We start from the raw sequence: 64179 nt of genomic DNA, 5'->3' as shown, positions 1-64179 counted from the left end.
TAAGATGTATTTTGTGAGAGTGTGAGGTAACCGCCCTTCATGAGGATGATCTCGAAAAGGTCAAGCGAAGGGCCTTGAATAGCCCTAATGCCCCTGAAACAGCCTATTGTATAGCTATTGTCTATACATGTAAAGGAACCCTTCTTGACCCTATTCATACCTTTTTTTTTTTTTTGCCTCTGGTGTTTCCCAAGTGAATAATGACATACTACTTATCCCCAGAAGCAGCCAACCTCCTTTAAGCTTCGGCAACAAAATAGCTCCACTGCAAGCCTTGAGCTCCTACCATGTGCCAGGCATCACACTAGATGCCGGGGATATGGAGATGAATACCACGTGGTCTCTTCTCTGGGTAGCCCACAGTCTGCTTTTCAAGATTTTCCTTCATGCTGACCTTTTGGGATTTAATTAGCATATCTTCATCGATCCCCTTTTATTTTCCTGTGCAAGGACCATATCCCTCAGCCTCCATCTTTCCACAATCTTTTAAATTTTGTCTTGTTTGGTAACATCCACTTTTCCCTTGACGGATTTAGCTTTTTCTCTGGACTCCAGTATGTCTGCCTTGGGAGCTCAGTGGCCAGAATTAAGCTCTATACTTCACACACAGATGCTACATGAAGATGTGAGCAAGAGTAAGGCTCTGTTTTCTAACTTTATTCATTTGCCATTGTTTTGTACACCCAGTGGTTACTGAGTGCCTACTAAGCGCCATGCACTTGCTGTGCTAGGTGCTGACAATCAATGGCATCACCCTCATGAAACCTGTAGTCTGGGGTCTGTGTTCAGTGGGGCAGAAGGTAAGGAATTCAAGTGTCTAACTACAAACTGAGGAAAGTGTTGTGAAGAAAAGTACAGGGCCTATAGAAGTGTAGAAACAAGAGGCTTATCTAGTCTGGAAGCTGTAGGAAAGCATTCCCTGGGGAAATGACATTTGACCTGAGATCTGGAGGATTAGTAGACCTAGGAGAAAAAGAATGCAGAGAAAGAGCATTCCAGGCAGAGCATAGAGCATTCCAGGCAGAGTAGAGTGTGTGCGGAGATCCTGCAGGGGAAGGAACCGGGGCACTCCTCAGGAACCGCGGGAAGGCCAATCAGGCTGCAGCACAGAGGATGAGGTTGCGCGGGGTGGGCGGAGGGCTGCCAGAGGACAGGCCCTGCAGGGCACTGCAAGCCTCGTGTGGGTTTCAGTCCTTGTCCTACAGAAGCACAGGGAAGGAAAGTCTTGACAGAAGAGCCGACTATGGCCGTCTGTCCCAGATTACTAATGCTGCTTGTGCTTCTCTTGAAGGAGAATAACAATGGTCTGAACTGCTAGAAACTTCACCCGTGTCCTGGCATGGTGTGGCCACGTCTGGCTGGCACTGGGGAGGCCCCAAACTGATGAGCAAGCCCCAGCCTGGTGGCCCTCAGGCGAGGGCTGGCTCCTGCCAGTGTGGACAGAGGGGTTAGGGTGGAGGGTGGGTGGAGTGCTTTGCCTAAGGTATCAGCTGCACAGTGACATTTGGAACAGGCCCAAAACTATGGCTCTTGTTCCTAGATAACTCTATCATATGTGCCCCCATCTAAATGGTCTGCTCACTGTGCTGCCCTTCCTATAGCAGCTGGGCTCCCCACCCAATCTGGGGAAAGGCCCTTGGATAAGAACTGTGACTCTGCCCAGGACCTGGGGTCTTGGCCTGCTGAGTTCAGACCTCTGTAATGCCTGGAATGATAATCTATTTACACATCCTTGATAGATTTCCAGTCATTAATGGAAGCCATGGGAGAAGAGGGTCATAATGGCTGGACTCACCTTCTCTGAAGCCCTCTCTTTGCTTCTTAGCTCTGTCTTTGGAGGATTGGTTTGGTGTAGTGACATCTACTGGCAAGGCCAGGCAGGTAAGAAAATGACCAGATGCTTACTCATCCTCAAGTAATTTCTAGATAAGAAAATCATTCTTAACCCCTGAGGCTGGGTTGAGGTTAGTAAACTTGGTTAGAGCAAAACTAAGAAGTCCAAGGTTGTGGATTTGGACCATGTATGTGCTGGTTTGCCTTAGATGGAGAAATGTTTTTTCCTAGTTATTGCTCGCACCCCTCACCTTGGCCAGCTGCTTCACATCTGGGCATCTTTAGTTACAAGAGAAACTGGGTTAGCATTTTAAATGACACAGAGGGACTTGTTCCTAGGCCCCATTCCTGGGAAAGTATCTCTCAACAAATAAAAGGACCCACAGTTTATAAATGGCAGAATGCAGGGTCATTTTTCATCTTCCTAAAGTTGGCTGGTTTGGGTTTTTTTTTTTTTTCTAGGACTCAGTTCTTCCCAGGGGGAAAAAAGTGTCTACAGAACCATAGTCAAGGTTTCTGTAGTGGGCAAGAGTGACTACAGCTTTTAAAGTGGCCCCTCAGCTCCTTCTGAGGTCAGATACAGCCTGCCTCCTCACCGTGTCATCCATGCCATCTACACATTCTGTTCATCATCTCATTCTGTTTCTCAGCTGGGTGCACCCCTGACGGAGAGTTTGCCACTACAGGTACCTGGAAAGCCAGAGTGAAAGTGAGGAGGAAATACTAGAGAAATAATCATGAAGCAAATGTTCTGCCTTCTTCATAACAGACTCTGTAACTGAGTGTGGCTCAGATAAAACGTGTATCTCTCTCTAGCTATCTCTCATTAAAACTTAAAATCATCAAGACACCGGTTTGAGAAATCAGTAATGATAGGATTTCACAGAAGAGGGTCAACAAAACTAGTAAATAAATACATGGAAGATTGAAGTTTACCCTAACGAGAAACAAAGTCAAAAGCACATTTGAGACAGTTTTCATTTCTATTAAAATTGTGAGATTTTATTAAGTGGTAACAGTTCTGGGAACACTGTCTTGAAATTGGCACCCGTACACAGTGGAGGTGACACAGAGTGGGCAAGTTTTCGGGGAAAGAAAGCAAGCAGTACATAAGGGGCAGAAATAAAAGTGAGAGGGCGCTACAGATGTATGAAAGTACTCCCTGTGGCTTTATCTGACACAAGAGACCCTCAACAACCCCTCATGGAGCCGAGAGCCCGCGTGCCACAGGACCACAAGGTAATGTCACACAGTGATTACAATTATGCAGACTAATAGAGAAACATGGGAAACGCTGAGAATGTGTAAGAAATATGAAATTTAATGTAAAAAATGAATATATCCATACAAAAGCATGCACATGTAATAAAACATGCACATGAAAAATGGAAAGGCAGTATGTAAAAAAAGAAAAAGCTTTGTGACACTGGTGAGATTAAGAATGTCTTTCATTTTCTCAAACATTTATGTAGTGTTATTACACTGGCTCACACTATTTGAAAAGGTGGAGGGGGTTGGGGCAGGTGAGAGTCATACTCCCGCAGCCCCCTCCCATCACTCTTTGTCCTAAACGGTCAGTTCTAGGAGGGGAAGGGCCGTGTCTGTCAGCTCTCGGCCCAATGCCTAGCGCTTATCAAATGCTCACTAAATATTTGTTGAATGAATAAATGAAAATGCATGAAGTCAAGAAAGTCTCAACCCATGACGACCGGGTACATTCCATCCTGGGGAATAAAGGGGAATTTAGTTTTGCTGGAATTAAAAAATGAAGGCCCATCCATAACGGCAATTCCCTGGTCTTCCTGATAAGTGAATTTGGGAGTGAAGAACCCAGGGAGAGACAGTCTGTGAAAGCAAACCCAATTACCACCCAGGAACATATGTTGCCCCGAGGCCTCTGCTGCCATAACAACATCATGTAACTATAACTACAGCCCTGAAGGGCTTTGGCCCTGTCAGATATGGGAACAGACGTCTTCATCACAGCACAGCTTTGTGCTCAGATTGACCCTAGGGAGCTCGGATCGGGAGAGGGAGGCAGATAAGTGGAGGAAGGGGGCGGGGGATGAAGGGCATGAGGAGGAGAGCTGCTACTGAGTCAGGAACAGAGTAATTTTTTTTAAAGCAGTTCTCAAAATGTGGTTATTTGACTGTTTAATTTTGGTGGCTATTTATAACCCCAACTGCCGAGGCGGGGAGTTGTGCCTGAGCCTGCTGGGATCCGTCCAACACCTTCCCCCGGGGTGAGGCTGGGAGTGGGTGGTGGGTAAGGGTGATACAAGAACCAAATTAACAAGTGTCCAAGAAGGTAAGAGAAGTTCCGGGCCATCTCCTGCAGGAGTAAAAAAGAAAGGGCCATTAGTGGCTGTGCTGACTCTATTTTTAAAGCAGCTTTAAAGAGAAAATATTTTAATGTGAATTATGGTGACATCAGCAACCGCTGAGATTTTCCCAAAGGGATAAAGACTAGGCCAGTAGGAGATGGGCCTGGCTCTACTCGCATTGTCTTAAAAAGGTCAAGGTACACTTCCCCTACTTATAGGACAGTTATCTGCACACAAAGGAAACTACTGCTCCTAACCCCTCCTAGGCACATCACTGGTCAAAAAAGAGGCTCGGAGGAGAGACCATGGCTGGTTCTGTGCAAGTCTTCCCTAACCGATCCAACGCCTGGCAGCAGGCACCCCATTTACTGAGCCCTTTTAGATGCCAGCCAGCAAGGGAGAAGCTGGAGACAGTGTGGCCAGCCAGGCAAGGCTCCCAACCTCCAGGAGCTCTCAAGCCTTTGAAGCAAACAATGAACAACTACACTTTGTATTTGAAATCTGGTACCTATCATTTTACTGGCAAGGGGAGCATTTTAAAGGAAATTGAAGGATCTTTCAGAAAGTTCACAAACGTGGCTGAGGAGACAAGATACAGTTAAAGAAAATGAACAGGGACATACCCGAAGGATTGCCTTCACTCCCCCTGCCCTGCTCAATTCTGGGTAAGGTTACGACAGCAGTGTTGTTACTGGTCTCACTGCCTCGGGTCTCCCTGCCACTCTGCTCAGGTCCCCTCACAGCTTCCAGAGAAGTCTTTAAAATGCAGATCTGATCATGGGACTCTCCTGCTTCAAGTTCCTCAGGAATCTCCCATCACCTCTAGTTCAGGTCCTTAGCAGGGTGCTCAAGGCTCTGCATGAACAGGTTCCCAAAACCATTCCTGCCTTTTCTTTTAGACAACTACCCCCGACTCCATCATGCCGTTAGTCACCCCACACGCAATGCTGCTTCACACCTCTGCACTTTTGCACGTGCTGTTCACTTTGCATGGACAGCCCTATTCTTGTTCACTAGCAAAATTATTTGTCCTGAGATTTCACTCTTATTTTTTTCACCTCTTTTACAAATCCTTTCCTAAACCCTCCCAACACTCTCCTTCCTCCTTTGTACCACTCCTGAACTTTGCTCATCCATCTACTTTCCCATCAATATAGTACTTTGGGACAATGAGCTTCCTGGCTTGGGGAAACAGTGTTTTGTCGATATTGGTGTCACTGAGTGCCTGGTATACGGTGCCTGGGTAATCATTGTGTCTCTTGAGGTGAAGTGAGGAAGTGGTTGAACAGACAAGCACAACCAACCACTGAGACCACGTCAAGATGTATTCACAAACACAGAGGTGTTACAGACACGACTAAGGTGACTGGCATTAACATGAATGTCAGTAACAACGACCATTTACTGGGCTCTTCCTCAGACACGGGACTGTGCTAAGTGCTTTAGGACAATCATGTCCTTTGACCCTTATGACAGTTACCCTGGGAGGTGGCTATTAATGTCTCTGTTTCACAGATGAGAGAACTGAGGCACAGATAAATTTTAAAACTTGCCCAAGAACAACACAGGTAGAAAGTGGTAGAGCTAAAATTCAACCCCACCAGGTAGAAAGTGGTAGAACTGATGAATAAAATAAATAGGAGTTATATGCTCCTATTGTTTAGGAAGAAGAAAGGGGAACAGAATAGCTACTTAATTGTATAAAGAAAAGTATAAATATACCAGTAAATGCAAAATAACATATCTCTGTACCCTACAACCTCAGAAATACTAAATCAGGAAAGATTAACATTAATTTCTGAAGAAAGTAAATGTTAAAGAAGGCTGGCAGATGTACCGAGGCAAGGGTAACAGCAGAGCTACCTCTGTGAAGTCCGGTGGATGAGGTTGGACACGGGGGCAACTAGTCAGGGGCTTTGAAACCAACATCAGTTCCTCCTTCGAGAGCTGATGGATGAAAATGACACTCGCAGTAAACATTATGTTTGACTTAAAAAAAAAAGAGAAAGAAAAAAGCTTCCAGGATGTTCTACTCTCATCTGAAACACACATTTTCTTTAGGATTTTATTTCTTTCCTATTGGTGTTTTTTTTTTTCATCTTCCCACCCGATTGTACACTGTCCAAGGACAAGAATCATGTCTAAATGAAACAGTAACACTTTTAATGTTAACTAATGTTGAACATTTGTAATGTTGTTATTGGTAATGATGGGTGGTTAAGCATGATTAGACCTTATTTTAAAATACTAGTTTCACCATCTATACATTCAGTGACTAGAAAACAGTAAACACATTCTGATTGACTAGCAACCATTTGCTGTGGGTAGAGCATGGTCTCGGCACTTCTACAGATTGTACGAAAGAAACGAGCTATGTTCTTAACATAAGAGCTCCTGACCACTAGTCCTGGAGCCAGCCATCCAAGAATGACCTCAGAAACACACCAGTAAGTGCAAAATAGCAGTAACAGTGGGAAATTAAGTGCTTAAGTGCTAGCGGTATACTGGAAGAAGAATCTTGAGCCCTGCCAAATAAGTTTTTATGTGCAGTTCAACCTAAGTAGGTTATTCAAAGGTACTCATACTAAACACTAAAATCTAAATATTAAATACTAAAAAATGCCTGTCTTAATGCCAGCCCAGGATATCCCCAAGGAGAGAGCTGGCTAAGGGTCTGGAATTTTAACTCTTCAGAGTCCTCTCTTGAGCACATCAATCAGATGTTTACCTTCCTTTGCTTTGTTCTTTAGTTCTGCACCTGCGGGAAATCTCCACTTTAGTTGGCCTCAGGTGAAACTGGGGTCCACGATCCTAAATTAATGACCGAGCTTGCCTGGAGTCCACCCAGTCGTTCATGGCCAAGCTTTGGTCCTCTCAAGGCTTTTCCTCCAGAGTTTAAATCCTCCACGCCTGCTCTCCACTTCCCAGCCTTTTCTTACGGCTCTTCTTCCAGCCTTATATCCTTAATCAACTTCGTCCTTGACCCTCTCAAAGCAAGCCCTATTATTATTTAAACATCCATGTCTTTTTTTAGCTCCAGTTTCACTAAAAATGTTCCTTCCTCTTCTTCCCTCCCCAAACTCCTGGCTCAAGCATCTGATTGCCAGGGGTCACTTGGGCTAAAACGGGGTTCATTGCTTCTCCGATTCTGATACGACACCCAACCTCCCGTTCCCACGGGCTACTCAGGCCTCTCAAACCCGTACAGACTGGGGGGAGGAGGTGCGCGCTCACCACAAAGCTAAATTGGGAATTCTTTAAAAGTGCAGCTTCTGGAGAATGGTTCAGCCTTCGGCGACAGGAATGACTAACTTAATTTGCCGTTCGCTGAGGGCAAGGACAATGTCTCCCCTACAAAAAACTTCCTGATTATGGACGCTACCCTTTCGCTCCTTTTACAAACCTCCATTCCCACCACTTTGAGACACAGGGTGGCTCTGAAAATAGTTATTTTGTGCCAAGTATCCCTTCTCAACTTTGAGTTTCTATGATGGACGTAAACGTTCTTTAGCCAATTAAGCAATGAAGGGGTTAAATATCAACAACCTGATGAATTCTGGGGATTTCCTTTCTCGACTTCAGAAATTAAAACGACTGGGAAGGGAAATTTTGCCCAAGGTAAAGATGAGAACCGTTAACTTCAATTGTCAGGTTTCTGCCCCAAATAAGGATGGCTACTCACGCCCACAAAGGGTGCCATTCCCCGAAGTAAAAATGGCTGGCGCCTGTTTGTACCTCGTGCCCAATTCCAAAATGGCGCTCACTAGCCTCACCAGGAGCGAACCGCCCAGCACCCTATCTGAACCGCAACGTCAAAGTGACGCGAGCCCCAGCCGGAAGTGAAGGAAAAAGCGCCTCAGCCCGCGGCGCCTGCGCAGAAGGTTGTAGACGCTGTAAAGCAAGAAGCACTTGGGATCGTCCGCAGGTTTGGGACTGCTACAGAGGCCGCCACGGAGCCCTCCGGAGCCACCGTTCCTCTTGCTGCTGCTGCCGCTGCCCGAATTGGGACTGTCGGGCCGCAGCCGCCGGCAATGCCGCGAAGGAAGGTGAGAAAAACGGGATCGGAGGGATGGCGGGTGTCTAGGGACGGTCGACTGAGCAGTGTGACGCAGTTGGTCACGTCTCACAGAGCCTGGGTTCCAAATTTCCGCTCCCTCAAATCTAGCTCGGCAACCCTCTGTTAAGTTCATACCCAACAGAAAAATGTGGGCCCGACCCTGGCCTCGGCCTCTGCGTGTAACTATTCCCGCCCTCTGCTTGCCTGGCTCGGAGGCGTTCTTTTTGTTAATTGGTCGCTGAAACGGCTAGGAGCATATTAATTGGCTGGTGTCACCGCCAATCATTTGTGCCCAACGGTTACCTCCCAGCATACGGGGGGAGGTGTCTGGGCCGGGCCCTAAGCTCTCGGACTGGCTATGGAGAACGATCCCTTCTCTTTTGATTGGCTGAGCTTGGCAGTCTGTCCCGTTGAGGGGGGCGGTGCGGCTTAGCAGACCGCGATTGGGTGTCACAAATCCCCACCCTTCCGGCTGGTGATGCTGTAAGTGGAGAGGCGGGGTTTCGGAGCATCCTTCCTTTCCAGGCGGGGGACACAACAAAGCAGGGGCCTGCATGGGAGGAGTCCACCGCTCATTCCCAAGGGATCTCGCTATGGCCAATTGCATTCAAGCAGTAATTCTTTCTTTCTTTTTTTTTCTTTTTCTTCTTTTTTTTTTTTGGCCAACTAGGACTGCCTAGAAAATGGAGTTGATAAAGTCAAAAACTTTCTAGAATTAATGGGACTTAAGGAGACCACCTTGGGACATCCCACCCCTTCTTTTTGCAGCTGAACAGAGGCCTAAAGGAGAGCCCCAAGACACTCAATTAGGCAATGGCAAAGCCAGCATTACAGAACAAATCTAATGTAACAAATTTTTGTTAACTACTTGCAGTGTGCTGATTGCTGGGGATTCAAAATTAATTAGACATAACCCCTGGCTTAAAGAAATCACAGTGCGAAGAGGGGGTGGGACAGACATATAAGTAACTGTAGGACCTAGTAAATTCTCTACTTAGAAGTATATATACAGGGTGTTAATGGGACAGAAGTGAGGAAGCAAGTAAGTCTGCTCTGGGGCAAGATGGGGAGGAGCCTTGGCAAAAGCCAGAGGAGAGGTCAGGCCAGGAAGGGATGGCCAGAGGTGATCAGGGGTTCAAATATCTGTATAACTGGACGAGATGTCCTTTAATTCCTACCCACCCCCTTTCATCTTACAGATTTTTATGATTCTGGGGTCTGTGCTCATTTCTAAACAGATCACCCTTGAACTATTTGGAAGGTTGGGTGTATTCTTGCTCATTTCTGCAGACGTCTTTCTCTTCACAGAGGCTCTCAAATAAAATATTTACACTTTTTAATGTTCTCTAAAAATGACCTTTGGTAGTTGTTTATTTTAAGGCTTAGAAAATGCAGGGATAGTATTGGTGCTTTGGAATAGGCCCACAGTCTCTCCAATACAAAGAGCTCTTGAAAAAGTAAGGTTTTTGTTTTTGTTTTTGTTTTTTGGTAACTTATTTGGTGGCAAAGCCAGTTCTAAACTGTCCTGAGGCTACTTGTAGTTTTTGTGTGTCTTCTTTAGTGTATGTGTTTTGCTGCAGAAATATCAATGTGTTTGATTATGGGGTGTTACTATTGAAAGTATTCCCTTCCTTAAAACCGATGAAATTGTGATTTCTAAACACAACTGGCCCTAAGAGTTTTTAAAGATTTTATTTACTTATTTTTTTAGAGGGAGAAGAAGGAAGGAAACGAGAGGGATGTGTGGGAGAAACATCCATTTGGTTGCCTCTGGCACGCCCCCAGCTGGGGGCCTGACCTGCAACCCAGGCATGCTCCCTGACTGGGAATCAAACCTGTGACATTCCAGTTCGAAGGCAGGCACGCAATTCACTGAGCCACTCAGCCAGGATCTCTATGGGTTTTGAATAAAGATTAGATTAGGGGACTTGTAGTGTGGGGCTTTGTATTGTGTGTGTGTGTGGTTTGTTTTGTTTTTCAAATGTTCTTCCCTTTCTGGTTTAGTAAAGGATGTATAGTGTTAATACTTAACTGATAAAAGTTATTCTTATGGCTAAACATACCCTAGGAAGCTAATAACTGACAAATAATTATTAATTGAAAAGATGATAAAAATCCTTTGTTCATGAATTCTTACAAGTCTTCTTGTGCAAGTTACTTTTTTTAAAAGCCTTTTTAGTATTCATGTAGAGAAGCTTCAAAGGTAGATAACATAAGAAAGAAGAATTTGACTCTTTTTTCTGCTTAAGTTATTTTGGAATCAGAGTTAAGGACCATGATGTTTTGAATTAGTGTATGGCTTTTTAAAGTGTGGTAGCTATTCATAGAGACTTTGAACGAAAGCTACTCTAAGGTTAAATGGGGTCAGGCAGTAACAGTTTTCTTACTCCCTTGGACTTTCTGTAAGTGCATGGTTATGTCAGCCAGGTCATTTTGAGCTGGATACTTTTATTTCCAGTTTGTGATACTGACTTCCAAATGGGCTTGTTTTAGAAATAGTCTTAATACAGGAGGAATTAATTTTTTTCATTTACTTTTTAAAGATTTTGTTTATTTTTAGAGAGGGGAAGGGAGGGAGAAAGAGAGGGAGAGAAACATCTGTGTGTGATTGCCTCTTGCGCACCCCCTACTGGGGACCTGGCCCAGAAACCAGGCATGTGCCTCGGCCAAGAATCGAACCAGTGACTCTATGTTTCGCAGGCCAGCGCTCAATCCACTGAGCCACACCAGCCAGGGTTCTTTCTTCATTTATTTAATAAAGGTATGTTATTTGTAGGTTGTTCCTTTTAAATGTTCAAAATAAAGGGAAATTAGCTGTGGAATCCTTTTTTAGGTTTGAACTTTGTGTTTTCAGCATTGTGGTTTGTTTTATTTCCAGTGTTAATACAGACCCACGGAGTAAATGTTTTCTGTGCTAATGTCTGGATCTATGGTGTTACAGAGGAATGCAGGCAGTAGTTCAGATGGAACCGAAGATTCCGATTTTTCTACAGATCTCGAGCACACAGACAGTTCAGAGAGCGATGGCACATCCCGGCGATCTGCCCGGATCACCCGCTCCTCAGCCCGGCTGAGCCAGAGTTCCCAAGGTAAAAGGCTTCTATCTTCCTGACCACACCTCACAACCAGCTGTCTGGTCGTCACATTATTGTGTTAATGTGGAAACTGGTCCCAAGGCTTGATATAGATGCTAGAACCTGGTGAGATGCAGGGTAAATGACAACACAAGCATCGGGGCTTCAAAAATGGTTCCTTTGGGGATGCTGTCTAGTTTTTAGGCCCAAAAGAATTTTGTCTGGTATAATGAATGTGTAACACATGTATGTCTTGAGTCATTTAGCTCAGGTCCCCAACCTCTGGGCCTCGGACCAGTACCAGTCCGGGCCTGTTAGGAACCCAGCCACACAGCAGGAGGTGAGCTTAAATGTAATGCACTTGAATCATCCCGAAACCATACCCCCTACCCTGGTCCATGGAAAAATTATCTTCCACAAAACTGGTCCCTGATGCCAAAAAGGTTGGAGACTGCTGGTTTAACATTTTAGATTACAGTTTTCCTGTCAGTGAAATGGGAATGTTATGATTTCACTTTCTGTTAGAATGGTGTAGATTTAGGGACTTAAAATAGTCCCTTGAACTTGTTATTGATGGGGACCCAATACTTCTAAAACCATGTTTAATTCTGTATATAGTCAGATATGCAGTTAACAGTTACAAACAGTTGATTCAATGATAAGTTGTAAATACCCAGAATTTGCTATGTTAGTAAAGAATAGAGAATTTCTGTGTTAAAAATTTAACAATTGCAGTTGTTAAACTTTTTTTTTCCTAGAGCAATTAGCCATCTGGGCTTAAGATTTGGAAGGCACCTCTGATCCCTTATGGCTCTGCTCTGGGATTCTCTGGGGAGGAAGGAGGGTCAGTTAATAAGAAAGCTGATGGTCATTACATTAAGGGGGGGAAATATAATATACTTTGAACACTTAAATAGTGCTGATTTGGTTACTGCTATATGAATGTTAGAGAAAACATTAGTTTTTCAAGCAAGGCAGTGGGCATATTCTCCTAACACCTGTTCCTAACTTTATTTTTGAATTTAATATTTCAGCTGGATTATAGCTGTTGTCTCTTGATTTCTCAACTTTTAAGTTTTGTTTTTAGCACAGTGGGGATATTGATAAGTGGCTACTGTTAATTCAGGTACGATGCCATGAACTAGAATGCCATGATAGAAAACTCAGTTGATGTCTTCAAGGACTGCTCAGTTTAGTGTGAGATGCAGATAATGTGAACTGGTCATTGTAATGCATTGAGGTAAGGACTCAGAGAGAGGTTTGCGTGGGTTACTGTGGAAGCCAAGAAATGGGGCAGCCAGATGAAGGCAGGACTCCCAGATGGAAATTTTAAAGGATCTAGTAGAAATTGACACAATGAAACATGGGGAAGTGTTATTATAGGTAGAAGGAACAGTGTATTCAAAGGAAAGGTCATAATGTGCTTAGAAGGTGTAATTGGTCATGCCCTGGACACCTGAAAGCTTTTTATTATTAATTTTGTTCTTAAAGATTTCATTTATTTATTTCTAGAAAAGGGAGGGGAGGGAGAAAGTGAGGGAGAGGAACATCAGTGTGTGGTTGCCTCTTATATGTCCTCTACTGGGGACCTGGCCTGCAACCCAGGCATGTGCCCCAACTGGGAATCGAACTGGCGACCCTTTGCTTCACAGGCCCATGCTCAATCCACTGAGCTACACCAGCCAGGGCTAAAAGTTTTAAGTATTCAAAACAGCTAGGAAGTACATGAGCTCTGAATCTCTTTCTAGTTATATACTCTGTGGCCACAGAGTCGCACAGCTGCTGGGGACACCATTCACAGTGTAGTCTATGTTAGGCAGCCTTCTCTACAGCGAAAAGTAGACTGCATTGTAAATGTAGCCCCCTGGAGGTATGCAAACTCATAACTTGTGTGCTAACTTACACAAAAGTTTGAGAATTTCAGTTTTCTGTTCAAAATATGCTTTAATTTTAGCTTTGAATTTCCTTTATTCCTTTTATAAGTGTCATCAGTTCGGAGATGCAGAAAAGCTGCTAGGTGCTTTAGAACAGGTTTTGCAGTCCAAAAGAATTGTAAAAGTTGTATTATTGCATAAGTCTTTATGAATCTATTATGATTTTGCTTCAGGGTAATCAGGAAGAAAAAAGATTCCTAAAGAAAGGAAATGTTTGTATATTGTTATACCTTTAATAATAGAATATTAGTTTTATGTTGGCTTAGAGTAAGGGAAGAGAGGATGCAACTCTTATTTATAAAGCACTAGATCTGTGTACCAGGCATCATGTTAAATCCTTTACATGTATTATCTCACTCCTCACAACAAACTGAAGAATGTTCTTCTAGTGTTTTCCCTTTTTTAAGGATGAGGGAGCAGGCTTAGAGAGATTAAGCTTGCCTGAGTTGCCACAGCTAGTTGGTGTGGTAGAGTGGAGTTGAATCTTTTTCAGTCTTGATTCTAGAACCTAAACTACTAATTCTTCATGACATTTCATCTCTTTGCCTGATCTAGGCTCTGCTGCTAAGTTTTATTTACTAAAGTAGTTCTTTTAAGGATTTGTTGGATTTTGTGAAATAGGAAGAAGGAGAGCCTATATGCTAATAAATCATATGGATAGGAAATACAACAGAGTTCCTTCTTTTTTCTTTAATTATTGTATTATCTTTTCAGATTCCAGCCCTGTTCGAAATTTGCAGTCTTTTGGCGCCGAGGAGCCTGTTTATTCTACCAGGAGAGTGACCCGTAGTCAGCAGCAGCCGACCCCGGTGACTCCGAAAAAGTACCCCCTTCGGCAGACACGTTCTTCTGGCTCAGAGACTGAGCAAGTGATTGACTTTTCAGATAGAGGTGAGTGGGCGTGGGAAAATTTGGACCCAATATACGGAGGATGTGGTCAATTTCTTCATAAGGAAGGCTTAGGCCACTGCAGGTAGATGCCCGATACTGACAAAATTTCAGCTAGGTGCATGCCGTTTGCCCGATTGCTTTCTGATGTCATGCTTAGGACAGTTTGCTACTGGAGTGTTCGTGAGATTCCAAAGATCTGGATCTATTAGATTGGATCTGCAGCAGGCAGAAGGGACTGGGCACCTCTTACCTACAGATGAAGAAAGCATGGACCAGATTTTCTTTAAAAGAATTAATTTTTAATTTTATTTTTCAGTTACACTTGACATTTGATAAGATTTTTATTAATAAGTTTCAGGCATACAGCATAGTGGCTAGACAGTTATATAATTTACAGGGTGATTCTCCTGATAATTCTAGTACCCCCCTGGTACCATACATAGTTATTAAAATGTCATTGGCTATATTCCCTGTGCTGTACTCTACATCCCCATGACTGTTTCGTAACTACCAATCTGTACTTCTCAAGCTCATCACCTTTTCCACCCAGCTCCCCAGTGCCCCTTCCATCTGGTAACCTTCAGTTTGTTCTCTGTATCTAGGAGTCTGTTTCTGTTTATTTTGTTATTTAGAATCCACATATAAGTGAAATCATATGGTCCATCCATGTTGATGGATCAGATTTTCTTACAGCCACGCTTGTCAGTCCAGTTATCTCTGAATTTCTGAGAAGAGGTGTCCTTCAGTAATGGGGGTGGCAAGCTGTTGAGGTTGTGATTCACCAGCCCTAATCAGAGGCCTGAGAGCAGAGGTTACAGACTGGTGAGCTTCTAACCCGCCAGCATGGTTGGTTGGTTTGCTTGCACAGTATTTACTTTAAAAAAAAAGTTGCCAATATTTGAAAATACAGAAATTTTATATGACAACCCGAGTTACTAGTTTCTTTTACAAAACAGAAAGCTCTAGGCACCTCAGATGGCCATTCACCCCAGGAATAGCTGGTAGTTGTCCCTCTAGATGGACGATTATCTCTCTGTTTGGCCTTGCTCAGCCCCTGCAGGCGTTTGGTATGCAAGCCCTTATTTTGAGTCTGGAGTTGTTAGGTTACCAACTCAAGAGTCAGGTCTGTTCACACTTTCACACCAGGTCTGTTTAGTGTTACCCAGAAAGACAAACATTTTTCTTTGTCTTCCATCCTGTGTATCTCCTGGAGATAGAGTGGTGTGGTAATGTTTTTAAAAATTTATTTCCATCCACTTTTGATTGGCCATGATTGGGGGCTTAGGAGGAACACAGATAAGTGAAAGTATTAGGTAACCCACAAATTCAATTTTAGTCAGAATTTAAAGTTGCCCAAAAAGAAGTGTTCTTTTTTCTTCATTTTCCAGTTAGCCTTTGTAAGAGAGAAATGGCTCAAAGTTACTGGTCAAAACGTAGAGGATTTGGAAAGCCCGTAAACTCTGCTGAATAGTAAACTGCTGACTAAACACTATTCACAAGTTTTATGAATTGTTTTTACTTTAGAAACTAAAAATACAGCTGATCATGATGAGTCTCCACCTCGAACTCCAACTGGAAATGCACCTTCTTCTGAGTCTGACATAGACATCTCCAGCCCCAACGTGTCTCATGACGAGAGCATCGCCAAGGACATGTCCCTGAAGGACTCAGGCAGTGACCTCTCTCATCGCCCGAAGCGCCGTCGCTTCCATGAAAGCTACAATTTTAATATGAAGTGTCCTACACCAGGCTGTAACTCTCTGGGTAAGTTCCCAGCACCCTATGTTCTGCGGCTCTCTCTCCTTGGGGATTTAGGATCACCCAGAAATGTTTAGTGCTCTGCTGCGATCGAGTTTCTTAGGTCATTCAGTGACCACGTGCTTAGAGGAACAGTGCATTAGTTGCCCACGTAAATAAAAGCATTTCTGCTTCGTGGCCTATTGTCCATAATAAAAGATCTGGAAATTAACTGTGATGCTTCATTCCGTTTATTGAGAACTTTCTCCCAGTGAAAAATTCTCTCCCTTTTCTAGTAAAAATTAAATGGAAGACCAGTTATCTCTCAATATTTCATTGTTTCGTAAGTAGTACAAGCTTAATGAGGGTTAATAGAGTATAAGCTAGTACAGAATAGTCGTTGTGGCCATGGCTGTTAAGGAAGTGAGAAAAGCAGATTATATACTTATCAAGAGACAATGAAACTTCAAGACTACAGATGAGACCTCCGCCTTTTGTGACTTCAGTAGTTTTAGGTCTTGTTGCTTTGTGTATTTAGTAAGTGTAAACTAGATAAACATTTCTTCTCAGATAAATGAGTATCTTACTGTTCTGACAAACTGTGAACCCTTGCTGAGGGATTCTAGTCATGGCTTAAACCTTATTTGTGCTCCCTGGGTGAGCTTAGGTGCAAACGTTGGGCTTAAGCTTTTGTCTGGAGTTGGAAGGTGCTGATGGGAGACAAGGGAGGGGCCTTTCCCTGCTGGGTCCACATCTCAAATTTAGCCTTTGAATGCGGCCAGCAGGTTCAGAAAAAAAGGTAGAACAGAGTAAGTTGCTGCTTTGCAGTCTACCGTACATTTTCCCTAGTATTTTATTTATTTGGATCCTTCCCAGATCTTAGCAGCAGTTTCTAAAAAAATTCAACCCATCCAAATGTATAAAAAAACAGCTAAAGTTCCTCTGAATGCCATAATAGTTGTCCAAGATAACTGTTTCAGGCCCAAGTCAATTTCCTTGGGATAAATAATGAACAATTAAGATTAGGTGACATCATGTAAAGCCTAGTACAAGCAAGAGATAGCTAATGTGCTTTAAGAGGATAAGGGGATCTACTTGCTGCTGCACAGGAAGAGAGGGAACTTTCCTTAGTTCTGCGCGTCACTGTCCATGCATCCCTGAATTGTTACTTTTATTTTATGTACTGTGTTTAACTAGTCATTCAGTAAATACTTATGGAATATATATCGGGCATACAAGTGAAGGAGAACTTTTATGCACTTCAAGCCTTTCTGCAGGGTTTTAACTTTTCACAAGCACATAATACTTTTTACCAAAATGTTTTTTTTTTTTTTATGTTAATGCCTAAGATAAGTAGTGGAACACGATTAATAATAGTTTTGGAAGCTCAGGTTCATACTTTTCAAACTGTGTCAGTACATTAAAACCAAAAGTCAAAGTAAACTTTCCTCGAATGCAATAGATTTATATTTACCTTCTGGTCTGCTACATTAAGGGGCTAAGTCCTGGCATAACCGACACCTTCTGACCTCATCCCTCCCTTTACATTCTGGTCGCTGTCTGCCCCACGCACGTTGGCCCAGAATGTGCCTCTCTGCTTAAGCATTCTCCTGCTCCCGGCCCCTCTGCGCCTGCTCTTCCCTCTAAGCTTAGTGCTTGCTCCCCAGATACTCATACGGCTCTTTCTCAATTCTTTCTGCTCATATGTCATTTTATCGGCGTGGCTTTCCCTAACCTGCCGTGTGTGCGCGCACACAAACATCATCCTTCCCTCTCTGCCTGTCATACTTATTTTCCTTCGTGGCACATATTTCTAGTTGAATACACCTGTCTGGTTTGTTTTCCTTGGTTAGTTATCTCCAGAAGGGTTGAGATTTTTGACACGTTCCCAATTACATCACCAGAACTTAAAAAAAGTGTCTGCCACTTGGGAAATATTCAGTAAGACCCTGGTTGGGTGGCTCAGTTGGTTGGAGCATTGCCCCTTCTACCAAAAGATTGCAAGTTCGATCCCCGCCCAGTCAGGGTACATACACGAGGCAACTGATCACTGTTTCTCTCTCACATGGGTTTCTTACAGTTACTCTCTCCCCCTTCCTCTCTCTCTAAAACCAGTAAGCATATCTTTGGGCGAGCATTAAAAAAATATACTTGTATGTGTACATATTTCTTGTTAGTATTCATAGAAAATACACAATGATTGGTTTGACGTCTTGGATATTTACATTATTAGCACTTAGAGAATACAAAGAATTCAATTGTATTGTTAGTTCATAAATTAAATTGTCCTATGTTGATTGACATTTAGATTATTTCTCATTTTTACCTATTTTGAACAATAGGGTAATGGATAGTTTTGTATGTATGTATTTTGGCGTCTTTCTAGAAAATCTGTTGGATAAATTCATAGCTGTGGAATTTCTAGATGAGCTATTGTCTTAAAATTTTTAATATGAACACATTAAATTGGTTTTAGTTGACATGATAAAATAAGACATGACTCGGATAATTTACTCAGCAGATATAAATGTATAATATCTAAAAATACAGGCTTGCTGTAGCAGTGACACTTTGCATTTTACATATAGTGTTTGACCACTGAGGGTAGTTTTTTGTGCCCAAGATAAATTACGTGGATTTCTAAAATTGTATTTTTAATAATACAATTCTAGAGAAATGGCAGCCTGTACATCATATAGTAACTCCCCTCTCCTCCAGAACTTGGAGCATGTTTGCCCTTTAAAGCTTATTCTGTAAGTCATGTTGTATGATTTTTTAAATCCCAGTGTCTCCTTTACTCAAAATTAAATGTCTTTTTTTATGAAAGAAAAATAAAGATATTTGCAGACTTGCAGTTTTTAGCTTAGCCAGTTTGCCTTTTTACCCCTCTAGCATCATCGCACCGCCCCTCTCGGTCTCAGCCGTTCTGCACACCTTCTGGGTGTTGAGGAGACGCTTAAAAAGGAAATGATGTTTCACCGTCCTCATAAGAGGGCCTTGTGCAAACCGCCTGTTTAAAAGTTTGGTTATGGAAGAAGCCTGAATCTTTAAACAAAACCAGCCTCCCCCCTCCAAAAAAATGAATATATTTAATTTGGTCCAAAGTTACCAAAATGTGTTTACTTATATGATAGAGAAGACTGTTTCGTTCTCCACTTTTCATAAGCTTCTGTTGATTATTAAAGAAGTTCATTAGGTAGATAGAATTGCAAAACAGAAAGTACACATGTTACACATATGACTTGATCCATTTAGCATAAGAAAGTTAAATTTTACCAAAAGAGAATATTCCTGCTTGTGATTTTGTGCCTTTATCGTAATATGGCTTTATGACATTTTAGAATTTGAGAAATCCATATCAGAATAGAAGGAACTGAACATACACAAGTATGTGCAAGGTCGGCCCGATCCAACCTGTGGAAGAAAAGAATTTATTGTGGGTGCAACTTATGGCCCTTAACAGCAGTTACCTTTGATGGATTCAGTCTGTCTGATTCAGTGTCTTTGACCAGACATGTATTTGGTAAAAATGATACAGCAAAAAAGAAAGAAAGAAAGAAAGACCACCCTGGCTGGTGTGACTCAGTGGATTGAGCACGGACTGCAAACCAAAAGGGTCACCAGTTTGATTCCCAGTCATGGCACATGCCTGGGTTGCAGGCCAGGTCTCCAGTGGGGAGTATGTGAGAGGCAGCCAAACATTGATGTTTCTCTCCCTCTCTTTCTCCCTCCCTTACCCTCTCTAAAAAAATAAATAAAATCTTAAAAAAGAAAAAGAAAAACCAGCTTTTTTGTTTTTGTTTTTGGAGAAAAATAGCACTTTCAAAGTTTAAATCTTCTATCTTGAGATTGTTTTCCCTTCCTTTAACAGGACATCTTACAGGAAAACATGAGAGACATTTCTCCATCTCAGGATGCCCACTCTATCACAACCTCTCAGCTGATGAATGCAAGGTAATTGTGTTCTCTTTTATTCAGCTTGTACCTATCGAGTACTTACCATTTGCCAGGCACTTTGCTAAATGATAGGCCTCCAGTGAGGACCATAGGCAAGGTTCTTGCTCTTAGATTCCAGAGGGCGCCCTGGTTGGTGTGACTCAGTGGATTGAGCACTGGCCTGCAAACACAAAGGTCACTGGTTCGATTCCCAGTCAGGGCACATGCCTGAGTTGTGGGCCAGCTTCCCAGTTGGGAGTGTGTGAGAGGCAACTGATCAATGTATCTCTCATACATCAGTGTTTCTCTCCTTCCCTCTCTCCCTCCTTTCTCCTCTCTCTTTTTAAAAAATTCTAGTGGGGGAAACAAAAAACAACTGTTTTTAAAAACAATGGTTAGATAAAAGAATCAACTATAGTACATAATGAGTGCTTTGAAAGAAATTAACAAGGAGGTTATCCACGGAATATTTGGGACATCACCTTATAGTGCATTACTTTTCATTGAAAGTTAAAAGACTGGTAGAGACCTTTTTCACTGAGGACTCATTTGCATAAATACATGGTGTCAATATTTATGCATTAGGTAGGTTCTCTTCTTATAAATCTATGAAAACATTTTGCTTTTAAAAAGTTTTTCAGCCCTGGCCAGTGGCTCCATTTGTTGGAACATTGTGCTGTAAACCGAAAGGTCACGGGTTTGTGTGCCAGTCAGGGCGCGAGCCTAGGTGGTGGGTGCAGTCCCACTGTCGGGGCGTGTATGAGAGGTGACCAGTCAGTGTTTCTCTCTCATGTCAGTGTTTCTTTCCCTCTCTCTCGCTCTGCTTTCCCTTCTCTCCGAAATCAATAAGCATATCCTTGGGTTAGGGTTAAAAAAAACCTTTTTCATAATTCTTTGTCTCTTTCTGCAGAGTATTCTTCCTTTTTGTTACTCTCAATCACACCTACTCTTGGCTAATTCTTGTTGTAAATTCTTGAAATATATAGTCTTAAATAACCTTTGTGATTTTAGAATAATGGATTTAGGAGTGGAACCTAAGATCCTATTTTATATGTTTCTGTGTGGGTTGCTGCCACCGAGGATGGAGCTGGAAAACTTTGGGGAAACAAGAGTTGAAAATGTTGTTAATTACCGTAAATGGATTGCTCAGGTAGTATTTATACAGGTTATCCAAGCTGGTTAAGGCAAAGCATTAATTGTTTTTGTGCTTGTTACTTTGTTAGTAAATCCAGGGTCAAAGGTTGATTCTTATCTGGGGCAGTTTCATCCTGAAAAAAATTAGATTCCCCAGCTGATATTACCTTTCCCCGATTCAGACATTTGTTCTCTCATTTATAAGCCCAGCATAGGATGGAAAGTTTCTTTATGTGTTCAGTCTTTCAGCAAAGTGGTATGCTGTCAGTGCTTATATGGATTTTAAGGTTGAGGACACTTTCATTTTCTTCATTCCAAACCTCTTCTATAAGCAAGGCAGTGTCTTCTGCTCTGTGTAAGAGTAAGTGGTAGGGCTTCCTGTTATTCTTCCTATGACCTTCCTGTTCGCCCAAGACCAGGTCAGACAGGAGCAGCTCTGCTGACGTCTGCACCAGAGCGGAGAAGCTACTGTGTGCTCCTTTCTCTGAAAGTAGCTGTGATGCCTGGTTTTTGAGAGTGGTCTCCTGTCTCTTATTTCTGAATAGAACGGTCTGATACTGTCACTGGTTTTACATAAAACTCTTGCTGAGGTATAACTTCAACTTGTTGGCCTGTAGCAATAGGAGCATGTTACCTTAAGAAATTTATTTTTTGAAAATAAAAATAAAAAGTATCAGTTGTGGAAGAAAATTCTGAAAAAAAGGAAAGCATTACTGATTTTTTCTTCTTTTGTGCTTTTCTTTTCAAGGGGAGTCAGGCTCAGTCAGCATAATCCATCTTTACCACTGGAACGTGTGTTTGGAGAATCAGGAGAATTTCTGGGGGATACATATTTTTACTATATTTAGAGTCCCAAATGGAGAGATTAGACTAATTCCTCACATTTATTAAAAGCTCTAGCATTTTTTAAGCCCTTGCATATACGTGGTTACTCCGAGCTTCCTGGCGAACGACGGCCGTCAGTGACGCAGCCATGTTTGTTCAGTCCTAGGTTTCTGTGACTGCAGGCGCCAGACAGTGCTGGCGTCCAAGGGTTCTGCGAAGGGGAGAAGAGGCTGTGCATTCAAAGGAGTGTGCGTTCTCATGGCGGGAGGCAAAGTCAACACATACATTAATAAGTAATAAGAATGTCATGCAGTGGGAAATGTAAGAAACACAAAGACTAAAGTGGCAGCTTTGGGGTGTTGGGGGGTATGGCTCCACTTTTGCTTGGGCTGTTAGGAAGGCCTGTTGGAGGTGTTGATATTTGACCTGAGCCATGGCGGACAACAAAGAGGCAGTTGTGTCAAGATCTAGGGGGAGAGATCTGACTAGAAGGATGAACAAGCTCAGAGGCTGTGAGAGGTGGCAAACTGTTGGGTTTGAGGGGCCAAAACTTGGCCAGTGTGGCCGGACCATGATGGGGAACGAGGAAGCTGGACCCAGATCATAAAGGACCTGTGGGTCCTGGCACAAGGAGTGTGTTTGTGTTCTGATGGCTGTGGGAAGCATCTGGAGTGTGATGTAATGTCGTAAACCCCTTTCAAAAATCACAGCTTGCTGGTGTGCGGAGAATGGACTGGAAAGGGAAGAGCTGACTCAGGGTAGTCTAGTGGGAAGGTTGCTCTGAAGTTCAGCAGCGGATGGTGACCGGGCTTGTGTGGTATCAGTGGGGATAGTAAGAACTAGTAGGAACTGGTTGCACTCAGGATATATTTTGGAGGGGAGCAGCCTAATAGACTTGCTGGTGGATTTGATGTGAGGTGTAGGAGAAAAAGAATCAGGTACAACATTCAGGTTTTTGACCTGACCACTTGTGTAGAGAGAGTTGCTCTTTATTGGTGTAGGAAGATCTGGGGTGGAGCGGCGCTGTGGGGGAATGTCAGCCTTCTGTTTTGACCGTGCTGAGTTTGAGGGTCGAAGTTGTCGAGACTGTTGTGTATGAGCCCTTCCTTTCCCGAAGATGAAACTGAAATTGTTGGAGAGCTAATGCGATTTGTGTTAACTACGGAGTTGTTTCCCTACAGACTTGACTGCAGATATCTAACGTTTTCTTTGCACTTCACTCTGTTCTTTGGACTTCCTCTGTTCTTGTTTCTTTTTCATTGTGCAGTAGAAAGAGTCCAGGTCCGAGTTTTCAGTTAAACTTTAAATTCTTAGCTTTACCACCAAGATTTAGCTGTAATTGTTTGACTTCTCTGATTCTCAGTTGGTGGCTAGGAAAACAGATTGTGAAGCTTGCCTTACCTGTATCTTACAGATTTTGTGAGAAGTAATGTGAAGACCCTTTGGGAGTAAAAGTGCCACATAAATTCAGGGGATTCGTTCTTGTATTCTTATGCACAAAGCGAACATAGTTGTAGAGGCAGGAGGATTTATTGACGTTGTTGATGGTTGCAGGTGAGAGCACAGAGCCGGGATAAGCAGATAGAAGAAAGGATGCTGTCCCACAGGCAAGATGACAACAACAGGCATGCAACCAGGCATCAGGTACGGCCCTTGTGAAAGCCCTGGCCACTCACAGTTTTGAGAGCCGAGTCTTGGGTATCCTCTGCCCGTGACTGTCTGTAGGTGTATCCCTTGCCTCTTGTTTTCCATGGTATGTCTGAGTAACCGGTCTTTAGTCAAATCAGAATCACATTTGATTTTCAAATAGGAAATGTTCATGAAACAAACACTTCTGCGTCGTAAATGAAGGGATCATGCAATTTATAATAATGGTAATGATAATATTCCTATAAAAGATAATCCTGATTATTTGAAAGATTATACCCGCTGCTCTATTTCCTCATTTTGCATCTACTTTTTAAGCCATTGTAATTTATCTTCAAACCCTTCCTCTCTGCTGGCACGTTTCCAAGATCACCAGTGACTTTTCCTAATATGTGACATTTGTTGATGATGTCCTTTTTTCTTCTACTTCTCTCTTCCCTTGGATTCCAAAATGCTCTTTACCCTACTTCTTCCACCTCTCTGAACATAAATTTCTTGTTTCTCCCTGAATGCCTTTGGTCTCTACTCTTGCTGTGTTTCTGCTCCAAACTCTCTACCTATACCAAGAAGAAGATGTATTTTACCTTCAAGGCCTTGTGCAACTCTCAGCTATTATAGAAATTGTTCCCAAAACTTTTCCTACAATTAGTGAATTTCTTCCTCATGCATTTCCACTGCAGTGTTCTCAGAATGTTAGTTTAGCGCTTGTCACATGTTGTATATACATAGCTTATCATGTGATGTCTGTTTCGTGATTAGATTATAGCTGATAGCAGAGGAAGCATGGTGATGAGGGAAAAGTTTGGCTTTGGAGTCAAACAGATCCGAATTTGAATTCTGTGGTTCTTTTACTCCAGCATTGTGGTCTTGGGCAGGTCAGCTAACTGCCTTAAACTTTATTTTCTTGTTAATAAAAAGGAGTGAATAATACCTACCTGGCAGGGTGGTTAGCTAAATCATGCATAATATGATACCTACCCCCAGTGCTTGACAGGTAATAAGCACTCTGTAAGTCGTAGTTACACTTTCCTTCATTGTCTTGGGTTCTATTCTTACTCAGTTTTTAAATTTTTATTCATTTTTGTATCAGTATTTAGAAAACAGTAAGCTTTCAATAAATCATACTGAATTGAAATGATTTTTATTTTAATCCTTTTGCTTTGGTGGAGACTTCCATCCTTAATTTATGTTCGGGTTAATATTAAAATAAATACAATCAGGGTAGTGGTCTAAGTGCCCAGGACATTTGATTTGGAATTTTTAAATTGCTAATAGCTTTCACAGGGCGGTTGTAACACATCTGACACCTCCCACCCTTATTTTTTTGTTATTTTCACTTTGCAACTAATGCACATGAGTTTTCTTGCTAGCTTAGATCAGTTTTCTTCCTTTTTCCTTTTAGGCACCAACAGAGAGGCAGCTGCGATACAAAGAAAAAGTTGCTGAACTCAGGAAGAAAAGAAATTCTGGGCTGAGCAAAGAACAGAAGGAGAAATATATGGTAAGGAAAAGTTAAGTACTTTAATAGCGTGAACTCCTTTTGGTTTCTAAGCTTCTGTTTTTTAGATTTGCTGTTTGGTGTTCTTTGTAAGTAGAAGGACGCTTCTCTGGCAATTAGAGTTTACTATATCCCCCAAACCAGGCTGGTAAGAGTGGAAGCCAGAGGCCTTCCAAAAGCAAAAGACTTTTAGAATTTAGATGGGAAAAAATGTCCAATCTTGTAGTTGTTTGTAAACTTTAGCTTTAAAGGGTTAAATTTACCCATTCAAACAAATGTTACAATATCTGTATAAGGAAAAATATTCAAGTTAAGCTGTAGTCCACTTATTTTGATGGAAAAATAAAATTCCTACATAATAAAAAGTATTCAGGGATATAGTCTATAAATCTTTCTGTGGTATTTTAAACTTTTTGTTCTAGTTTTAAAATTAATGCACATTTGCAATAGAAAATACAGAACAATTAGGTATACAGAAATACACATTAATCTACTGCCTAAAAATAACTTTAGTTAGCATTCTGGGATGTATCCTAGTTTTTTACATAATGCCTTATTTATATCATTTGCTTATTACTATAAGTACAACTTTGAATTCTGTTTTCACTGAATATCTTGAACTAATTTCCTCATTTTGTTAAAAATTCTTCCAAAATTTTTGTATGAATTTAATTTTAAGTAAAGATTGACTTTATTACAAACCCATGAACAAATGCTTACTGTTGAAAATACCAAAAAAATTGGGGAAGAAAAATTCCAGTAAAAATGACCCTCCCAGATGTAGCATAAACAAACCAGTGTCGGGAGTTTGGCACGTGCGCCCTCAGTTTGTTTCTGAGGGTGTTTTCATTGTTCCAGTGGAGCTGGAAGTCCTTGGAGCAGGTTATTAGGGGTGTGGTTTGTGCCTGCTGAGCAGTCAGCATGGCTTCACTGAGACAAAAACATGCCAGACGGTGCGTGTGCTTTTTTTGGTAGTCATCCGTGTCTTGAAAGGGACCTCATGAATGAACGGAGACGGGTCCGTGTGAGGTGAGGGCGGCTGTGGGGTGGACGAGTCGCTGAGCCCCCACGCCAGGCTGTGTTGGGTTTGTAGAGGAAGGGCTCTCTGGTGGTGGACTGTAGGGTGCAAGGTGGTGTTCTTCTTCCTGTCTCGTTAAAAGTGTTTACCTGTAGGTCGGGCAGAGGTGTGAGGATAAGGTACAGATAATACCATTTACCGAGCGCTTGTGCTAGTGCTGTCGTTCTGTTGCTCCTGTTGTCTGTGTAGCAAAGGTGGATGGTGTTTTACCTGTTTTGTAGATGGAAAACAGGCTGAGAGAGGTAATTTGCCCAGAATCATACAAGTAGAAAGAATGAAGTAAAAGCTCCTGAAATTTATCTTACAAACATCTGCTTTCCAGTAGTTTGAGTGGTTATTTGGATCCAATCTTCCTGGTGAAAATGTTGGGTGGTGTATTTTTTGAAGCTGTAAAAAGAAAGTTTACCATTTATAAGAACTTTTAGAGTAAGTAAAACTAATCCGTAGTGATAGAAAAAAAAGTTCCTGAAACTAGAAGAAATAGGTAATACTTAGAACCTAAATCTTACATGACAGAGTCCACATTCAGAAAGATATCCATCAGATGGGCCAAGGTTAACCATAAGAAATTTTACTAGGAGTAAAGGTACTGGCGAATGGTTTCTTCATGTGCTAATGTGTGTGTGAAATCTATAATGTTCTTCCTGGGACGGGCCATTCACTCCACCTGCCTGCCATTATCTTCTACCCTGTGGGTGGGAGGTGGAGTCTGTGATGGAGTGGGAAGGGCTAGAGTCGGAGTAATTTAAAAGGGAAATTTCCTTTGTGGAATTTCTTTCCTGTGGAAGGATACTTGTAGTGAGTGCCATGGTGAGGTTTGTTAGTTACTTAAAACTGGGCTGTGTCTAGGCTTTTAATTTTCTATGGCTGTTCTCTCTTTTGTTCTTGCTTAATATTTAGTAAAATATTTTTCAAAGAATTGAGCCTGTTTTTCATTTGCACTTGGGCTGAGTTCTAAGTGAGAGCATTGCCATGCCTTCAGCGGACGGTGTAATGGTGCAGCAGTTCAAAGGGAAGAGTTTACAAAAGTCTATTTGTCCAACTGCCCCTTCCTACCTGCAGATTTTCCTTTCAGTCTAAAATCTTAGAATCTAGGCTTAAAGATTGTGTGTGTGTGGTGTTGTTTTTAAGCGGGGAAGTTTATCCACCAGTTTCTTCTAGACCTCAGGAATCGGGAAATCTGGAGTGCCTTTGGGTTTGTTACATTTCATTTATTTGTATTGTGCAAATGGACCCATAGCCATCGGATTCTTGGGTGCTTGTTTGAAGGTAAAGAATGAAACTCCCTTTTGGAGAGGTTGTAAGAACATTGGTGTCTTTCGGCATTAACCTGCCTGATCAGCGGTATGTCTGTTCCAAGACACAGTGCCTAGTGTATTGCCTGGCATATAGTAGGCACTAAAAATATAGCTTGGCCCTCTGGTTGGCATCGTTGAAATGAAATAGATGATGTTCTTAGAAGTGGAGAGAATCATGCTCCGGTTATTTTCCTAGGAACACAGACAGACCTACGGGAACACTCGGGAACCTCTTTTGGAAAACCTGACTAGCGAGTATGACTTGGATCTTTTCCGAAGAGCACAAGCCCGGGCTTCGGAGGATTTGGTGAGTATCAAAGCCTGCAGCCGAGGACCACTGTGACGGGCACTGAGAACTGCCCGGGGAAAATGCTGAGCAGTCAGTTTGATGGGAATTAAAGGTACCTTGCTGCCTGACTCTCCCCTTCCCCCAGCCGCCTTAATTGAGACTGTCTCCCTTCCCATTCATATTTAAAATTAATTACCCCTCCTCCTTTCCCTCAACCCTTAGAATTTTTTCCCTCCATCTCAATTCCTGGAAGGACCTGTTTGGGGATGGGTAGCCAAATAAAACGATAGGTGCCCCTTGGTGTCAGTTGAGTCATTTGCAATTCTGAGAACCTGTAGTCTGGGAGATACCCCCTGTTGTTCTCTTAACCCAAACAGGAACCCCGCTTTGCAGGGCTGCCTCAGCCCTCCCGTGCAGCTATGAAAGCATTAAAAAAATAGCGAGTAGGAGTGATGGGAAAGGCTCTTGTCAGATACTTTAGAATGAATGTTTCACACATCCATGTGTTACATATTAAGTTGATTTTCTCTTCTGATTTTTATTTACAGTTCATTAACGTTTAGTTTTGATACTCCAGGCAGAATTTTTTTCAACAAGTGTACTTAATGAGAACTGTGATTGATTAAATGTGCTCAGGGAATCTCTGTAAAGTGAATCTCTCTTTTTAAATTGTATTGAATACTTACTTCATTTAAAAATCTCCGAATAGGCTTGTTGAAAGTTTTGTAGGCACCAGGGCTTGCTCGCTGTCTTGGCTGGGATGGGCTGGTACTGCTGGTTTTCTCTCTACCCGGGAACCAGAACGTCTCCTAGGCTAACCTTCCTCAGTGATCCACCTGGTTGTGCCTAGAAATGATTTCTAAAGGACCTAAGTTGAGAGGGTGGGTCAGTGTCATGCAGGCCCGCACAGCTTTGTAAAACATTCTGGAGACGTGTAAAGCACATTCTAGATCATCTTTTCTGTTTAGTTTTAGAATGTTTTGTAAAACTAGGTATTTATATTTGCAGTAGATTGTGTTTTATAATTCAGTGTGGTTCAGGCTGACAAAAACACAATTTATCCAGCGACTGGCGAAGTTAAAGAGATGAGAGCCTGGGCATGGAAGGTAGCAGGGAACAGCCTTTCCTTACTGAGGCCTGTACTGGGCCTCCCTGGTTGTCCCCATCCATGCCGCCCTCTTCGATTTCTCGGGAGTTTAGAAGCCAAACGTGCTTTGTTCTCCCCATAGCCTAGCATGGTGACCCACACACAAGCTTCCAAAAAAAGAAAACAAAGACGATTATAGTTCGTACTTGAACGACATGGGTTTGAACTGCACAGGTTTATTTAAATGTGGATGCTTTTCAGTAAATACTGCAAGTGTATTTTTTCTTTTCTCTAGCTTGTGTTATTGTAACGCTATAGTGTATAACATACAAAACGTGTTAATCGACTGTTTAGGTTATCCATAGGTACCCATAAGGCTTCCAGCCAACAATAGGGTATTTGTATTTTACGTTTTGGCAGAGTCAAAAGTTACGTGCTGATTTTCAGCTGCACGGGGGGGCGGGGCTTTTCCCTCTAACTCACCGTGTTGTTCCAGTGTGCACTGCCATCTGATTCTCCTTTGACTTTTGATTTCTTCTCTACAATAGGAGAAGTTAAGGCTACAAGGCCAAATCACAGAGGGGAGCAATATGATTAAAACAATTGCTTTTGGTCGCTATGAGCTTGACACCTGGTACCATTCTCCCTATCCTGAAGAATACGCGCGACTGGGACGTCTCTATATGTGTGAATTCTGTTTAAAATACATGAAGAGCCAAACGATACTCCGCCGACACATGGTGAGTTGTCTGGGGTTCCATGACCGTGGTTGTAGTAGGCTATGGGGTCTCTAACTGTTGGCATCAGTCTGGGTAACATTTATCCAAGCATCTCTCAGCGGTCCACAATAATGGGATGAAGGCACAGGGAACTGAAAGCCACATTTCAGGGTGATGCAGCCTGTGGTGTGGCTGGTGCTGCTGGGTGGCACCTCCAGCAGCTGATGGCCCTGAACCACGTCCTGTCCTACATCTCCCTGTCTTTTTTCTTGCTGCCTGCTCTTTTCTGTTTCTTCCTATGGACATGAATGATCTCTGCCCTTAGTTGTTTTGTGTCCCAGAATAGACAAAAATAACTGGTGGCTTCTCAGGTTCAGTCCTTTTTGGTTTTATTGTTGACCAATAGGCTTACTAGATGTTTTGTACCTTTAAGCTATCTTTCTTTCCCTAGTTGTACAATGGAAAGTCTTAAAGGGACTTTCTGCCATGGATTAGGGGTGGGGAAATAGTACGGGACAGAGATGAGTCTTTCCGGAGGGAGACCTTTCTTTTTTGTGTCTGTCGTCATAATCTGGCTGTAAGGCTTTTTAGGGGCCTGTTCTCCTTCCGTCTTTACTTCCCGGGATTTCTGTGTTCTGAGCCTCTGTAGTGTAGGCTTCCCGTGGTTTCTGTTTTACACTCCTTCCCCCCAGTTTGGTGATTCTGCTTTTGTGGGTGCCCAGCTCAGGAGCGCACGGTCTGCGGCGCCGTGGCCCAAACCCGCTCCTGTGAACGAAGCCCTTCAGGCTGTGGTGCACTTGATCTGTGGTGAGGGCAGAGCGCCGGCGGGGAGGTGGCGGCAGAGACCGCTGGGGCGCGGGGGCGCAGGCTGGGGATGTGAAGGACCGGGCTCCGTGGCTGCAGACCACGGAGATCCACTAGGTTGCGGTTTTACAAGTGAGGCTAGTGTTTTTATTTTTATGGCTGTGAACTGCTTACCGTTCCTGCCCTGTGTCTTTTTGTTTCTGGTTATTTGGTGGCACTAACCAGGAAGACAGCCCAAGGGGCAGGAAAGAATAGTAGGTAGAGAAGAGAAAGGGTCTGGATAAGTCTGAGGATCAAGTGAACATTCTGAATTTTTGAGGGTCGACTGTATTATATGAGTTAAAAAAAACAAATTTTAGGAAATAAAAACCTATTTTAAATCCATACTTCTGATTCCTGTTGTGTAATTGCTGAAATGGACCTTCTTTGGCCATCTGGCTAATAGTTTTGGCTTGTGTTTCTAAACAAATAATTGTGTTAGTTTGGCTACTGTTGGGAAAAGCCACATGACTAAAGGGCTTCTGACAGGGACAAACGATAGGTGGAACTTTCTTGAAGAAATCCTGGTTGACATTTGGATTTACATGGGACAGATTAGGTCATGACTCTTGAGTTGATCAAAAGGCACAATGAGCCCTGGCTGGTGTGGCTCGGTGAATTGAGTGTCCCTCTGCGAACCAGAGGCTCACCTGTTCAGTTACCGGTCTAGGGCACATGCGCGAGTTGTGGGCCAGGTCCCCAGTGGGGAGTGTGCAAGAGGCAACCACACGCTGATGTTTCTCTCCCTCTCTTTTTCCCTCCCTTCCTCTCTCTAAAAATGAATAAATAAAATCTTTTCTTTTTTAAAAAAGGCACAATCAAATTTAATAGAAAATGCTCTGAATATATACATATGCTTTTGAAATGTATTTACATAAAACCTTTAAAGAACTCACCAAATAGCAGTGATTTTTCAACCAGTGTGTTGCAAGAGTTTTTTAAAACAATGCAGCCCCTGACTATTTAGTCAGGGGCAGTGACTTCTTTTCCCTTAGATCTTCAAATTAAAAAAAACCCACAACAGCCAACACAACAATGGCCATAGAGTGTGAATGCCTTGTCTTGAACCGTAAATATGTAGGTCATATAATAGAGTTGCTCTTATTGGTCATGTCACATAATGTTGCATCTGCTTGGTTGATTTTTGGTACCAAAAATCCTTGTTTAGAAATATAGACACCTGATTTTTTAAAAAGCCACTTTGGTGCAAAAAGGGATAATTACTAGTTTATTTTTGTGTAAATCAATCAAAATTATACCCTTTTTTTTTTGGTCAGATTGGCAAACAATACATTTTTGGTGTGCCACAGAACTTGAGTAATTTATGTGTGCGGTGAGATATGAAAAGTGGTGAAAATCACTCATTTACTGCAATGGCTGACTGGCTGCTTTAAATCTATTAGCACTTGAGAGTAAGGAGAGGGGTATCTTGTGCCCCCTTGTGGCCAAGCGCCCCTGGGACACTGCCCATCCCAGCTTCTGCTCAACCCGGATGCCTTGCCTCTTCCCAACCCGTCCTCCCCCCACAGAAGGACTTGCTCCTATTTTCTTATATAATGAAGGGGAACACTGGGGGCAACCGGAGAAGTTACTGGTGAAGGTGAGAGTAAAGCGCTCCTCTCTTTACTTAGCAACTCTAAGCTGCTTGAAATAAGCTGCTTAAGAATTTCCTGTTGTCACAAGGCATTTTCTAATAAGCAAGGGTATTTTTTTGTTTATCTGGCTTTTACGTAGTAGATGGTTTTAATCTCCTGGATTGAAATGATGCCAGAATATAATCCAGAAGACTTGTTCCAAACTGCTAGAAAATATCATAAATATATTACAGTGATTTAGAAGCCTTAGGTTGTTTTACTTAAAAAAAGAAACCTGTTTTGCTGCTTGTTCTCGAGTGTGCGTCCAACTGCCTGTCATCTCGGCTGACTAAATTTGACCCGCGGTTCTTTCCCCCTTTTGCACAGCCACCTCGTCGGGAAGGCCCGTTCCCCTGATGTGAATTCCATTCTCTTGCAGGCTAAGTGTGTGTGGAAACACCCGCCCGGCGATGAGATCTACCGCAAAGGCTCAATATCCGTGTTTGAAGTGGACGGCAAGAAAAACAAGGTACAAAGCCGGGCCCTAGAACGGAGGGGCGGTGGGTAGTGTTGTACTCGGACAGCTTCAGAAGGAATTTGCTCTGCGTCCATCTCACCTTGTAAAGAATGTAGAGTTCTCCTGTTGGCCAAAACACACAATCTCTGCTTCATTAACAATAATGACATGACCTTTAACTTTAGGCCCTTATCTCGTAAGTTCAGGAATCGCTGGCCTACAGATGAACTCTCTTTTTTTTTTCTGCTTGTAGATCTACTGCCAAAACCTGTGCCTGTTGGCCAAGCTTTTTCTGGACCACAAGACATTGTATTACGACGTGGAGCCCTTCCTGTTCTATGTTATGACAGAAGCGGACAACACTGGCTGTCACCTGATCGGATATTTTTCCAAGGTCAGCAGGATCTGGACGTTAAGAAGCTAATACCAGTCGGAGCAGGGTGCCTGGCACTGGCTCCCGGGGACTCAGAGCACTGGCAGGAAAGTGCAGTGTTCTGGACGACCAGGGCAGCCCTTCCCTTTAAAAAGGGGGAAAAAAAAAAAGGAAAATCCATATCAAAGATTGTTTAATGAAAATGTGCCATTCTTTATTAAAAGCTTCTGGTTTATTCATTTCTGGATTGTGGGTTGGAGCTGCCTATTAATTACTGGCCAGTGCCCTGCCTTCTGACCCGCAAGCCCACGTCTTGTAGTCAGGCCAGCTGCTCTGACCCAGTCCCCTGCTCTGTTATTAGCTCAAAACCAGGAATATTTTCCTTCTGCCTTTTTCTTAAGCCGGGTTCTTTCAATGATAATACCACAGTGCCTTTAAAGACTCGAGGCCAGACTGTGCTGAAGACTTTTTAATGTAACAACCAACTTTATTGAAATATAACTCCTATACTATATAGTTCACTCATTTACATTGAAGTGTGTGGTGGTTTTTGGTACAGTCACAACTGTGCAACTCCTGCTCATCACCACATCGATTTCCGGTACCTCAGTGAGAAGGCCGGTACCTCCAAGCAACACTCGGCTATTTTCACTCGACCTCCTGTCTCTGAATTTGCCTGTACTGGACATTTTGCATGCCTTGGAGCCATATAATAGGTGTTTTTGACCTCCTTTCAGAATGCGGGCTTGCTGTTTCAGATCCCTCCCTTCTTCTGTAGGTAGCCCCCCTTTTGAAAAATTGCTTTTAAAGAGGGCTACTGTAGACTGGCTATGCAATCTAATCATTTTTTCCCTGCTCTGTGACTATAGAGAACCCAGAGTCAGCCCCCCTTGAGATGAGACTGGAGGTCTCAGCTAGGAAACCCTTGGATTAATGGCTTCAGCCATCTTAAAGGGTGTGTCACAGCTGTGAGCTGGACAGCCACTCCCAGGACTGGTTAGCCAGATACTTTGCAAGCAGCCTTAGTTTGTGTCTGTAGGACTGCTGACACCTTTGGTTCTAAACCCGCATGACCTGTTCATCTGTTTGTTCTTGATTTTAGGAGAAGAATTCATTCCTCAACTATAATGTATCCTGTATCCTTACCATGCCTCAGTACATGAGACAGGGCTATGGCAAGATGCTCATTGATTTCAGTAAGTGAAACTGCCCAGCTCCACGTGGCGGGGACCGAGTGAATACTGCTGCCTTTTTGTCCCGTAGTCTCTACAAGTCCTGGCTTTTAGCTGGTGTATATTGATGTAAAGTGAATAAGTGGGCAAAACCTGAACATCATCAATTAGCCTCATACACAGTGACTACTCAGTGAATACAAGGCCTTCAGCCCGGGGCCTGGCAGTAGGCAGTATGGAGGGAGTGCAGTCAGCTTGCTAGGATGGTTCCAGTTTGAGACTTATGACCAGCACGTGTGCGCATAAGGTCTTCCGGTCTCCTGGATATTAAGGACTTCATCTTCATAAGGACTTTTCTGGAGGCAACCGGGATACCTGCTAAGAGGCTTTGAACCCCATTAATTGTGGCTTCTGTATCTGGGAATTTGCCTACTCACTACAATTTTATTTGTAACCTCAAAAGCAGTCCTCTTGGCCCTTGGCTGTCATTCGTGGATATGTGCACAGCAGCAAAAAATAAGTCACACATTTCCAGCAGAGGTCAGACGGGGTGCCTTGTGTCGGCTCTCTTAGTGTAAACAAGTGTTCTTTCCACGGTCCATTAGTGCTGTGTTTTTCATATTTTTGTGCTTTTTGTTGCTGCTTTTAAATGGTCCCTAAGTAGAGTGCTGAAATACTGCCTAGAAAGGCTTTCATGTGCTTTACAGAGAGAAAATATGTGTTAGGCTTTGCTCAGGATAGGTTATTGTGCCGTCGGCTGTGAAACCAATTTTACTATGTGGACAATAAGTATTAAACAAGGTGTTGTTAAACAGAAATACACAAACAAGGTTACACACTGATTGGTTGATGAAAATGTGACCAGGGGCTTGCAGGAGCCCAACTCTGTTTCCCTAGGAGCGATGGTTCATTGTTCACTAAGTCAGTATTTGCAGAGACCTTACAGAACTGGACTGCAGTCAGTAACAACCATCAGCTGTATTGTGTTCACTGTCGCTCGGCATATTTTGGTCAAAATTAGAATTCATAGAGTTCTGAGGGAAGATCATGTATCTTTAATAGGTAGCACCTATTTTATAAACTTGATTTTGTGGAAATTTTAAAACATACAAAAGTAGAGTAATAGTATAATAAAGCTTCCTTAATAGTTACCATTTTATGGCCAATCTTGTTTTACCTATGTTCCCACCCTCAATTATTTTAATATTTCTAAGAGGTCCTAAAACACAGAAAAAGACCAAAAATTGTTCTTAATATCATAAATTACAGTGCTTATATTATCCTGATACTGTGATTTTGTTCTTTAGGAAAAAAATACTACTTTTAGTCAGATTCCTATAGAATTGATGTATTGGGATTGGTAGATTTGGCTTGTAAGACATTTTTAATCTGCAAGTTCCCACTCCGTATCTTTTTTTTCTTTGCTATTTATTTGTTGAAGGAAGCAGCCAGGTTTTCCAGTGGTTTCCCAGCCTGTGAGTTTTACTGACCGTGTCCCCATAGTGCTGGGTGGTGAGTGTTTGGATGTTAGAACGAGAGGCTTCTTCAGATTTGAGTCCCCCAACTGTTTCATAGGTAGTAGCAAGATAATCTGTTCTTTATGTTTTTCCCTTCTGAAAGCAACTTTGTTGAGGTATAATTTACACAGCGTACGCTCATCCATTTCAAATGTGCAATTTGGTGACTGTTTGCACTTACAGAGTTACGCAGTCATCCTCCCAGTCCAGGTTTAGGTTTTCATCTTCCTCTACAAAAAACTCATGCTTACTAGCGATAATTAATTCCCCATTTCCCTCTCCCCCCACTTCTAGGCATCTACTAACCTACTTTTTAAGAAATACTTTAAACTTTTCAATTACAGTTGATATTAGTCTCAGGTGTACAACATTGTTATGAGACATTTACATAACTTAAGAAGTGATCGTCCCAGTAAGTCTGGTACCCATGTGATACCAGACATAGACATAGTATTGCAGTGCTGTTGGCTAATGTACTTCCTGTCTCTGTGAATTTCCCCATTCTGGCCATTTCATGTAAATGGAAGCACATAGCGTGTGCCCTTGTCTGTGTGGCTTCTTTCCCTCGGCATGAGGTTTTCAAGGTCCATCCATGTTGTGGCATGTATGAGTACTTTGTGCAAGACTGTCTTTACAGCATTGAAAGATACAGCATGAATGACTGATGGTGACACATCTCTCTCAGCTCTTCATCTTTAGAGGTTTGTCCTTGAAAATCTTTTTAAGGTAATTGGATTATGGGTCATATTAAGGGAAGGCAGCGTCAGGACTACTAGATCTTCAGAAAAAACTCATCAGGTCCTTTACCAGTTTATCCAAGGATACGACAAGGATGTGTACGATGTGTGAATATCCAAGCAGAAGGGATGCACTGGGCGAGGAGCGAGGGAGGGCAGAGTTTCCACACCCTCCCCAGGCTCACCTTGCTCCTTGTGCCTCCATTTGTTCACCCACCCCGAAGCTGTGATGATCTTTTAAAGTTCAAAACTTGGGAAGTGAAAGCTATATAATGAAGTGGCTTCCCTACCCTGTTCCCAGCACATACCTACAGCTAGTCATTGCTATTCAAGCTTCTGGTGAAGCCTTCCAGAGTTTCTTAATGTCTATGAAAGTAAGTGCAAGTGCACGTCCTCCCCGCTCGCTTACACAAAGACAGCATATTCTACCACAGCTACGTAGTGTTCCACTGAACGAATAAGATGGACTGAACCCTAACTGGTACTGCAAAGTACTGTGCTTTTTATACCTTCTTCCATGTTGGCACATTGTTCTTTTCTAATAGGATGAGATACGGTGTTGCTAAGGGGGGGGGGCGGGGGGACACCAAAAACTGTTTATTCCCTGGCAGGTTATTTGCTTTCCAAAGTGGAAGAGAAAGTTGGCTCCCCGGAACGTCCACTGTCAGACCTGGGGCTCATAAGCTACCGCAGTTACTGGAAGGAAGTGCTGCTGCGGTACCTGCACAATTTCCAAGGCAAAGAGATTTCTATCAAAGGTTGGTTTTTGACTCTAGAATGGTGGTTATCCAAGATGCAAACGCCACTGGATATCTTGACTTTTCCACTTGGCCCCGTTCATGCTTTATAACCTGCGAAGATAATGCCCCGTTCTGTGTTCTGTCTGAATATAACACGAGGCCCACTGAGCCTGGGCCGCTGCAGAGACCCTTACCGGCGCCTGGGCGTTCCAGAGCACTTGGCTTGTGGGACTGGTTATATGATTTGGTTTCTCAAATCTCAGGTTGTGGTAGCATTTTAATTGTTTTTTAAAGATTTTATTTATAGCATTTAAATTCTTAACAAACATTTAGAAATGAAGAAAAACTTGCAGTCTTTCAGCACATACAGAAGCTTCTAAAACATCACTGTGTGTTTATGCAAAGGTAGAAGAATTTAACGATATGTCTTTGACCTTGATTTCTGTAAGGGCTGAGAGTGGTTTCTTGCTGTAACAACTGTCTTCTGCAGTTATTGGGACTGGTTGAAGGAATGCTTTGTGAACTTTTTCTGAGCAGGTTGGGTTGAGTAGCAAGGGCTCCAAGTCTCTGGAGTTCATTTGGACATCCTGTAAGGGGGGGAGCTGGGGGAGGGGGGGCCTGATAAGAGTCTACACTTTTGGCCAGGTTCTCAGTAGCTGTTCTCTTTCAGAAATTAGCCAGGAGACAGCTGTGAATCCTGTGGACATTGTCAGCACTCTGCAGGCCCTGCAGATGCTCAAGTATTGGAAAGGAAAGCACCTAGTTTTAAAGAGACAGGTAAAGTTTTTGTCAGCTACTTGCTCATTGCTGAAGGTCCCTTTAAGCCTAGCAGAGCAAAGAGGGGCCTTAACATTCTAAAGGTAAACCTCCCTTCTTAAAGGAGTCTGGCTACGTGCACCTTCTTATATGGTCTCATTTCTGTAGCGTGCAGTGATGCCCCAACCTTATCCTTATTGGAGCTTTCGGTAAGCTCTGTCTCGTTGGGGTGGTGCACGTTAAGCGGCTCTAGCTGAGCAGGCAGCTGTGTGTTGTACGCATCTGTCGTTCAGAGATCTTCTCAGATTACAGAGAATTGCCCATCTGTAGAGGGGAGTGAACTCTAGGCTGGTGGAAGTGGTTTTAAATTCCTTTAAGAAATGCCATCTCAACTTAAACACATTTAAAGTTTTTTTATAGTTGACTCACACTTATCATTAGGGAAGGTGGATAATGGTTTTCAGGTCTTGCTGAGGGTGCCGTAGAAAGAAATGGATTCGTAAGTCAAAGATCTTTTTTTTTTACACCTTAGCAGAGTATTAAACCTTTGGTGATTCCTTCTTTGCTAACATTCATTTTGGAATTCATCTAGAAAGCCATTTTAGTGGAATGTGTGTAACAGCTTCCCCACTTTCCTCCTCTAGGACCTGATTGACGAGTGGATAGCCAAAGAGGCCAAGAGATCCAACTCCAACAAAACCATGGATCCCAGCTGTTTAAAATGGACCCCTCCCAAGGGCACTTAAAGTGACCTGTTACTCTGAGCCAGCGAACCCCAGCAGTAGGAATCCGTACCCTAGGGATCTGCCTGTCATTTCTGTTGCTCCTGTGATTGGCAAGTACAGTGTCCTTTGGGAAGGCCACCCCCTCAGGACTGTCCTGGCTCCGACCTTCATGCACACTGCAGACGCTGGTTCTGAGGAACTGTTGTTTCGGCCTCAGTGAGGTTGCCCGGATGGGATCTATGTTCGACCGGAGTGCAGGTCCCCCGCAGCACTGGCCCCCGGTGTTCTGTGTGCACCGTACCTGTCCGGTCGCCGCTTCTCTCCTCCTGTCCTCTTGCCCCATGAGGTTGTGTGGTGTCTTCTGAACCCTGTCATAGTGCTTCTGCCGCCTCGTCACCAGACCTCCAAATATAGTTGCCACTACCGGGACCTTTCCAATTATTCCTGACATGTGTTTTTTGGATGGGCAGGGAAGAGGTAACATTTCTGTGTGTGTGTGCACCGGGGCGGGGGCGGGGGGGTCTCTTCCCTTTGGGTCTCATCTCACTTTAAATATTTTCCTCCATTTTAATGGAAAGACCTGTTTTGACCAGTGTCAGGCTGACCAGAGCCACACGTTTCGGAAGTCCCACCCTGGGATCAGTCTCGGTAACGGCACGTCATCTCTCTGAATGAGACAGAGAGAAGTAGGAGGCGGTGATTCTGTATTCTGTGCCGAGTTCACCGGAGGGCAGTGGGCCATGTCCTGGTGGAAGGGAATGAACACTTTTTACCTCACCAGAAAGCGCCCGGTAGTAAATGTCTTCTTCCCACCTTGCTTCCTGCCCCTTTCTGTTTGCAGGTGCCAGATAATTTCAGTTAGTTCTCCCTTTCATGCTGCACGTTAACCGGTTCGTTAACTGCGCAGCCCTTTTCACCAGTACCAGCCTGACCCCGCACACCCGTGCTTCCACGGAAGTTGCACTGATTTCATCCGGCACCCTCGGAGAAGTGGAAGCTGATTGAGAAGTGTCTCAGCCCCTTCTCTTTTCAGCAGTGCCTCGCCCTCCTCCCTCCAGGGCCGACGTGTGTGTGCCCTTCCAAGAGCTCCGCCTCCATCCATTCCCTCTGTGGGGTTTGCCACGGCCCCTGTCCTCTGGTCTCCTGTTTTTGGTATTTCAGTGAAAGAAGAGATGCTCCCTCTGATTTTGCTCCAGCCCTTTATAACCTGCTATCCCGGGGCAGCTTTTGATGTATGACATGTCGCCCTTCCCGACTTGGTCGCCTCCACCACTGCTGTCTTCACGTGGAGCCCTCGCCACAGTCCCGACTCTGGTCATTTGTGCCTTTCTCTCGTCGTCTCTGTACACTACTCACACTCCCGTGGGGTGGGGGAGCTCGTTTTAAGCATGTTCGGTGGCAGCACCCTGCCAGTTTTAGCGTCACTTAAAACTTACCCAAAAGCGACTTCACTGGGGGTTTTCTTAAGGGGTGAAGGCCTTTTACAGAAGCTGACCCTTCCCCACACGTGGTAGAATGTGCTGTTCTGTATCTACTCCTCAATAAAGCATGTTCTCTGCTCAAGTCTGTCTCAGGAGTTCTCGTTTGTTGTGCAAACGGCGCGGCTGACCTGCCTGCTAGTAGGCAGTGCGCTCGGGTTCCTTTCCCCTCGCTGTAAGCTGTCTGCTGAGGGATGCCGTCTGTGGCTGGGAGTTTGTTTCTCGGATGCAGGCCGTCTGTAGAGGGTGTGTTTACTCTGGGTTTGTCTAGGTGGTGGAATACATTCTTCCTCGCTTTGGTTCCACAAGAGCTAGTCAGTATTATTCACTCTTTCATTGAGTTCATTCTCTGATTTCAAGGGCAAAGGAACCAACCAGCAGGAAGTTAGAGTAGGTGGGGTACAATTGATACTTGTGGGAAGGTGAAAACAGGTCTATCCCTTCTTATCTCTGAGCTCAGGAGCCAGTGGCAAGCTGTATCGCCTCTCAGGATCGCTGCCTCTACGGTTGCATCATTTCTGAGAGGAGCTGTATGTTTCCCGCAGCACTTGCCCAGTGCCAGGAAAGGGAGGTCGGGCACATCTCTAGAACGGAAAGGAGGTGTATCTCTGCGGGCACCCCCTTCTTTGCAAGGATAGAATCCTGGATGTCACTCGCAGGGCTTAGGGGCTGATATGAAGAAAAGCAAGTTTGTAAAAAGCCCCTTAGCGTTGACCTTAGAATGATGTGTGCCCAGCGCTCCCTGTTCTGGATGTTTGCATCAAAGGGAATTAGGCCCTCATGTTTTGGAAACCTTGAAGTGGGTAACAATGGACCGTGAGAATGGAATGCTGGGAGGTCAAGGCACTTAAAGATTTGTGCATATCTAGGTCCTCAACCTCTACAGATTGCCACCCGTCCTCCCTTCACCTAAGAACACGGTGAGTTCCCACTTAACGTCATCAGTGGGGTCTGTGGTTTTCAGTGATGTTTAGCAAGACCAGCCTCCATAGGCTAATCGATACAGAGGAGTTAAACAGTGGCATCTAATCACCTTCAAACGATGTAAATCAAGGAGGTATTTACTGTAAAAGGAAGATTTCTCTGGTTTAAATCACAGATACAGGACCAGGGGGGTACACTCTCAACTTTTCAGTAAGACGTCTCCCCTCCAACCCTTACTTTACCTGCACAAGTAAGCTCGGCTGCTTGGGCTCCTTTGTTGGAAGAGAAGCCTGCAGTTACTCCTGGGTCTGACTCCTGAAACCCTCCGAATGAAAGCACTTCATGCCTGGGGGAGGGAGCGAGCCCAAGCCCTGCCGTGTGCTGGGTGCTTTCAGCACAGTGCTGGCTACCTTCATGCTGCCCCATGTGACCTCCCTGCCAGCCGTTTTGCAGAAGGAAACCTGGAACCCCGGGTGACACAGTCAGCAATGATGCCAGCAATCTCATTCTGGTCTCAGTTGAAAGCCCCACCCTCGCCCCTACCATTTGTTTTCTCAGCTTTCTTGATTCTCCAGGGATGAATCATCTCTCCTAGTTAGATCCCCTTGCTGTACCTACAGGCTCCCATGCTTCTTCTAGTGGCTTCCACTGCAAGGCAAATATTGAAACGGGTGAAAACTTCCAGACAAAAGACCTGACTTTGGTTGACACTCTAAGCAGCAGTCGGGGGCCAGACACCTAAATGAGGAAGCAGAAGCTGTGCCTCATTCTGGCTCTGCTGCTGATTCAGGAATAAGGTCAGCACTGTCCTGTCACGGCACGATACCCTCCAGTCCTCACCACACCGCCGCTGTAAGGTGGGCAGTTTTTAAAAATTAATTTTTTAGAGGGCGAAGGGAGAAACATCCGTTTGTTTCACTTATGCACTCATTGGTTGCTTCCTGTATGTGCCCTGACTGGTGATCGAGTCCACAGCCTTGGCCTGTGTTGGGACGGACGCTCTAACCAACGGAGCCCCCCGGCCAGGGCTAAGGTGGGTATCGCATCCTTTTCCACGTAGGAAGATTTGAGGCTCTGAGGCCTTGCTGCTGAGATGTAGGGGCAGAACGAGAGCCCTTGCTTCTCTGGTCCCCGATTCCCCACTCGACAGTGCTGCTGCGAGTCACCCAATGGCCCCTGTGCCCGTTTTCCCACTCTCACCAGGGAGTGATGAGTCATGAGTCGTTTTTGACAATATGGCGTGCCCTGTATATAGCAAGATGATGCTTTTGACTGGTCCTCAGCTTTGGTTTGTCCCTGTAGTTCTGGGCGGGTCACCTGGCTAGGGTTAGGAGTGCCCTCAATTGGAGTTCATGTGAAGCCAGTTCCGATCAAGGTTGGGACTACATGTGAAAAGCCAGTGTAGAAAACCAGACCACGGCCTACAGCACACACTTCCTACAGGAGTATGCAGCGAACGGAAAAGGCCTTTTTGGATGCATATTGTACTAGCGACTTCCAGGGTAGCTGTAAACGTCCCTGTCTTCCTTTGAAGAGCAATTGATAAGTCAAATGACATTCAAGAAACTTGGGCCCTGTTGGGAACCGCCCTAACCTGCTTTGTTTAGAATGCTCTCAATTAACTGATAAGGGTCCAAGCAAGAAGTAAATTTGTTCCTCAAAGTTTTTTACAGCTCTTTAGCTATCTGACCCTGACTCAAAATAGGCCCTCAGAGTTCCTTGTTATTTGATCCTTACTTCCCGCCTATGATTAATGAGCTTTACCTTGAGTTCCTGTGTAAATGAACCCAATGAAAGCCCTTGAGGAAAAGGCTCTTGGCCCTTCTCCTGTGAGAGAGCGGCCTCCTTTCCTCCCCAAGCAGATCGTGTCTTGGTAGACTTACTCTCACCCGTGGTGGCTGGGGGCGCCCTGCAGGCGGAGCCCCCCCCCCCGGCCCCCCCCCACACACACAGGGCCCTGGCTGGTGTGGCTCAGTGCCGGCCTGCAAACCAAAGGGTCACTGGTTCAGTTCCCTGTCAGGGCACGTGCCTGAGTTGCAGGCCAGGTCCCCAGTAGGGAGTGTGTGAGAGACAACCACACATTGATGTTTCTCCCCCCCTCTCCCTCTCCCTCCCTCTAAATAAAGTCTTTTAAAAAAAACAGGTTATGACAGGTGCTAAGATCAAGCAGCAAAGCTCAGCAGTGATCCTTGCTTTCAAGAATCTTAAGTATTGGGTCTTCTTTTAAATGCACAGAATGTGCACATTTGCGTGTACTTGAAACATTGAGCCCTTGAAATCCATTCCTGGACTGAGGTGAAGAAATCAGAGGCCCTGGTTTGAGAATCCACGTCCTGCCTACCTTCACGCACGGCAGGGCCCTCGGCCAGTCCTTGGTGTGCGCAGGCTCAAATAACCTCCCGCAAGTGGGGGGCATGATAGCTAGGGAGAAGCCTGGCTCGCTGGCTCTCAACACGTTTCCTTCATGGCCTCACAGGTGCACAAAACACTTCAGGGGGTTTGCCTGTTGGTGAGAAGAAACCAAGTGCCAGGAATTCTAGAATTTTAGAAACTACCTTCAGCTATGCGTTGGAATCATGGAATCACAGAATCGGATCTCCACTGGTTTTACATCGGCACTTCTTGCTGCAAACTTGTACGACAGCCTCTCCTCCAGACCGTTTCCTACCGTTGGGGGCAGTGTAATTGGCCACTTCCTTTGTGGTATCTTCAATAAAATGCCAATAAAGGTTGCTGAGCGGGGAAGAAAGGACTGCCCGCTGGTGAGCGATGCCCCCGCTGCTGGCATGGCAGTTGGCCTTCTGCCCTGAGTGGTCCCTGCAGATACAGGTCACGCTGCCCCTGCTGTGGGGTGGGGGTGGGGGGTAGGTTTGTGCCCGCACGTGGAGAAAATAGCGTGCTATTGCACAACTATGGCTCCGGTACCCTCTCAGATGTTCTCTGTGAGAGAGAAACACCTCTGTTCTTGACACCACGTCGTGTTCATTCCAAGAAGCCAGTCTTTCTTAACTGGGTGTTTTGTTTTTTTACATTTTATTTATTTTTAGAGAGAAGGGAAGAGAGGGAGAAAGAAAGAAAGGGAGAGAAACATCAATGCGTGGTTGCCTCTTGTGTGCCCCGAACTGGGGACTTGGCCTGCAACCCAAGCATATGCCCTGACTGGGAATTGAACCAGCAACCCCTTGTTTGGCAGCCCATACTCAGTCCACTGAGCTATACCAGCCAGGGCTTAACTGGGTGTTTGTTTCTGGGAATAACTCACTTCATATTTATTCCAAAGTTATTAGAAACCTATGCTCTTGGTAGATCATCTCGAGTGTGGGCTGGACTTTTGACTAATTAATTAAATGTGGCAAAGTAATATTTTGGAAGTTTCTACTTTTGCTCTTGGAAACCAAGTTATGAGTATCTTTTGTGAGGGACCGTATAGGGGAGAAACCCCGTGTAGGAGAATGGAGGTGCTGCAGCCAACAGCACCAAGACTGCACGTGCCAGCCGAGTGTGGCCTCCCACGTGGGCCCTGCTGCTAGACAGCTCGTGAAGCAAAAGGAGCAGCCAGGGGGGCCTGCGCCCTAGAGAACTGTGAGCAGTGCTGCTTTAGGAGGCAGTGGGTAAGGGAAGGACCAGCCCTGTTGGAACCAAAGGGCCGGTGCTCACTCTGGCCTGTTAACACTTGCCTGTGATTAGAAGCCAGAGGTGCCCAGGCAAGGGACACTATTCATATTCCAAATACTGGCACCCTCAGAGCCACTTCATTCAGAATATCTCAGCTTGTCAGTCAAATTGCTTCTGAGCTCCCTGCCTGGCCTTAGATAATTCTTGGCTACCTCCTTATGGAAGTGGATAAGGGAAAGTGACCACCCTGCTCTTGAGACATGGCTCATCACCTTCCTACTCAAGAGTGGACATGGGCCTGGCCAGTGTGGCTCGGTTGGAATATTGTCCCGTGGACCAAAAGGTCATGAGTTTGATTCCTGGTCAAGACACATCATCCCAAGTCGAGGTTTGATCCCCTGGTTGGGGCCCTGTGAGAAGGTGGCCGATCGATCCCTCTCCCTTCCTCTCTAAAAGCCATGAAAAAATGTCCTCGAGAGGGGATTGAGGGGGAAAAAAAGAATTGGACATGACTGCCTGTCGCTCATTGGGTTAAGTTCACGTTCTGGCTTTCCAGTCTCCGTGAGCAGACTGAGTCTACACAGCTTCCTCTCATCGCCCCTGCGCACAGCTTCCCTGGGCAGCTAGATGGGTCTCTGCCCCTCTGCTGTGTCCACTGGGAAGCCTTCCACCGCCGCGCTCCCCCGAGTGCGTCCCCTCAAACACAAAGCACAAGGGGCGCTTGGAAAACACCGAGTTTAAGTTGGATATCGGCGTGTGTCTTGACTTCGGGGTCTTTCCAAACCTTCCTCTTGCCATTTCCATGAAGGAGAACGCAAGGTCTCCTGGAGTGATTTGATCTGAGAGGAGCCTCTTGAGAAACCAGTATGCCCAGGCAGGGTGGGGGTGGGGTGGGGAGGTGCAGCAGACATTTGTAACTTTCTTTCCTACCTATTCATTCAAGTAGGCCCAGCTGGAAAGGAATTCCTGATGAAGCCTTACAGTTCCACCTGGGACTTGCACGTACGGTTATGGCATAGACTGAGCAAGTAGGGTAGGGGCTGGGTGTGTTTGGAGTGAAGGCACCTGGGCTGAAATCCTGGCCCTGCCATTTCTCCCATACCTTCAAGCATCTATAGAGTGAGGATAGTAATTATGAAGGTCAGTTGTCTCAAAGAGACAACTGGCTGATGTGTAGATATTTTTATCATGGAGCACTTGGAAACTGGATGGTTAGCGGTGCCCGAAAGATGCAGAGCTTTTGATCTCCTGGGTGACACGAGTATGTAGGATGTCTGGTTGCGGTCAGTGCTATGAATGGGAAAGGACAAGGTCCCACCACTGAAGGGAAAGCTTGGTTATTAAGGAAGCCCTGCGAGGAAGGCCGTTATCCCGGGACCTGGAAGGGCTAGGGCAGGGTTCAGGCAGGAGAGCCTGAGGGGAGACCCCGAGGCAGGCGGGCAGGCGGGCAGGCGGGCAGGCGTGCGGCGTGCGCGGGCACCTGAGAGAAAGTCTGGGGATGGGTGAGTGAGGCAGCTGCGGGGGGAAGGACCAGAGCACAGGGCCTTGGAGGCCTGGGCAAGGTTGTCGGGTCTGTCCTAGGAAACCGTGCACACAGTAGCCAGTAGGGGCTAGAATGGACGTGATCTAATTCCCCACTTGAGAAGGTCCTGTTCTGGATGGAGAGCAGATTAGGGTGGGTCTGGCGGTGAGATGGAAGCAAGGAGGTCTGTCAGGAGGCTGTTGCGAGGGGTGACGAAAGCTTGCATTGACAGTGGTAGTGAAGGTGGCAAGATGAATTCGAGATAGGCTTTGGAAGAACCAACAGCCAGGGGAGGCGTTAAGTGCGGGGAATGGGGAGTAGAGGTAACTCCCAGGCTCCTGGCTTGGGCGGCTGGGTGCATAGAGGTGCCATTTATAGAGATGCCCATGACAGGAGGAGCTTCGAGGCAGGGGTCAGGGTTAAGTGTTTGGATATATTTGAGAACTACGGGGCATGCGTTCCATGACCAATGGCTTCTATTGCTTATTTCAGTTACTTGTGTTAAGTTTGGCTCCTTTGTGGCGCCCTGAGGACAGGAGTGGAAGTGCTTTGTCAAAACAGTATGAGGCACCAGACACTACTGTTGGCGCTGGGGTAAAGATAAGGAGGACGTGTTCCACGCACTTGAAGAGATAAAGCATTACAACAGCATCACAGAAAGTGCTATAATGAGAGATTGCAAAGTGTTTCAGAAACTCAGAGGGGGGAGCCAATGTTTAGTGCCTGGGCTGGGAAAGCGGTCCAGAGACATTGACCTTGAGGGAGAATTCACCAGGATGGGAAGAGAATGGCATGGGCGGGAACCAGAAGCTTGAGCGAACACGGTGGGTTTGAGGAAGATGAGTGGAGAGCAGGGCGTCGCCTTTGCCCAGAGCGAGTCCATCCAAAGGCCCTAGAAAGTTGTTAGGGCAAATTCTAGTCTCCCGTTTCATACTCCCAGCCCCACCCGGATTTCCGGCGAAGTGCCGGCGCTTGGATGAAACTCACTAAATAACTGGTGAATTTAGTTTTTCCTAAACATCCCAAACTTCAAACAGAGGAATAAAATCTTTAACCCTCTTGCTGATCCTTCAAGCTGGGTCATCAGTGAACCACCTCCTGGCACTGACCACAGCTGGGTCATCAGTGAACCACCTCCTGGCACTGACCACAGCACAGGGTGGGGTGAGCGGGAGAAGACAGTGGGCTGCCTGGTGGGGCAGGAGGTCGGGAGCGATGGGCAATTCTGCAGTGCGGTTCCCGCTTACCGTATTTCTCACGGGACAAGGGCACACTGTGAGACTGGAGGAAAGAGGCTCGGGGTTTATTTGGGGCTTACGGTGGACAGCCTTAAGACAGACCATTTCACTGCAGGTCGAACAGAAGAACCTTGCTGGTTGTGCTGGCCCCATTTGGCCTCCTTCGCGGCTTCTGCTTGTGAACACCCTTGGCACCACCCGAAAGGCCTGCTCTCTCGGCCAATGCCTCCTTCTTTCCCATGTTCCCTTCCTTTGAAACAGCTTAGTGCCATACTCCCTTCCCCCCAGGAATCAGATGCCCCCAAAACCTTATAACCTATTACCTTCTTTTTGGAGACAGATACAGAAAAGGTCAATGTTATGCAGCCTAGTGAAACAACTAATCTCCTTTACTGCTGAACCCACAAAGCACCCAACTCATTCCTTTCAACATCTTGATGTTTGTTACTGAAGTTTGCCCTCTAGGACTTTATTTTGGGTGATGTGCCCCCTTCTAAGCATCCTGGGGTCCTCTGTGTCTCGCCTGTGAACCACTGGGGCAGGCACAGTGGTCTCCCCATCGGGCGGGGGGGCTCCTTGAGGGGGAAGTGTTTCATTCCTCTGGAGCTCTTCCGGACGCTCAGGGGCTGACTGATGGCCTGTGTCCTAACGGTTGTCTTATACAAGGTGAGGGACCTGGGACCCAGTTCTTCTCCAGGTCAGAAGACACATGGATTTGGGTCCTTGAGATCGGGAGAGTGAGTAGGGAGAAGGTGGCTATGTTCAGGCTGGGGCTGTTGTCCTTACCTGTGTTGCAAACCTATTTCCCCTCCCAAGGGTAGGGACCAGGGCTGTTTAATATTGCCCTGTGCAATTCTAGGAAAGGCCTTCTGGCCTGCTGGAGTGACAAGCTGTTGGGCAGGGTGCATAGCCCAGGCCATTCCTGCTCCCTGCCCGGTAACGGAGAAGCCATGACTGTTCATTTGTTTATTGAGCCCCTACTATGTTCTGGGCACAGGAGATAGAGAAGGGGGTGAGACTCCATGCTGCCATGCAGTCAAGTAAGAGCTCTGAGTGCAGAGGGAGACAAGGTGGCTCCAGCTTGAGACCGAGACAACAGTGCACGTTCTGCGTGACCGCTGCTTGAGACCGAGAGTCCAGGAAGGAACCCCACTGAGCTCACGGCGAGCCTGGTGGGACGTGCCAGCGTTGCACACAGGACACACACACACACACACACGAGCTGGCCTGGCCCGCTGGTCAGCTGTGACGTCCAGGTGTGGAGAAGGGGCTTCATCCTCCGGGCAGCATGCGATAGGGGCTCTCACTCCGACCTGTGCTCCTCACCCTCTCTGCCTGGGAAGAGTTTTGTACGTGGTCGGTGGTGGTCTGGGGAGTCTTGCCTGGCCCCTCCACGCTTGGAGGCCTTCCCAAGTCCCTCCACCTTAGGCCCTCCATCCCCCTGACTCCCATTTCTCGGGCTACAGATTTCTAGGGTGATCAAATTACAGGCCCATCTGCCCTGTATTCCGTTAGGTGGTGGTTAGTCCTCCAGAGTATGGGCGGAGTTATCCTATCTGAAGGAGGGGGAGTGGCAATCCAGCTTTTAAAATCCCAAAGGCCAGCCTGGGGACATAGAAAGTGCCTTGGACAAGGAGACAGGAGACACAGCTTGTAGTCCTGGCTCTGTTATCTGCTCACTGTGTGACTCTGGGCAAGTTGCTTTCCATCCCTGCAAAGTGACTTAACACTCCTGCCCACACTCTGCATGAGGGACCTTCATTTCTGCGTTGGTATTGGGGTGACTTCCATGGTCCTTAAATAGAATGACTCAAACAAACACTTAGGGAAAAAGTCTTAGGGGAAAATAGAGGACCCCCGTCTTTGTTCCCAAGAGCCTATGGTGGAAGGAGTAGGTGTTCTGCTGGGAAGGGAGAGAGGGGCCCAGAGTCTGCAGCTCCTGGGGAAGAGGCCGGGCCTTAGCAAAGGCGCACTGGAGCTCAGGGTCTCTGACCGGTTAGGATGCCCTCTGCCCTTTGTCCTGTGTGGGCTGGCTTGAGCTTTTTTTAAATCCTCACTTGAGGACATGCTTACTGATCTTAGTGAGGTGGGGAGGGAAGGAGAGAGGGATGGAGCGAAACATTGATGTGAGAAAAAAACATTGATCGGCTGCCTCTCGTATGTACCCAGACCAGGAACGCAACCCGCAACCTAAGCATGTGCCCTGACCAGGGATGGAACCCACGACGTGTCCGGTTATGGGACTACACTCCAGCCAGCTGAGCCACGCTGCCCAGGGCTGCCTTGAGCGTTTGGTCACTCCCCCAGGCTGACTCCCTTACCTACTTGCATGCCTGCTCCTTTATCATGCATACCCTTGACCTATCTGGGGCATGGTTTTAGTTGATAGCTGCTTAGGGTGCTTCCCCTCTGAGGGTGATTTGCACTTAGGTCCGATTGCTGAAGACAGAAAATATGTTAAGACTGAAGGCATGACTTTCTAATGAGCAACGACTAGTGAGGGAGAAGGGGGGTGCTCCAGGGTCTGGGAAACCGCATCATTCTCTGTGGCTCCAGCTGGCCCTGAGAGCTGGGGGGCAGAGGGCACCCGGGTGTGCTGGCAGAGAGGGCGCAGCATCAGGGCTACAGCTGTGTCAGGCCTGCAGCGTCGAAGGGACTCCTCCCTGTACCTCAGCTGCTCTCTCCTGCAGGGCCTCAGCCTAGCTTGTGGGGAGCCTGCTCTGTCTGTCCAGCTGTCGAGCCCCCACTGCTGAGGCCGAGAGCAAAGTATATGTCACCTTCTCAGGACGCCCTTGCAGTCAGTCCACTAGAGACTCGCTTACCTTCCGTGGATGGTCCTCTCCTGCCTGGGAGGTCCTGGCCCATCTGTCCTCGCTGATGCCCTGCTGGTGAAGAGAGAAGAGAGAGAGGAGGAGGACAAAGCGCAGCAGTGGGAGGCTGTCTTTGTGGGGAACCACGAAGGGCAGGGATGGGGCAGGGGCTGGGGCCTCCTAGATGGAGTCATTTCTCAATCACTGTGAGCTGAGGAGAAAGCATGGATTGGTTCACTCCCTCCCTGACTCATTCATTGATTCCTTCTCCTTTCTCCTCCTTTCTCCCTCTCTTCTGCCCTTCTTTCCCCAGATACCCGCTGGGCACCTCTTACAGAAACTGCTGCGTGTTGTGGATACAGAGGAGAGGGCAGACCTGCTACTTGACCGTGGAGGGTCTCCACTCTAGAGCCCCCAGCCTAGTGACCCAGTGGGACAGTGTGGTGTGGCAGGGACAGCATTATGCCCATGGAGACCAGCTCCATCTGGGCAGGGCGGGTGGTCAGGGAAGGAGAGATGGGGCTCAAGCCACGTCAGAGAGGGCAGCCCTGGAGGGTGGGGCGAGTCCTCAGGGCGTTGGTTTGAGAGTAGTGGTGGGGGGAGGGGAGGCAGAGGGCGGGTAAGTCTTGGCTGGTTTTCTTTTTCCCTTTTCACCAAGGGATTTTTGGCAGGTTACTGGCTGCTCAGATGTGCACGTTTAAGATCTTTGAGGCTGCAAGGTGGGAAATGGATTGATTCGTTTTTCCAGTTGCAGGCTTTAGGTAAAAATTAGCCAAGGTGATTCTGAATCTTTGGCAGAACTGGATTCATCCCGTTTCTTTCTTATCCCCGCACCTACACCCTGGGCATGCACAGGCCTCCCCTCTGAGGAAACAACCAGGAAGCCAAGCACGGGCCCCACCCTCGGTAATGCCAGCCTGGCGCGTGTGCCCCTGGCCGGGGCTCCTCCCCCCACTGCCCCGACTTATTCGAGGCTCGGACAACTGGGCCCTCCTGGGAAAGCATGCTGAGGGCAAGGTCTGGACAACACGTACCCGTTTGTTCTTGCTGGCTGGATAGGAGGCACCCCTGGGGGAGGGAAAAAGAAGGAATGAGGACTGCACCGCTTCCCCGGGGCTGGGTGCAGTGGGAGGGGCTCCTGGCTATCCCGGGGCTCAGTGCCTGCGATGGGTCTTCGGTGGAGCTCCAGCCACTCCCCACTGTCCACCCATGGCTGAGCCACGCAGCTGCTCCTGCTAGGAGGCAGTGTGGGGGAGGGGAAGGCACTGGCCCCTGGCCCCCCCGCACCGGTTGGGCAGCCTTGAAAAGCACTTACCCTGTCAGAACCTCAGTTTTCTCGCTCATGGTGAAGAGGCTGTGGTTGTGGAGTTTAATCACATGTGAGCCTACTAGGTGCTCAATAAGCAGGCCTCTCCCATGCCTGTGCCCTGCTTCCCTGGTGTGGGATTGGGAAGAGAACTCTGCAATGGCCTGGTCCCAAAGTCACGTTCTTGAGGAGGACACGACGGCCAAAAGTGTATGGTCACAAGTTGCCTTTCTCTATTTTTACATGTATATTTTTAATTATAAAAGCGGTCTTTGCATACTACCCACTATAAAAAGAATCAAGTGATGTAAAGGCTTGTACAGTAAACATGAAAGTCCCCCCTTCACTTTCTCTCTCTCACCCCTGCTTTCTATCCTTGATGTAATCACTATGGACGGTCTGGTGGTTATCTCTCTAGAACTTTCCCTGTGCGAGTGTATATTTGTATGCCATTAAAAAACAACAACAACAACAACAAAAAAAAAAAACCAGAGCCCTGGCTGGCATAGCTCAGTGGATTGAGCGCAGGCTGTGAACCAAAATGTTGCAGGTTTGATTCTCAGTCAGGCCACATACCTGGGTTGCAGGCCATGGCCCCCAGTAACCGCACATTGATGTTTCTCTCTCTCTCTCTCTCTCCCTCCCTTCCCTCTCTAAAAAAAAAAATAAATAAAATAAAATCTTAAAAACAAAAACAAAAACAACAAGTGGGCCCACGTCGTACACACTGTTATATGACTTGCTTTTTCTACCGAAGCAGAATCTCGGAGATCTTTCTGTGTTTCTCCACACACCTGCCTCATCCTTTTTGATGGATGTGCCTAACATATTTGACTGTCCCCCTACTGGTGACTTTCATGTCATTTCTCAATTCTTGCCATTACAGACAAGCCGTGTCAGTGAGCACTCTGGTCCAACTGCCTCAGGGCTCACGAACTTCCACTGGGGAGATCCCCGCAGTGAGACTCGGTCAGAAGGATGCTCATGTCCTACTTTGATGGCCATTGTCAATATGCCCGCCAACAGACAGGGCACGACAGTGCCAGGCCCTTCACACCCTCGCCAACACCACTTAAAATACATGCGATGTTGACAAGAAAGAGAAAACCGCTCTCTGTCCGGACTATTTTATCCTTGGCCCCCTAGGACATGACTCCTGCATTGAGGGTCCCCTCAGGGAACACAGGTTCATTTGAACAATTCTATTCCAAACAAGCAGAATTAGGAACCTGGCCTGTGGCTTTGCTCACACCTGGATGCTGGCCCGTAGCTCCACCGCCGCTCTTCGAATTCATCCATAGCATTGAAGGTGCGCAGACACCAGCAGGTGCAAAGCATCTGCCCTTCCCCTTAGGGCCACTCTACTCCCCGTGTGCCAGAGACAGCCCAGGTTTACCTGGCACAATGAACACTCCCCAAAGTGTCCCGGTTTGGAGGATAATTTAGATGGACACTCTGCTCCACCCCATCCCTGGAGCGACCCCTACTGGCCTGGAGTAACGGACTCTGAGTCCTGGGCTTTATTTAAGCCAGGACCCCTGCTTGGTGTGACAACCCACTCAAAATCACTCCTGCGTGGGCACCCCACCCACCCACCTTTGTCACTCACCTCCCACCCGCTTCCCCATCAGCCCGAAGAACTGGCTCACTCTGCCCCTCTGCACCTCCTGAAGCTGGAGCTGGATGCTGGGGATCACATCTTCCTGCAAGAGCAGAGAGTCCGTTAGAGTTACAGCTGGAGGGAGGCTGGCACGCAGCGGCGGCGGTGGCAGCGGGGCCAGCCTGAGCAATAAGTTTCAGTAACTGGCAGTTGCTCTGTGCTGGCGCCAGGCCCTTTTGCATACTTTACAAATACCACGCAGCAATAATAATAGCCAGCGTTTCACCTTCTACGTTCCTGGCTCTGTTCTAAGCACTTTAACGTATTAATTCCATTTAATCCTCACTAAAACCCCGTGGACTAAGTGCTATTATTGTCACCACTTTATAAATGAAAGCACCAAGGCACAGAGAGATTCAATAACTCGTCGTCCGAGGTCACCACCTAGGACATGAGCGATGGCGCAAGTCATCCGCCTCAGGGGCGCAAACACAGCGGTCATCGTTTCATTTACTCTTCACAACCCCCGTGTGAAATAGGGATGCCGATCTAGTCCCATTTTGTAGATGGGGAAACTGAGAGTTATGGAAGTTAACTGATTTTCCAGGATCGCACAGGGAGTGGCAGAGCCAGGATTTAAACCCAGGAATGCTGGCTCCAGAGCCTGGGTTCTGCTGCGTCTCCAGAACAGACAAGGAGGGGGCAGCTGATGGACTCGGGGTGGGCACCCAGTAAGCAAGGTGAGACTGCTTCCCCTCCCGCCCCGCTCTGGTCTCCCCTCGTCCTCTGGCATTGCCCCAGTGGCCCGGAGTTGTCCTGCCCTAGAGCCCCGGCCTGCCGGGAGGAACGCGGCACATGGCCCGGGGTGGAGGCCACTACTCTGGGCAAGCACGTTTTCATCCTTGAGTGAATGCGGCCAAAGTTCTGGGCCGAGGGCTGTGGATTGAAGTTCTCATGCCTCCATCAGCCTTGCCTGAAGTTTGTTCTCTCTCTGACCCCTGCTAAGAGGAAGAGAGGCTCACTGTGCGAGTGAGGGTGACAGTGGGTGACGCCCATCAGACCTGTTTCACGTCTCTGTGTACCCAGGGCCTGGCACAGCGCCTGGGAGACGCAGAAGCGCGGCCCTGCGGGACACAGAGCGCTGAACAGTCTGGCAGAAGCAAAGGGAGTGGGGTCTCCTCTTCCAGGAGGGCCGAAGACAGGCGATGGAGAGAGTGATGGACACCCTGCCGGGGGCTGAGCGCTGGGCGGGATCAGGGGCTCCCTCTGCCACCCCTAGGGGCAGTGCTGGAGCTCCAGGAACCAGCAGGGACACTGCTGGGGTGCAGAGGGAACCCTTGAACCTCTCACAGCTACTCTCGTCCTGACTTTCAGGAGTAGAAGTGGATTATTTTTCTAAGACTTGGACTCATTCAGTCCCTTCCATCTGTCTCCTCCCAAGGATGCCAGTGGCCAGGGCAGCTGTCTTGGGCTGGAGTGGCCTAGCCTGGCCAGGAACTGGAAAAGTCTCTTTGGAGATTTGGACCCATTTCTGTAAAGCTCATGAAAGCCACTTGGTAAAAGGCAGCCGTCAACTACAAGCTGGGGAGGATGACTACTTATAAATTAAATAGGGCTCACCTTTCTTCCACCCACCAGGGGGCCCTTGGGAGACACCCTTCCCTTCACTCGGGGAGGACCCTGTGAGCCCTCTCCTTACTCGCCCTCCCCAGGGGTGGCTGCAGGCAGGGGGGCCTGCGAGATAGGGAGGGGACCAGAGGGTCCATGACATCAGTGCCTCCTTTCCTCCCGTCACCCCACTCGTGTTCATGGTTCCTGTATTCCAAGCCCCAGGACTGGGGAGGCAGAAGGATGTTAAATGAGAGAAAAGGAGACTAAGCAGTACACCTGGCTGCAAGGTGAGGGGCTTGCAGGTAGAAAGCCCAGCAGTACCCCTGTGGCCGCATACAGTAGCTTTTCAGCATGGCTCGGCCACCCCGGGCCTGGGTCAGGTCCCTGGATGTTGGGCACAGACTCCGTGAAGCTTGACACATACCTGGGGGTCAGGGTCTTTCCCCCTCATTTTACAGGTGAGGAAACTGATGCTCAGAGAGCAGCAGGGACCTTCCCAAGGTCACGTGGAGTCAGTGGAGGAGCTGAGGCTTGAACCCATGCCCCCCATCCTATTACCTTCTCAGCTGCAAACACTTCCCCGTTTAGACAAACCGAGAAGGAAGCCCATCACGAATGGCTGTTCATTCTGTGGGTGTTCTTGTGGCGCCTGCGTGCTCACCATCCTGGGGCTAGGAGGAGCCAGGCTTGGCCTTGTCCCTCTGTCCACCCTCCTGGAAGCTTGCCCTGGGCACTGGCCCTGCTGTCGCTGGTCTGTTGGTCTTTCTCCCCCATCTGAGTAGAAGCTCCCCAAGGTCAAGACCTTGGGCGCCCCTACCCGATGCAGGTTCTCCGTCTTTAACCTCTGGATTTCTCCTCCGAGACAGCACTCAGGTCAGTCTAGTAGAGGAGACTGGCTGTCACACCAGCACTTGTCAGGAAGTGAGACTTTCTGCATGCAGGACAAAGCAGTGACCGGGCCCCAAAATACCCCTTCGAAATTCCCAGAAATGTCCTCTGATATCCAGATACATAGAATAAGACCTCGGATAAGGTGTGCAATTGTGCTTTTAAGGTGCATAACCTTGAACAAACTACTTGACATTTCTGTGCCTAAATTTCCTTATCTGTGAATGATTCCTTTCCCTGTGAGGTTGATAGGAGAATTCAATGTGTTAATGTTTATGAAGCATTTAAGACGTATATGTTAAATAAGCGTTAAATCAATATTTGTCTCTGTCTCTGTCTCTCTCTCTCTGCCTCTCCATGCGTGTGTCACTCCCATAAGCATGTGTCCCTTTGGAACTCATCCGGGCCCGGAACCACAGCCTTGAACCTACCTACAGAGAGGTGTCATCCAATCCGCCTTGCTGTGGACTGCCTGCTCTCCTGGCAGCCATGGAGGGAGGGGATCCTTTGCCCTGTCAACCATGGGTCATCCCTGCCTTTCCCCAAATTTACCTCCAGGGTCACGGTTAGCCAAGACCTCGCTTCAGTTCCACCGAGTGCCGGTTCCTCGTCACCCGCCACGGCGCACGCAGACAGCCCCACGAGGAGAAGCAGGGTGCGGCAGAGCAGCATGGTGGGTGTGCTCCGTGCTGGGGCCTCCCGGAGTCCCTCTCAGCCCAAAGACGCCACCTCCCTCAGGCCCGGTGTTCCCTCTGGCTCCTTCCCTGTCGGTGAGGGACGTTCCACTTGTTCCTGGTCCTACCAGCTACCCTGCTTCTTCCTTCAGCTTATCTGACCTCAGAGGGACATTTCCTGGACGCCCCTCCCTCCCGGGCTGGAAAGGCCAATGATAGCAGGACGCTTAGAGGAGGGACCAGACCGCTTCCACCACCGCCCCCAGCACTTGATCCTGGGGCTTAGCTCTCTGATGCGCCAGCGGCCTCAGCGTTGGCTGCGTTCCCTCTGGTGGCAGGTGCACAATGGGGCAGTGTGCGGGACCTGGGGCATCCAGCTTCCTGGCTGGAAGCCTGGGGCCGGGGGGGGGGCGGGGTGGCTGGGCTTGTCATCTTGGAAATGGGGAGGGGAACTGTATGGTGCTTCCCTTCCTGGGGCTCTGCTCCCCTGTAAGGGAGGCCTCTCCAAGTAGCTGGGCTTCCACCACTTGTCTCCCCTTCCTGTCACTAAGCCCTGCTTCCTCAGCGTTCCCTCCATCACGAGTCCCCGAGTGTGCATAGTGACACAGGGCTTACCCTAAGAGAAATAACATAGTGCTTAGCAAAGTGAGGCTCCTCACAGGCGGGAGTTGGGATTTGCCAGATAAATGGCTTCCTGTCAAGTGCCATGGGCCCCTGTGGTCAAAGTGATCTCCTAAAGCCCTCGCTGACCCCTCTCCCTGCTTACAAACTTCCAGCGTCCCCCAGTGTCCCTCACATGAAGTTCAAGCTCCCTAATATGGCACTCCAGGCCCTTCTTCACTTCGTTCCAGCCCTAGCACCACCCCGAAATAGCTGTGTGACCTTGGGCACATTACTTAGCCCCTCCAAGCCTTAGAGTTCTCATCTGCAAAACGGGATTAATAATAGCACTTCTTTCCAAAGTTGTCTGAGGATGAAATGAGATCATGCATGTGAAGCACTTAGCACAGGGTGATGGTAAATATTTAATACCTGTTAACTATTATTACTGTTAGCATTACTGACACTGGATGAGAGGCTTTGGGCCACCGAAGAGGAGTAAGCCGCCATCTGTGTCCCCCAGGTTCTCACGGTCCAGGAGAGGAAACCTCTGGTCCGCTGAGAAGCTGCGTTCAGTTAGTGCTGGCACAGAGTTAGGGACAAGGGAAGGGCACGCCCCCTCCCAGTTCGCCCTGCGGCCGCTCTCTGCCCCAAGGCAGGCTGAGATTTCTCAGGCTCTGTGGCCTTGCCTGCTGGCCTCTGTCTGGAACTCCCTTTCCACCTGGCGAATGCCCACCCAATCCTAAAAAGTCCAGCTTCATCGTCACCTCCTCAGTAGAGCTGTTCTGTGTCTATTCCTAACTCCAGTAAGAATTATCTGGCCTCTTCCCTGGGCTTTCTCAAGTCTCTCTCACACCTGTATCTCCTGTAGCTCTGTGTAGCCTGCAGTGCGAGGTCGTGGGGCTGTGTCCTGCACAGGGGTGGCCGCCAAAGCGGAGAGCGGAGGCAGAACCCAGTCCTCGCGCTGCTCTCCGGGTTGCACAGCCTGGTGCCACCCCTGCGAGAAGGCGCTTTGCTCTGTTGCTCCCAGAGGGGCCGGCTAGGCAGACTAGCCCTGCTAGTCTGCCATAGGGTGTTTGGTTGTGCCGTGAGCTGTCCGAGAGTGGGCTGTCACACATGTATACTCGGCACACAGTAGGTCCTTAAGAAACGTGCAGTCACGCTGAGTCCAGGCCAGGGGAAGGCAGAGATGAATGAGGGCAAGTGTGGAGGTTTAAGGGAGGACGACCACACACGCCGCCTTCTCCCCTTCCAGAAATCTCTTTGGTGGGTCCCCAACCGGATGGCTGCAGAGTCCCTGCATTTGCTGACGTGCACATTCCCCGGCTGAGCCCTGTTCTAACACAGCCTCCCCTGGTCTGCGGGTCTGTCTCAGCGCTGCAGGTGGTAGGCACGCAGCCTCCCAGGGACCTTCCCAAAGGCAGGGCGCTTAATGCCTCACATTCCCCTTTGGCTTTTCCACGGTTCTTCCTCACAGGGAACGGAGTTTTGCTTTCCACCCCCTTCATTTGACAGATGTGGAAACTAGAGCAGGTGGGCTTGCTCTAGGTCACACTGAGAACTGGTGGCATCCAGAACACCCGTCTGCTGCCTCCCACCCCCCGCTGGGGCCTGTGCCCGCCAGGGCAAGCACCACGGGCTGCAGGCAGAGCAACAGCATGGGCCTCTGGGAAGGGGCGAGGGCATCACATTCTGTGTGTGTGAACCGGGTGACTTAGGACCTAAGGAGTCTCTCTGGGCCCGTTTCTCCTTTTGCAAATTGGAGCCACCCCTCAGCGGCTGGTGCAGAAGATTTCAAAAAGATCTCCGTACAGGGTATAGTATGCACCCAATCCCAACTTCATTTCTGTGATTATGAACCCTGGGCCTCGGACCCTGTCTCCTAGCCCCACCAGCGCAGGGACCATCCCGCGTAGGCACAGGATGTGGTGGGTGCACAGCGGGGAGGTGGCAGGGGCCTTAGGGGCAGAGGACAGGGGGGGCGGGAAGAAGGCAGAGAAAATCCCAAAGATCCGGAAGGCCGGGAGGGACGCAAAGCCCAGGATGGAAACCGCGGCTATTTGCAGCATTGCCCTCGGGCTGCGGTCGGACTGGCGCTCGCAGCTTTGGCGTTGGAGCCCGCCGCCCCTCCCGGTGCCCTCGGCCACCCGGGCACTGCTCTGGCCGGCACGCCCCGCCTCGCCCCGTCCTTGCGGCCCTGAAGAGGTGGCTTGGGGCGCTCGGCTGGCAGCTGGCGGCGCGGGTCGGGATGGTACGACTCGGGGTGGGGGGGCTAGGCCAGGGGCGGGCGAGGTCCTTCGAGGCGAGGTGCGCTCCCGCCGGCGCTGGGCCGGGCGCGGGCACGGGGAGCGGTCTGACCGCGGGGTGGGTCGCGGCCGTGGCGGAGCGCCCTTGGGTCCCGGGTGGGCGCTCAGGATTGCTAAAGGCTGAGGTTTGGCTGCTGTTGCGCAGCCGAGAGAAGAAAGGGCGCAGGAGGGAGAGATCTTTTTTAAAAGTTGTGGGAGAGCAGAGAAGAGGGAAACACAAGGAGCCGAGGGCGGGATGCGGGCAGGAAGCTGACGTTTCCTGAGCGCCTGCTTTACCCAAAGTGGGTGGGATGACTGGTCCCTTTTCCCTGGCCGGAGTGAGGAGGCTGCGTGCCCGGGATGAGGCCACCCAACTGTGAAGTGGCCGAGTCGGGATTCCAGCCAAATGTGCCTCCCACTCGGATGCTCTTTCCCCTTGACTGAGAAAGGCAAACAGGAGCGAGAGGAGCCTGGCGGGGGCAGGACGATGAAAGTAGGGGAGGTGGAGTGGGATGCAGGAGGGAGGGGGCGCCAGCGGGAGGTCTCGGCTGCTGGGTAGGAACCTTTGAGGGGAGGGAGCCGAGGTTTGGCCGATAACCTGGGTTCCACTATCCCAGGTGACGCTGCTGGGGCCCTGCTTCAGTCCTTCCGCGCCCTTTCAGCGCCCCCTTGTGGAAACGTCCTGAAGCCTGATCTCTCCCAGAACTCGGAGTTGGCGGATCCGGGTGGGGCAAGGGCTGTGGGGTGGACTAGCCGGCCTCTGCTTCGGATAGAGGGTCAGGAGGCGCTGCGCCTTTAGGACGGGGTGAGGCTAGCCTCCTTGGGGGGGAGGAGGGTGGATAAACGTGGCCCGGAGAGGGTCACTGGGGCGGCAGTCTCTGCACCCCGTGCTTGGACCTTTCCAGCTGCAATGGGTTAACACCACTGAAAAGGGGCACTGCTCCTCGGATCTTTGAGGTTATCTTCATGCATTTCTTAAGTGATTCTGGATTTACTGAACTCTTACATGGTGGGGATTGCCCCAGAACCGAGATGAAGGAAACAGACAAGCGTTGTAACAGTTTTAACAGCGGGGAGCCAAGGGCCGTGGCAGGAACATTGGGAGAGAAACACGGAATCCTGTATTTCCTCACACTTGGAGGCGAGTGCACTTGAGACACTTGTCCTAAACAGGACACTATGAGCTTGGGAAAGCGGGGCTTCGCACCCAGAGTGTGGACGGAGTGTGCAGAGCTCTCGCTCTCTGTGCCCGGAGGTGGTGTGGGCAGGTGTCTCTGCCCACAGTCGTAAGAGATGACTGGGTCTTGCTTTTAGCATTTCTAGCCCCGCAGTTATGCCCGGAGTATTTTTAGCAGGATCTGAAGGTATTGCCCAGATCCAGAAAGAAATTCTCTGTGTCCTGAGAATGATTGAAATGAGTCCCTCCCCTGGCCTTTGTTATCAGGCACCCCCACCTCCCCCGCCACCAAAGGACATTCTGGCTGGACCCAGGGTCCTGGAAGCTACTCATCCTGTTTCCCTTCTCCATCGCCTTTCTCCACCAGACCCACGTGTGTCCTTTTCACAACTAAGCTCTACCAGGAAAGACAGCGTGCACTGCTGAGGGTATTCTTTTGCAAGAAGGATTTAAGTTAACAGCAGTGAAGTATAGATACATAGTGGCTAAGGGTAAGACTCTGGGTTCGAATTCTGGCCCCACCAATCCCCCACCCTCTGTGTGGCCTCAGACGTTCTGAACTTCATTTACCGCACGCAGAAGATAGGGATAATAAGGTATCCACTTCAAGAGGCTGTTGAGGTGTTTAAATGAGATAATGCATAAAAGAACTTCCGGCAGCATCCGGCACACTGTAGGCATTTAACAGATGGTAGCCATTATTATTGCTGTTTACAATACAATGAAACAATAACACGCACCCATATTTTACAAGAAAGCCCAGATGAAAGAGTCATTTTAGGCATTCTCTGATATTTCGCCATCAGGTTGAGAGTTTCCCCCAAACAGGAGCTGGTCTCCCCCGTTAGACTGGGAGCTCCCTGCAGCCGAGCCTCTTGGACCAGGCTCAGTGCGCTGGGCCTCGAAGGTGGGGTCCAGAATGCTCAGGCCTGAGGGCCAAGGAAGGCGTGTGAAGGCCCCCTTGCTGGGAATGTGGGTTCTAGTCCTGCCCCTGCCTGAAACGTGGAGGTGAGGAAGTTCCTCTCCTGAGTGCTTCGCTTCTCCCGGCATCTGTGTGCAATAAAGACACCCAGAGTCTGACCCATCCATTAGTGCACGAGAAGCTCGTGGTGAAAGTCGGCCTTTTCTCCCTGGATCTTGGTTAGCGAGTGTGGGAGGAAAGTGAACGGCTAATTGAAGTAGAATTATAATGCACCGTCCTCCATCTACCTAGTGGGGCTTCCAGACCCCACTGTCTGCAGAGCAGCGTGTTTCTCGTGTCGGGAGGACTCCGGAGAACTCCCACGGGTTTGGTCGCTTGGCTGGCTGGGCTGGGCATGAGGCTCAGGGCTAGCTCCTGTCCCCCCTCCCCTGACCACTGTCCAGAACACCTGAGCCGACGGAGCTCTCAGTAGGAGGCTGAGTTCAGTGAGACCCTGTGCAGGCCGCCTGGGGACTAGGGAGGGAAGAGACAAGGGCTTGAATGCCGAGCTGGGGAGTGTGGGTTTTACCCACACTGGAGTCACTGGAGGTTTTAGAACAAGGGAGTTATGTGGATTAACTTTGCCCTTCGTGAGTTTCCAAACCCTCTTCCCCTCAGCAAGGTGAGTGTGAGGAGGGGCTGGAAGTGAGGGGTAGCTGGAGACTGGGAAACCTTTTAGAGGTAATGATGATAGTCTAGAGGTGACACGGGGAGCCTGGGGCAGCGAGTAGAGGGCTGTCTTTGTGTCACTGCCAAGGGTGTCAGCAGGTCTGAGATCCAGAGGCGTGGAGACAGAGGGGTGCACTGGGGTGATGAAGAGGAAGGAGGGGGAGAGCCGATGAGGGGTCAGGTTGGACAATGTGACAATGTGAAAGGTCCAACTGTCCAAGGGCTGGACCAGGAGGTGCTTGGAGCTCAGGGGACAGGGTCATGGAGCTTTAAGGAGGTCAGCGTGCTGGATGGTGAAGCCAGGGGGGATCAAGGTAACCCAGGGACATGGAGAACAGGAGGGCTGAAGCTGCACACCCGAGCAGCCTCAGTATTTAGGAGGCAGGTGATGGACAAGGGGTTGGGGCGAGAGAGACTGAGAAGGAGAAATGAGAAGAATGGGTACCTCAGGAGGGAGGAGAGGTGCAGACATTGGGGCAGGGGATGCTTATAAAGACACACACATGGGAACAGACACAGGCTGTAGCGCCTGGAAACAGTGCTGGCAGAACGCACATGGGCGGCCGGCAGCGGTGACTCCTGAGATGGGCAGCAGGGAAAGGGAGCATGCCAGCAACTACTCCATATCCTGTACTATTTGAGTCTTTTACAGAGAAAATCTGTGCATGGGCTACTTTCACAAGTTTAAACAAGATAAGACATAACCCACACGTTCGGTAACGAAAGAATGGGCAGCTCAGTTGCGACAGGGGAATACTACACAGCAGTGAAAACGAACAAACCAGAGCACATGTCATCAGCATGGTTAACACTCAAAATACTGAGCAAAACAAGTGAGGTGCAATAATGTGATTTCACCCACCTAGACTTTAAAAGCATAAAAAACATTGATATTATAGATGGGTACATACACATGTAGTGAATGGCTAAATCCTCATGGGAATGATTAATTCATAAATTCAGGAGAGAGCTTATCTATGGGGGCATGGGGAGGAGACACAGGTCACTTTGATTTCCTCTGTAATAATGTGATTCTCGGCCGCGTAGTGAATATTCAGTTTTGCTGTACTATTGTCTATACCTTTGTATGTGCCTGATAGAATCAGTACATTTTGGGGGTAAAAAAAAAAAAAGACTAGAAAAGAAATATGAAAAGCTTTGAGAGAGAGGGGTTTTAAGAAAGAGAGCAGGGCCCTGGCTGGGTGGCTCAGTGGGTTGGAGCGTGGCCAACAGGGTGTGGGTTCCTGGTCAGGGCACGTACTAGGTTTCCGGTTTGGTCCCTGGTCGGGGCGTGTACGGGAGGCAACGGGTGGACATTTTCCTCTCCCATCGATGTTTCTTTCTCTCTCTCTCTCATTCTCTGTCTTCCTCTCTCTCTAAAATTAATAAACATATCCCCAGGCGAGGATAAAACATAAAGAGGGGGAGAGAGAGAGATGGGTCGGCAGCAGGAAATGAGGCAGTCGGTCCCGCAGGGTATGCGGGGCTGTAGGCAGAGGCCAGGCTGCCCTGGGGTGGGGTAGTGCCACCAGAGTTTTGGGCCCATGGCAGAGGGTCTGCGTATAGTTTTCCTGCTCAGAGTCCCCACAAGAGGGCCCTGAACCCCACTGTCCACCAACGGTCCCCCTAGGGGTTTCCCACTGTGGTCTGAGCTCCCCTGGCCTCTGGGGCCCATGAGGGAGAGCCAAAGTTCTCACCAAGGGGTACATGGAGGCCTCACGCTGAGAGAGACTCGCCTGAGGACCCAAAGGGCTGACAGCGGCCCCGGCATCAGAGCTGCGGACCAGCCCTGAGGCAGCGGACGGCCACGCTGACCCTGACGGGAGTCAGTGGGGCTCTGGCACCCAGGGGGCGGGTAGGCGGAGACTGTGTTGAGGCTTGAAGGTTTGAGGAGGCAAAAGCCAAGCCCCGGTGGCCAGGCAGGGAGAGTGGGCGATGCCCAGGCTTGGCAGGCAGAGATCGGGCTGAAAGATGCAGTGCCAAGCTGGGGAGAGGGGCTGCCAGGGCTGGAGATCAGAGGAGCAGATGGGGGAGGGCTGGGCACTGTCAGGGCTTGAAACAGGAGGCTGCCCGGGGCAGGGAGGCAGTGGGGTGAGGTGTGGGGGCTCGGTGAAGCCGGGGGGTGGCCGGGAGGAAGTGGGCAGTGCCAAAGGAGCAATGGGAGAGAGTCAGTGCCAGCTTGGGGCTGGCAGGGCAGCGGGGGTGGGCGGTGGGTGCAGAGGGAGGGAGCTCTTGCCCTGGTTCATCCCCAGGTCTCCTTCTGTTTCGCAGCAATAACAGGCTTCTGTTGGTAGGTTGTGAAACCCGAGGTGCAGGTTCGGAGGGCCCTCTGCGGTCATCTGTCACGAGCCCTTCTTTGTACAGGTGGGGGCAGTGAGGCCCCCAGTGGGGGGCTGGCCTTCCCAAAGCTACCAGCGAGTCTGGTGACGGGACCTGGGCCCGGCCTGCCGTGTGTGCGGGTCTGTGCCACACCTGGGCTGTAAAGCTGAGAGCTGGGAGGCAAGGG

At 47.5% G+C, this 64179-nt stretch overlaps 2 protein-coding genes across 6 annotated transcripts; one reads left to right on the top strand and one right to left on the bottom strand.

The window, feature by feature from the left end:
• Positions 1-8032: 8032 nt before the first annotated feature.
• On the top strand, positions 8033-39878 carry KAT7 (lysine acetyltransferase 7). 4 transcript variants are annotated; one of them, XM_045836600.1, is made up of 15 exons: positions 8033-8203; positions 11156-11303; positions 13937-14113; positions 15638-15877; positions 19722-19804; positions 23300-23389; positions 24795-24893; positions 27463-27573; positions 29191-29382; positions 32218-32307; positions 32549-32689; positions 33771-33864; positions 36706-36852; positions 37505-37611; positions 38235-39878. In XM_045836600.1, the coding sequence occupies exons 1-15, from the start codon at positions 8189-8191 to the stop codon at positions 38334-38336; spliced, it is 1836 nt and encodes a 611-aa protein (XP_045692556.1). In that variant the 5' UTR covers positions 8033-8188; the 3' UTR covers positions 38337-39878. The 4 variants fall into 4 exon arrangements, with proteins under 4 accessions (XP_045692556.1, XP_045692558.1, XP_045692557.1 ...); XM_045836599.1 differs by having other exon boundaries at positions 8047-8203; positions 11093-11303; XM_045836602.1 differs by lacking the exon at positions 23300-23389.
• Positions 39879-48043: 8165 nt separating this feature from the next.
• On the bottom strand, positions 48044-56160 carry TAC4 (tachykinin precursor 4). 2 transcript variants are annotated; one of them, XM_045837123.1, is made up of 5 exons: positions 55860-56160; positions 52818-52911; positions 50937-50970; positions 49915-49974; positions 48044-48427 (listed from the first exon to the last, which is right to left on the bottom strand). In XM_045837123.1, exons 1-5 carry the CDS (start codon positions 55977-55979, stop codon positions 48415-48417), a joined length of 321 nt encoding a protein of 106 aa, XP_045693079.1. In that variant the 5' UTR covers positions 55980-56160; the 3' UTR covers positions 48044-48414. The 2 variants fall into 2 exon arrangements, with proteins under 2 accessions (XP_045693079.1, XP_045693078.1); XM_045837122.1 differs by having other exon boundaries at positions 49915-49977; positions 55860-56158.
• Between the last annotated feature and the right edge of the window lie 8019 nt (positions 56161-64179).

This window comes from Phyllostomus hastatus, unplaced genomic scaffold, assembly GCF_019186645.2.
Source record: "Phyllostomus hastatus isolate PE091 unplaced genomic scaffold, TTU_PhHast_1.1 phas_contig_210, whole genome shotgun sequence".
In the NCBI taxonomy this organism is placed as follows: domain Eukaryota; kingdom Metazoa; phylum Chordata; class Mammalia; order Chiroptera; family Phyllostomidae; genus Phyllostomus; species Phyllostomus hastatus.
The sequence above is the reverse complement of the archived record's forward strand: the minus strand, read 5'-3'. Positions and strand labels throughout refer to the sequence as shown.

Coding starts and splice junctions, on each gene's coding strand:
- KAT7 (XM_045836599.1), top strand. CDS start 11,117: ATGTTTTCTGTGCTAATGTCTGGATCTATGGTGTTACAGAGGAATGCA. Junction 19,805..23,299: donor TCTCAGCTGATGAATGCAAG/GTAATTGTGTTC, acceptor TGATGGTTGCAG/GTGAGAGCACAGAGCCGGGA. Junction 27,574..29,190: donor CCCGGGCTTCGGAGGATTTG/GTGAGTATCAAA, acceptor TCTCTACAATAG/GAGAAGTTAAGGCTACAAGG.
- TAC4 (XM_045837122.1), bottom strand. CDS start 55,979: ATGCTGCTCTGCCGCACCCTGCTTCTCCTCGTGGGGCTGTCTGCGTGC. Junction 52,912..55,859: donor GGCTAACCGTGACCCTGGAG/GTAAATTTGGGG, acceptor CTGCTCTTGCAG/GAAGATGTGATCCCCAGCAT. Junction 49,978..50,936: donor CAGCCAGCAAGAACAAACGG/GTACGTGTTGTC, acceptor TCTCTTCACCAG/CAGGGCATCAGCGAGGACAG.